The 72,089-nt window shown below is 36.4% G+C and overlaps 2 protein-coding genes across 2 annotated transcripts in view; both read right to left on the bottom strand.

The window, feature by feature from the left end:
* Nucleotides 1-21,568: 21,568 nt before the first annotated feature.
* Nucleotides 21,569-48,261, bottom strand: LOC134844661 (uncharacterized). Its single transcript, XM_063861464.1, has 8 exons — nucleotides 47,691-48,261; nucleotides 43,597-43,801; nucleotides 42,691-43,087; nucleotides 36,875-37,351; nucleotides 36,580-36,712; nucleotides 28,700-28,857; nucleotides 27,903-28,277; nucleotides 21,569-22,741 (listed from the first exon to the last, which is right to left on the bottom strand). Exons 1-8 carry the CDS (start codon nucleotides 47,707-47,709, stop codon nucleotides 21,716-21,718), a joined length of 2,790 nt encoding a protein of 929 aa, XP_063717534.1. The 5' UTR covers nucleotides 47,710-48,261; the 3' UTR covers nucleotides 21,569-21,715.
* A 14,305-nt stretch (nucleotides 48,262-62,566) lies between these two features.
* The window catches only part of LOC134844526 (uncharacterized), a 23,352-nt gene continuing 13,829 nt past the window's right edge, over nucleotides 62,567-72,089 (bottom strand). Inside the window, exons 2-4 of the mRNA XM_063861251.1 lie at nucleotides 69,643-70,235; nucleotides 64,172-64,315; nucleotides 62,567-63,047 (exon numbers count right to left, since the gene is read on the bottom strand). Coding sequence (XP_063717321.1) covers nucleotides 62,779-63,047; nucleotides 64,172-64,315; nucleotides 69,643-69,829 — 600 coding nt within the window. The 5' untranslated portion in view covers nucleotides 69,830-70,235 and the 3' untranslated portion in view covers nucleotides 62,567-62,778. The remainder of the gene's footprint in view (nucleotides 63,048-64,171; nucleotides 64,316-69,642; nucleotides 70,236-72,089) is intronic.

Genomic DNA, 72,089 nt, shown 5'->3' with positions numbered 1-72,089 from the left:
ATCGTCCAAAAGAACAGTTTGGCGCAACTAAGTTGCGATTGAAATACGACCGCGCAGTGCACCCTTGACTGGTAGAATTCAGATTGAACGAAATTCAGATTGAGAATGGTATGCGGCGCAACCTTCAAAGTCTTTTCTAAAAACGCAGATCTTAGTTTGGACAGATTTTCAAACCCACCCGCTACAGAATTAAACTAAAGCTTATAACCTGGTGGAGAAAACCCGGCTTTAAGTTTTGGACTTATAAATCAACCGAAGATGGTAGAACAAACGGATGTGGTTCGACCTAAAATCCGAGTTTGAAAAGAGCCTCCCCCACCTCACGTAAGCATCAATTGTTTTAATTTTAAGCCTGGTGAACAAGTATGTTTTGTAACAATTTTTTTTTGAACAATAGGACAATGAGGTGAGAATTCGCAAGTGAAGGTAAAAGGAAAAAGCACAGGTGGTCAAAAAATTGTCGAACACTACTTTGAACTATGGTCAAATGCAGTTAAAAACGTTTTTCCTACGGTTGAGTCAGTCGAAACATAGCCAGCTTGGTTCAAGTCGTTCGAAACTTAACAGGCTTGTGTCGAACACATTCGAGGAATTTTTTTAAATTCTGTCGGGTCGATCTAAATCTAGCCATATTTGGTTGACTCGGTCGAATAATAGCCATAGTTAGTTGAGTCTGTCATACCCTCATCTGTTAGGTGAGAGATGAACTATATTTACGTTGTTGCGAAAAAGACAATTCAAATAACAACTTAAATCCAGTTCTCTATGTTTAAGTCTGTCTGACACTGGCCTCGAAAGATTTGGGAAACAGTCTTTTAAAAGAACTAGTACAATGTCTTTACTTATAAATAGATAGTTTTTTAATCATCAGCCTTCTATATGATAATCAGTAAAAATATAACTGTGAATATGTATGAGTTACAACTGGTTGTCTTAGCATGGATCCTCCCTATTGGATGTTGTACTTTAATACTCGTACGGACAACATTGCCCTATTTTTGATAAATTGAGTTATCAATTTTCTCGCTTCTTGTCCATCTTTTCGCTGTTGTTTTTATCCTGTACTTTTATGTTTTCTTCCGCTGGTTCTTTATCCATGCCCTGTTTGTCGGGTTGTTCTCTTCGGACGTTCGGACGAGTTGTTGTTGTTGTGTCTGTATTTCCCGTTCTCTTTTCAACGTCATCAAGTTCCCCCGGACCGTGAAGGTGAATCGAGGACGCTCATAGCTGCCTCGAAGTCCTAATGATTGTTATTTCGGTTATTTTCGGCCTGTCACGAATATATCGGGATCTCCTTGGTTTGTGTGGTGAGTTTTGAACCGTTTCCCGCGTGTTTGTATCCAGGGCTTGTGTGTTTTCTGGTGTTGATGTATCCATTTTAATTTCTGTGCACCTTATGTCATCTGAAAAGAGTTGTGGCGACAGGTTCCTTTTTTAAGTTTGTTTTTGGATGTTTACGTAGGGCATTTTGGTGTTTTTGTTTGACTCTTGGATGCTACATACTGCTATCGCGGACTCTTTACATTCCGAAATTTGGCTAATCGGGATGGTTTTTCCTAATTTTGCGGCGAAAGTGTTTTTCTTGACCTAAAGAGCGTCTGACTTCCGGTGACTCTTGCTTTTGGTAACTCTTGACTTCCGGTTTGGCTTTTATGTCGATACTTTTAGCGGCGGTTTTTTTTGAGAATATGTTTTTACGATTGCGATTCAAATCTGATGATAAGGAAATCGAGGTGTAACCAATAGGCAACTTCAGGTAGACTTCGATTTTGCTGAGGTCTACTCTAGATTTTTTCTTAGGGCTCATGTTCCCTATGGGATGGTTTTTTTAGTTATTGTTGAGGTGCTTTGTCTCTGGTTTGTGCTTTGCTTGTTGGTTGCGTTTAGTTATTGTGTTGAAGGGTTTGAATAATTTTTGTGATCCAAGCGCTCTGCGATTTATTGACTGCTTAATGACCTTGTGGATTGTTTTTGGCGGTGGCCGTTCAAGGCTGGTAGTTGCTGCTGTTACTTTTAAATGGATTTGCGCTCGCTTGTCTTTTTTCTTGAATTACAAGTTTTGGCTCTTGGTCGGTGCTTATACGCTACAAAATCCTTTATTGCCGCCGGTATACATTTCCCGTAGACCCTCGGATCTGGTGCGAACACAAGCCTATCATGTCTAATTACCCTCGTTTGTGTACCATCTTGTCTGATTCATTTGGTGCGTAAAAAGTGGTTTATTCTTGAACTCTTTTTGATGATTTCGAATTGTGCCTGAATGTACCTGTAGTTGTTGTTTTTCATGCGATTGTTCCCGTTCTAACCAATGTCCCTTTTTAGGATTGATAGTGTGTGCTGAACCTTAGAAGCGGTCCTTTAAGAAAACTAGCGGTGCTCTTTCGAGAGTTTGTCTTAATTGGTTCCTGAGTGGTCCTATTGGTTTGCGTAATTTTAGGTTCTCTAGGTTATTTGTTTTTTGCCTGAAGTTGCCTGTTTTAATTTTCTCAGGTCATTAGGTTTGTTTAAAAGCGAGATGCGCACTTATGGGGAACTTTTCGATTAGTTGTTGGTCGAACTCCTCGTTGCTGCTCTCCAGTAATTTTACTTTCGTTGCTGTTGTATTGTCCGGTTGTTTTTTTTGCACTCTTTGTCCCAGGATTTGCTGTTGAATTTGTTGGTCTCCTGTTGTCCGCTGTGTTTTTTGTGGTATTTGTGGCAGTGTTGTCACTGGTTGGAGCTGGACTAAATTTTGGTTTTGGTAAATACTGTTGGTCCCTCTGTTTTGGCATGTATGTGTCTCTGTACACTAGGTATAGCTCGTCTTCGCTTTTTTTTTTCTCGGTCCCACATGGCCTCCGCTGGCAATACCGGCTTTTTAAAATAATTTGTCAAAAAAAAGGATAGCTTAGTGTTTTCCCATAAGAGGTTAGAGAATTTCGGTGATGTGCTACTGTTACTGAGTGGTGTGTTAGGTTTCCTGTCAAATTGGGCTTCGATTGGTGTAAATTTTATACAAATTGTTTGGCGTTTGGCGTTATACGAAGTGTTTTCTTCAGTTCGGCGACATCCCACGCATGTTTACACGGCCCGTTTTTTTTGTCGGTTTTCATTACCGCTAATCTTAATTTCATCGTTCTAATAAGCTTTTCCACCATACCCATTGACCTGTCGTTATCCACTGTTGCAAATATTAGCTTGATATTTGTTTTTTTTGTACATTATATGAGAAGCTTTTTGGGCGGAAAGTTTTGTGCCTGATCGCACCGAAGTTTAAGTGTTGACAAAATGATTTTGCATAAACCGGATAATTGTATCTGCTTTCTTATTTGTTAATTCATTTGCTAATTGGGTTTCTATTTCTTCGCTAGGCTCTGCCACAGCGTCAAGCGTGGTATAGTGTTCCTTATTAAGATTTCCCTAAGGTTCTTACCCTCACCTCGACAGTATTGTGCAGTTTTTGATGTAACGTAAGGGGTAAGGGTAACTGTCCGGGTAAGGGTAAGAATTGTCGAGGTAAGAGTAAGAACCTTGAAGTATTATCAGGGAAAATATTTAATTGTATAAGTAGTTTCATCGGCATTGGTCTTCAAATCCAAATGGATTTTATTCTTTCGGTTCTACCACCGCGTCAAGTGTGGTATAGTGTTTTTTCTCTGAGATTTTTTTAAAGTTCTTACCTTTTCGCAGTTTTCTGCGGTAGAAATTATGGCAAAGTGTAAGCTAGGATACCACACGTGTTAATCTGCCTCCAACACGCTACCTTTTCCTGGTTGAGTTAAATGTAATGCGTTCACTGGGGTAGGCCTCAACTGTTTGGGTATCACCACCCTATCGTCGTTAAGTATTATGTTGTCCCTAACTGACAGGCGGTGTCGCACGTTGTTTAAGAAGGTTCCACAGCAGTCTTTTACATTGTCTCATTTCTGTTGTTTAATCACGATCAGGGGAGACGAATTTCGGTTCCTCTTTGCTGCTATGAACTCGATGTCCATAATCTTTCGTAAGTTCTTCTGCAAGAGTGGAAGGTCTTCTTCCTCTAGCGTAATCGTTCGGCACTCGGTCCTTTTTTGTACTCTTCCCCAAAGTCTGACAAATTGCGTCTGCGTTATCGATTCGCGCTCGTCGGAAGGGAAAGCTTTCTGATGAAAGGATGAAAAAGGCGGTTTGGTGAGAAACTGGTTGAATGAGGCGTAATTGGTGAGAGTGAATGTCAATTTAGTGGCAATGATTGCCACCGTGGCATTTGCAAACAATTCTTTAAGTGGTGGTAAGGTCATGCCTTGCTTAAGAAACTAGTCCATTTTTGACACGCGAATGTCTTGAATTTTAATTGAATTTTGAATAGCGTGTTGCAAAATTTTTTTGCAACTAGTTTGTAATAAATGACTTACTACAGTGAATGTTGCTTGTGTATGAATTGATTTTGACAAGGCAAAGTTTTCGCTCCGGTTGAGATCATTTGTGCGTAGATATCCATTTGGGTTTTCACTTAAGGATTTATTTGCAGCACTGCTATCTTGAAACTCTGAGCATTTGACGAAATCATCGATTAATGCGACGACAAAATGTTCATCGCATATGCTGGGGGCTGTGATTTTCCAACCGGAATGTCTCGAAATTTAATCAATTAGACCCATTTCGCTGTCTTCTAGGTGTTTTTTATCTTAGCTGAGCTGAAAAACTCTGTATAATCACCTGATTAGGCGTCTTTGATAGGTTTAATTTCCCCGGTTACTTTGTAGGGCACTTACTTATGCTTTGTGGTCTGTAATTAAAGCGAAAACTCTGTCATAGAGGAAGTATTTGTCAAAATTTTCAATAGCCCATACTGCAGCCAAAAGTTTTAGTTCGTTGACTTTCTATTTCTGTTCACAAGAGTATAGGAAGCGTGACGCGTAACTTTATAAATCTTTATAAAGTTAAGTCTATAGCTGATGCAAATTTTGCGGTCATATTTGTGAACCCGTAGAATCCCGTTTGTAACTGGTAGATTCCCGTTACTTTACCCTAGATAATGCTAAAATTCCACTGCGTACGTGTTTTTTTCATCTAACGGCAGTTGGTTATAGGCGTAGCGGAGTTCTTTTGATAAAAAATAGTTGTACCTGGTTTATTTGAACTTTCTTGAGCTCAGGGTTCTAAATTAACTAACAAAAGATCAATGTTCGGCATTCGATATTTGTTTTTATGGATTTTTTTTATTTGTTTCGAATCCATTGCTACCTTTGTTACCTGGTTTTTTCACTGTAATAACAATGGGGCTTATGAATTAATGATCGCTGCTTTTTTCTAGGCGATTTATGTGTCCCTGATCAACCAGAGACCGTATTGCCTTTTCTACTATTTCTTGTTAGTGTATCGGGATACGCCTTTTCCATTGTTGCAATGCCTTAAATTCATCGAACATTTCAGCGAGGATCCTGTGGTTTTCGGATTGCCCTTTTCGTGTACAAAGTCCTGGTTATGTGGTTTGTTGAGAATGGCGGGATACTGAGAGGGTTTTTTGAAACTGATGGCTGGGCCATGTTAGACGCTCATAGGTTCAGTGACAGTTAAACTATAGTTACGTCGATAAATTCTATGGTTTCTGCGAATAAGACAATTCAAATATCAACTTTAACTCAGTGCTCTGCGTTTAAGCTGGCTGACACTGACCTCGAATCATTTGAGAAAAAGTCTCGTAAAAGAACTGGTACTTACGACTTTACGTATAAATATATACTTATTTAATCATCAGACTTCTATTTGATAATCAGTATAAAATATAAATATAAATATGTATGAGTTAGCAACTGGTTGTTTTAGCATGGATCATCCCTATTGGATGTTGTACTACAATATCGGTAAGGATAATTTTTCGCTCTTTTTGACTAATTGAGTTTATAATTTTTGTTTCTTTTTATCTTTTCGCTGTTGTTTTTATCCACTATTTTTGTGTTTTCTTCCGCTGGTTCTTCATCCATTCTCTGTTTGTCGGGTTGTTCTCCTTGGACTGGTTGTTTTTGTGTCTCTGTATTTCTCGTTCTCTTTGCAACGTTATCGAGTACCCCGGACTGGGGAGATAGATTGGAGGATGCTCATAGCTGTATCGAGGTCTCCGCTGAATATTCTTTTGTTGTTTTCGGCCTGTCAAGAACATTTCGGGATTTCGTTGGTTTGTTTAGTGAAAGTGGAACCGTTTCTCGTGTGTTTGTATCCAGGGCTTGAGTGTTTTCTGGTGTTGGTGTATCCATTTAGATTTTTGTGTAGATATGTCATCTGAAAGGAACTGGGGCGATAGGTTTCTTTTCGTTAATTGATTTTTGACGTTTACGTTGGGCGTATTGGTGTTTGTGTTTGATTCCTGAATGCTGGATACTGCTATCGCGGTTGTAAATACGAACATGTAAAATTTCTTAGAAAACCGCGTGTAATCGTTCACGCTCACACGTTTCGTTGCAGTATGGAACAACAAATTTTTCTGGGAGAGAAGGTGGCTTTTTTCCTCCAGCGACCCGACATAAGCATCAATTTTATGATGTAAGAGTAACTTTTTAAGGTTAAGCATGAAAATCAAATTTGTTTCTCGTAGTCTGTTTAGACCGCATGCAAATTTTTGTTATAACCGAAAAATGGGAACTAAAGTTTAATCAAAACGTCAAAGAGGCAAAGTATAGATGCCCGAAAAGTGCCTTCAAAAATGGAGGGATCACCGACAAAAATGTCGTGGGCCCGTACCTAGTAAGTGTTCTAATTCAGATCTGAAAAATCTTTTCAGATCAAATTTCAGGTCTGAAATGGGCTGTGAAATGTTGAAATAACGCTTGGATACTTTAGGAATGGGTTAGTACAGAACTAATATCAGATCTAAAGTTTTGTTTTTCTTTGCTACTTCAGATCTGATAGAATCTATTTCATATCTGATGTCAGATCTGAAAAATAGTTCTTCCTGTCTATATCAGATCAGAAGAAACAATGATTTTGGCTAAATTTTTGCAATATTTGATACTTTTGCATTTGTTAGCTCCTGCGAGCTACAAGCACGTACTCAGCAAAGTATCCAATAGGAGACTGCCAAAAGTTTGTTTCCCAAAGCATGAGATAAACAATGGAAAGGCATAAGTAGCGCATGAAAGTCAAAAAAATGATAGATATTCTGACAGTTTTTGAAAACTTTTGATCATGGTTGAAACTTTAAATCGAAAAAAAAATGTTTTTGAAACTATTCGGAACTTTTAACTACCGATACTTTATCTGAACAAAACTGTGTATTGCAGAAACATAAAAAAAACTCAATAAGTTGCTCAAATTTTATAAAATAAAAACTAACAAAAGGTTTCTCAGATCTAATTTCAGATCTAAAATTTTGTTTTTCAAGTTTTTTTCAGATCTGAAAATTCCTATTTTAGATTCAACTTTCAGATATGAATTTTTAAAACTCTTATCCAGATATGAAGTAAAGAAATCCAGATCTGAAAATCAATTAATGTAAGAAATGTAGTGTTCATAAACTGTTCGTGAAACTCAACTAGCTTTAAGTGTGGCCGGTTTCCACTTCTCATTTTCCACATTTCCACATTTTGATCTTTTCACCCCACCCCCCCCCCCCCCAACATCTTCCCTTGGATACGGTAGAAAGGGAAATGTTGGAGTTGGGGTTAAAAGATAGAAATGTGGAAATGTGGAAAATGAGAAGTGGAAAGTGGCCGCACCTAAAGCTACTTGAATTTTACGAACAATTTATGATTTTTTTGATAAAATTAATTCTTTTAAGAAAACTGGATCAATAGGTAAAAGATTTTTCATGGTGCAACGAGTGGTTTTTACAAGGTTAATTGGGAAGACCAAATATGTGTGGCACAGCTTAAGTAGTCCATTTTTATGACATTCGGACAAGGTGAACAGTAACTTTCCAAGTAAAAATTTGCAGGTGGAGGATAAAGAAACAGAGCCTTTTGTTTTGTGGGGAATTCCATTTTTGAAATCGGAAGACAAAAAAATTTTCATGACCTTGACATTTTTGCTGTTCGCTAGCGAAATTTGCCTTGCTTTTAACAAATCCTAATTCAAACTGAGAAAATTTGAAGTCAAATTGCAAAAAATCAGCAAAGTCACGATCCGCAGCATAAGGTTCTTTTCTACCTTCGCCCCCACGTTTCAAAAGTTCTATTTTCTTAGTTTTTACTTGATTGTGTTATTATGACTGAATGCGTGATGTTGCGATTCAAGGTAAGAAGAATAAATAAGTTCGTCAGTTGTTTGTCTACCATCCGGGTTGAACAAAAATGCTAGTCATACAATTCTCACACATTGGAAAATGCTAATCATACACTTTTCATATAGTTGCATAAGTACAGAAATTTTCATAAAGATTCTATGATTAATGATTTTCCATATATGGAATTTGTATGACTAGCATTTTCCGATGAATCAAAAAGAAAGATTTTTTAATTAATTTATCTTATCAATCCTTTGGGATGTGTTCGTGACCGAACACAAGTGACCAAAACCATGATTTACCCAAAACTAGAGTCACCAAAAGTTTGATCGTCTTGCATTTACAAAAAATTGGAAATGACCTAAATTGAAAACGACCCTCATGTCATTGTCAAAATCTTTCAAAGAGTATTTTTTTTTTGAAAATTGATTTTTTAAACATCAGACAATGATAAAACGCATACATAAACAGGTCATACAACAGAAAAAGAACTTTTTAGCCCTTTTGAAAAAGTTTTTCAGTGAAACTGAAAAAAAATCCATTTTTTGCATATCCAGGACTACCAGGACTACGTTATGCGCACAAAAAATGTTTCATGAAAGTCGTTTATTTAAGTACAAAATTCAATTTGCGGTTGAAAAAAAAACACTTTCAAGTTACTTGGAAAAATTTTTGTTGTGCCTCTCAAAAAACAAAAAAAAGCTAGTCATACAATTTCCAGATATGGAAATTGTATTTTAGCTTTTTTTGACAAGAAGTTTTCTTTTTTGTTCAGTACGATACACCAACTTTTAGGCCCAAAGAAGTAACAAGTTCCTTAAAAATTTGTTGACACCATTTTAGCACAATGTATGAAATTTGTATGATTATTGGGCTCTTTTTCCTTCCAAACCTTGTAAGACCACTCGTTCCACCATGAAATTGATGCTTATGTCAGGTGGGGGAAAAGGAATAAGAACCGATGGCTCTTTTCCAGTTCCCCTCTTTTGATTTTTCGGAAATTGACTGCATTAAAACGTGTCAACGTGAACAGGTGAACAAATTTTCACAACAATTCTTAAATGAAAAATGCCGTGTGAACAATTTTTGAACAGCTTTATTTTGAAATTTTACGAGGGGTTGGGAAACTGGAAAAGGCCAAACCGATTAGTGTTTTTATAGATTTAGTTTTTGGAATTGTATGATTAGCATTTTGGTCAATGGAGGTCAACCCGGGTATGCAAACTTTCATTACATTATGAAAAAGTAAAGTTAGTGTTTCAAAACTGAAATTCAAATTTAGGGTGGGAGTGGAAAAGAGCCCAGCGTTAGTAGAGGGGCTGTCCCCCCACTTGATACGAGAATCAATTTTATGGTGTAAGGAGTGGTTGTGCAAGGTTGATTAAGAATATTAAATATGTTTGTCAAGGCCTAATTAGTCCGCATCGCAATGTAATTTTCATTACAATCGGACGAGGTGAACAGCGAACTAACTGATAAAAAGTTGCAGGTGGGGGAGGGGGGTTGAAGAGCTGATCGAAAGAGGCGCAAAATCGCCTATATGATCAGTACTAGCTGAACTGAACTGAACTGGAGATGGAGGGAAAAAGAGCCAATAGACGAATAAGATTTTTTCAATTTAAACAATACCGTATTGGTCGCCATTTTGAAGTCTGTTTTGTAGCGCCAGCTTAACGTGGTAGCCAGCAGGTGCTTCCGTGAATAGAGCTTCGGCTTCCTCCGAGTACTGGCCTTCGCCTCGCTCGGATGTATACTCAAGCTCGTTGTGACCGACCGATATTTCCCCTTCACACGTTTCAGAGTTAGTCTCGTCATTTATTAAGTCGGTCAGTTGCAAATCACTCCTAACTGCTCGCTTACGTGCTCGCATAGGTTGTAACACTCCTGTCCAAATAACGACAGAAGCTGACGCTAAATAAAACCCGACACTGAACCAACTGGTCATTAAATCAGTCCATTCCATCTCTGAACAAGTTTCTTGTAACATTTTCAGAACATCTTCAATCTGATTTTGCACAACTTCAGTGTAACTCGGTGGTTCCTGGTCCACTTCCGGTTCGGATTCGGATGATGTGAAAAGTTTATAAGCATTGTAAATTCCATATGCTCCCAACATGGCGCATCCAGCCCCTATTTCAAAAAGAGGCATGTTCACAAAATACAACAAGTTTTGGCCTCACTGTAAAAATGATATCATAATACGAAGTTGTCTGGAAGATCTCTGGAAAAATCGGAAGTTTAAAATTGCGGCAAAATACTTTTTTGAAATTACTTTTGTACACGTGCTAAAATGACTTTCAGTTTTTTGCAAATTATATGTGACCAACGATGAGTGAAAATAGTGAGAATGAAAAGAGTGAAAATAGAGTACTGCACTCCATGCGTGTTGGGGACGTTTTCCCATTATTAACCCCTGCAAATTAGCACCCCCTCCGAAATCTCAGCACGGCAATTTTCTTCGACCTTTTTGCTCTTTTGGATTCTATCAACAAAAATCTAAAACACTATAGCTCACTCAAATTTGCTCCAGTGACCTGCACACATCAAACATTCCGCCTACCCGGTGTACAGTAATGTGCTCACATTTTTAGTAGATATTTTTGACGTCCTAATGAAAATAAAAAAATTTCAAGGGTAAAAAGATAATGAACATCAAAACTTTTTGTTAGCTTCTGCTGTTTGAAACTTACCAAATTGGCTAACTTCTTGAGTCTCGCTAAAATCTATTCCGGGTAATTCAAAAGAAGTCATACACAAGATAATTTTAAGAGAAAACCCATAAATTTATGAGTTTCATAACTGTATACGTCAGCTTAATAATTTTAATTGTTACAAATCGAGCTGGCAAAGTAAAGTGCATTAATTTTTCATATCTGTCTGATCAAAAACAGTTTGCAGTTTTTGACAATCGAGATTTTATTTTTAAAAGCTTGAGGTGCGGACGCCTAAGGACTCAAGGCTCCTTTTCTAAATTATGTTACCAATATTTTGTGTGGCGACAATTCGTCGCAAGCAACGATTGGTCGCAAGCGATTATTCGCATCATTTTTAAAAGGCAACAATTCGCACCAAGCGTCAAATCCTAGCAAGCGACAATTAGCAGCTCGATTAATTGCTAATTGGTGGGGATGAAAAAACGATGCGAAATGAGTAAAATTTTTTGCGGTGGATGATGGGGAATTAAAATGCGATCAAAATTTTCAATTAGGACCAGTTTTGAATTGAAAACCAAATTGAAGTGAAATAACAGTAAAAATGAGAGTACTTAAGCGTTGGTAGCATCTGAAATACTTTTGTTTCTATTCATTCGTTTCAATTTCTTCGTGCAAACCATTACACTTACTGATATCAATGTGCCTTTAAATTTTGTCACGAGCGAGCGAGGAAAACAGCAATTTGTCGACGATGGAGAAGCTTTTAATCTAAACCGCAACAGCAAAATAACTGATAAATCCAGCTGGCAATGTATGAAGAGACCGTGTAAAGCTTATGTTGCCACCATTGCACTTTCAATTTCGATTTTTAGTTTCTTTGTTTTTTAATTTAACCCTTTCATCTGTTTTTCTTAATCTGGTTAAAGCTTTTATTGCTACTAAATGTCGCTTGCTACGAGTCGTCGCGTGCTGCGAATATTCGCTTTTTACAAACGCTACGAATGGACGCATGCGACGAATTGTCGCTTGCAACGAATTGTCGCCATGCCACAATATTTAATAGACAGAGTTAAGAATACTAGCAAGACTGTTTTGCAAATGATGGAAATTTAAGCGGCAAAATAGATATGAAATCTTTACATCAAGAAGTTGAAATTATAAAATGAGTGAAGGCTAACAAAATGACATTGAACACTTTAAAAACACAGTTCATGGCCACAAGCCCGAAGTCAAATTTCTCTACCATTGATTGGGATGGAACAACACTTAACCCCACAAACAATGTTTATTTTTGAGGCCTCAAGGTTGACAAAAAAGATTATTGCGCGACAATTATGGAGATGTCAAAAATCTTATCTCAGTATTGTATTATGCCGGGTATTTTTTTGCCAAAACCCCCAAATGAAAAACTTCAAAATTTTCTTACAGCCATTCTACCAATAAGTCATCTGAAATATGGAACCGCAAACAAAACTACTCTGCCCAAGTTGCAAAGACAACGAAACGTTTTGGTGCGCATTTTCAAATAGCTCATAGAAGAACGGGTCAAAAGATAGTTCAGGAATAGCTAGACGAAAAACTAAGTTAACTCAGAAAAAAGTAGTTCAAAATTTTTGATAAAAAAGTTTTTTCAAAATTTTTCAGAAAAAAGTCTTTAAGTGAGGAAAACAGAATCAAACGTTTATCAAGTACAGTACGCCTAACAGAAACTAAAAATAAAAACAAAGACATCAAAGAAGAATAAACTCTAGTAAACAATTGCAAAATTTGGTCCGACGATTTCAATAATCTCAACAACGCTGAGAAGTCGAAGCTTGATGATCATAATCACAATTCAATTTTTAATGAGTCAATAGCGTCTGAGTTGTTAATAAAGTTGCTTTGATGATTGGTTCTTCTGAAAACAAACTATGATTTTCTTTTTTTTTGGCTTTGGAAAACGTCTCAAAATACTTTCTGTTTTTAAATCTTTGTCAATTTTTCTGTTTGAAAACAAATTTACTCTAAATAAACTCACTGAAAGATGGTTAGGAGGACGAAACGAAGTACCGCCGCTTTCTAAACGACGCTTTCTAACATGCTATAGATTCTCTAGCCTCCGCTCAGGTTCAACGCTCGGTAAATGATGAGTTAACTGCATTATTATTGTACCGTCACAAACCGTCCCTGACAACAGTAGGCTGAAAAATTGTTTTGTCGTTTTTGTAAGACGAGGAATAAACATTTTCAATCTTATTTCTTGTTGAGCAAATAAATTCCACTCTAAATTTTACTGGCGTTTTACTTTCATTTTAAAAGAAAAATAATCATTCTTGTCTTACCAGAGAAAAAAAACGATTTAGTCGGATTGATATGGTAATTCAAAGACTCAAGACGCCATCCTAAAACTCGAGAACGTAGCGGTAATGCGTTAATGGAAATAGAAGTTTAATTGTCACCGTATTAATGGAAGATAACCGTTTTTTTCTGGAAAGACAAGAAAGATTTCTTTTCTATTAGGATGAAAAAAACGCTTATTCCTCATCTTACAAAAACGACAAAACAATTTTTCAGCCTACTGTTGTCAGGGACGATTTGTGACGGTACAATTATAATGCAGTTAACTCATCATTTACCGAGCGTTGAACCTGAGCGGAGGCTAGAGAATCTATAGCATGATAGAAAGCGTCGCATGAGGGCGTTACTTCGTTTCGTCCTCATAACCATCTTTCAGTGAATTTATTTATAGTAAATTTGTTTTTAAACAGAAAAATTGACAAAAAATCGAAAAGAGAAAGTTTTTTTTTGAAAATAACTTTTCTTTTCAAATTAATTTGGGAGTTTAAAGATTTGGGAATTTAAACCAAGAATAAAAACCAAGAAGCAAACAAATTCGATGCCTGATGAGAACTCGGTGAGGGAGCAAGAACCCTAAGGATGAAACAGCGAACAAGAACTCTACAGGATGAAACTAGTGTTTTTCAAGAACAGAAAGAGCAAACCCCTAGTGACCAGACTTACACTGCTGGAACTCAAGTTGAAGCGAATATCTCAATAAGGAATTAGGGGACAAAAAAAGAGAGAGCCAAAAATGAAACAATTTTTCAATTTTTAAAAACTTAGTACCAAAACTCATACTATTTATTCGATTATTTTGCAAGTAGTGCATGAAAACTTTTTCCTGCTGATCGTGGAATTTGGAACTGCGCAGGCAGTAACCTTGATGAATTATATCTATAATATAGTTAATGGCACATATTTAAATCAAGATCATTCAGATCTATAGTTAATTAATTTCATTCTACTTCATGACTTTTTTTGGTTTCAATTGTATACGGATTTTAGTATCCTTAAAATTGAATAAAATAAACTTTCATCAGCTTTTCTGTCTGTATAAGCATTTTATGCAGATCATGTACCGATTTAATTCAGGCTTTCTTGACAATCAAATTATGGCGAAATTTGGAAAAAAAACGTTAATGTATTCTTTTTAATTGACTTTCGTGATGGTAATTGGTTTGAAAAAAACCATGAGTGAAACAAAAACGTAAATTTTCTGCCTCTAGACTGAAGAGTTCTAGAACCCTTTCAAAACAAATACTTTTTAAATTCAATTGTATTCCTTGATAACTATCTTTGTCGAATATCATGATCAATTACTAACATTTATGATATTTTGCAAAAAAAAACTATTTATAGTTTCAGTCACAGAAGAAACAATTTAACTTAGGAAGCACTAGCTCTCCCTCTTCTCTAGACTCGCAAGAATACCAGTATTCACTGGATCTTTTGAGACTAGAAAATAAAAGAGTAAGATTAGGATTAAGTCAAAACGATAAATAAAAATTAGCTTAAATCAAAAATAAATCAAACCGAGCCAATACTTATGTCAAAAACAGGTCCCAACAAAGGCAAAAAACTGATATCTGCATCAAAAATGCAAAAAAGCAGACTCTGACAAATTTAATTATTAAAACAATATAAACTGCCATAAAAAGAGCCGTAAATACAATTTTCTAAGCCGCTTATTGCTAATATACCGACAAAATATTACAAAACCTAAGCAAACAAAGATGTCGACAAACAACACTTTATTTACCTAAAAAACTTAAATCTGCATTAACCTTTATGAACATTTGTATCTTGAATTCTAAATTCATTAAAAATTACGAAAATACAAAAAATTAATAGAAAAACATCTTTAAGAAGGTTAGATATATAAAACAATTGATGATTCCTTGCTTCTCAAAAAATTTTTTAATTGTAATTCTTCTTCACTTTAGACAACCAGAAAAATTTTACACATATTTGCAGATCAAGATCATCAAGCTTTTTTTGAAACTTTAACATTTTTTAATTTAATTATTTCGAAAAATTTGTTACCAAGGCTTATCCTTGCTTATAAGCCTTAATATAAACGTTAATATAAACCTTAATATAAACCTTAATTTGGTTTATTTACTCAAATCATGAAGGCAAAAAACCACTACGGTTAAAGAATTGGAATCAACCGATAAGAAATATCGAAAGTGACACACTAACCGTAATACTTCATAAGAAATGATTCAATACCACGATAATTTCGATAACGAATCTATCCTCCTTTTTGTCATTGGTCACACTAGTTACTCATCACGAGGACAAGTACAATTGTGCCACAATCTAGTTATAAATATATTTGGTAAAGGCAGTAGCCCATATATACAAGAAATTTCAGAAGAGTTAAAAGGCAGATACTACTTCATTATCTACAAAAAATCTGCGACTTAACATCACAGTATGACATAAACATCCTTGAAATTCAATCACCAACTCTAGTTATTAAAACACCACCGCATCAAATACAAAATGATAACATAAGACTCAGTTTCTCAGTAGTTTTTGTAGAATATACTTAAAATATCCAACACCGAAATTCACAACGAGCAAATTCAATGTTCACAAATGTTGTTGTCTCAATTATCTATAGCCTTATATAATTATTAGATACATACGAATCTTTCTATGTATCTCTAACACAGAAATCTGGACCTTCAGCAGTAAAAGCAGATTAAAATCTCTTTTCACGATTCTTAGTTTCACCTCGCGAAAATGTTAATGAAGCAAAAGTCTCACAAATAACACAAGTCGATTTACAGAAAATATTAGCATAGTTAATTATAGATTTTTTTTCAACACAACTTAGGCTTAATGGAGCAACCTTGCAAAAATTTTGCACAAACTTTGACGAACACACAACCTTAGCAGATAAAACATGTTGTGTATGGGATCCAGATTGATATCACGATATGTTTTTAAACACACCAAATGATATTTCCAGCTCAAAAATTCGAAGTATCTCAGTGAATAATACTATTTAGTACACTCGGTTAAAAACAGATATAACACCCTTAAATTTTAACACGATGTTTCAGGATAGGACAGTAGATAATACCTTAAGTTCAACATTAGTGAACACAGAAGAAAACCTGAATGGAACTGCAACGGAGAAACATCAAAACATTCAAACACTATCAAATTTCACTGATGAAAAAATTGTTGAAACTCAACCACCAAAACTACAACAAATTAATTCACTTAAACACTTGAAACAATTAAAACACCACACGAAAAAGCAATACTACGTTACCACAAACAAGATTGCAATCAGCAGTAAAACTAGAGCATTTCCCCTAATGTCTCTAAATGGAACATCAAACACAAAGGCCAAAAACGAAGAGACTTTTTTTTATTGAACCAAAGTAAACCAGGTGAAACAATTTTGCAACCACGATTTTGTAACTACGTTTTTTTTCTGCAAAAAACAGTATTAGTCACCCAATAGCACGACCGTTTTTTACAACACAAACAATCTCACGAACACAATTAGAATCATCAACTACCTTAGAACTCAACAAATCAGCAAGCTTCCATGATGAAAGAAACACCCAACAGATTGCAATTTTGGAAACACCCAAACAGATCGCAGTATAAAAACTGCCCAAATAATGGACAATTCAACAAAAAATCAATCACAATTCCAGGAAGATGAAAATTTTTTTCACCGAAATCAACATAAAAGGATTTATCAATGGGATAACAATGACTAGCCAGGCGAAATTTTTCAACAACAAAATTAAATTGAATAAATTATCAATGGGAGAATGTTGACCTGCCACACGAAATTTTTCAACCAAATATTTTTGAACCCTACAAAAATCCGTCAAGAAATCAAGCCACTCATCTTGAACTTCCAACAAAACCAAATTTTACACCACCAAGTCATACCATACAAACACAATAACCAATGCATAATCGAGGTTACCCACCAGAAGCAATGAAGAAAAAAGTCCCATCACCAAATTACTTACAAAAACACAAAATTAGCTGATATAATCTGAAAAAATATATATCACAAAAACAACAAACACAGCAGAATCATTTCAAAGGATAATGAATCCATACAGCATCGATGGACCACATCAAACAAGACACAAATAATTTTCACAGCAATGGATCCTGAATACTCAGTTGAACAATATTTGAACGCTGTCACAGCCAACTCAATATTAAACGAAGGCCCAGAACCTATAAATACCCCTTTCATCGAAAACGGATTCACAAATGTACAGCACTAATGGAAACCACATTCGATGGTGCTAAGTATTTGCAGTAAATTCTCGATTCTGAAGTAAAGTTTGTAACATAGCAGTATATTAGTAGAAAATAAGAAGTAAATTTCCTGGACATTGAAACAAATTGCGTAATGAAAACAATCAAGGTAAGAAATAAACTTTTCATGTGTGCTTTTTTTGTAAACTCCACAAATTGCTACTTGATTCGCCCATAATTGAATTTCTAGTTTGGCAAAATAACTAAAAACAACTTTAACTTTCAAACGATTCAAAATTTCCTCAAAGAAGAACAAATTAGAGTTAAGCTTGAATAACTAACGTAATTTAGTAATACCACCTCAATAATAACATGTACCGGAAAGTCCCGCGATACTCAAATCGTCCCGCGATACTTGAACTGGATTAAACTGAATAAAGTTTTCTCTTGAAACTCAAATCAAAAATGTATTAAAACCATATGAAACCTTAGTAAACTCCAAGATAACACAAACTAAAGACTGATTGTTTTTGAGAGAAGGACGCAACCTAAAAAAGAACAATAAACATTTTTTAAAAGAATGAAAAATTTATGGGCAAAAAAAACTCTGCTCAGAAACAAGCTCAAAAGTATACTACAACTGGCCACACTCACCAATAAACGAGGTCCTGAGCATGCTCTGTAGCCGGCTTCACCTACCGCGCTCTAACCACGCATAAGACATAATCCACTCTATTTTGCCAAAAGTAGCTCTAGTGTAAGCATTTTTTTTTAATTTTTGATATAATTGAAACGCTTTTGAGAAGATAACTAACAACGATTATAACTAAAACTGTGATTACTAAGAGATGCAGATATGTTTGATGTAATAGACTTCACAGAGCAAAAGAAACAAACAGCAAAGGGAGATGGAACTCGACGATGTTCCAACTCTGGAATGGCAAACCTAATGCTGTTGCTTGCAGAAGTCACAGCACTCGTAGGATATAAAGTATGAAGCCAATATCTCAATAAAGGTATTCATTGAATAAGAACAATGGCCAACTTGATATTTAACTCAAAAAACGTATCCTAGTCACTTGTCGCTTCACTCAGAGAAGTCAAACCCTATATCGCTGTTTGATCAATACGAACAAATAATCGAGGCTGCTCATCATCAATACGAGTCTGCAATCTTTTGACTCTCTACAAATCTCTTCAATCTCTATCTCTCTTGACAACAACTATTTCACTGACTTGAGCAATTGGCATTCTTCTCAAAGAATTTGGAAAACACTCCATCCATCTTTCACAGGAAACTCCCTAAACTTCGGATAGGTAGAACCAGTTCAAAACAAGTGTTTTATATATCTGATTGTATTCCTTGACAATTATCACTGTAAAATAAGTATAACTAACCAATCGTGATCCATAACTCAAGCTCATGTTAATATGTAAAGCTGAAACCATTTATAGTTTCAGCCAGAGAAAAATTAATTTAACATAGAAAGCAGTTGTTCTTCCACTGTAAACTCGCAAATACACCAGCACATTTTAAATATGTTGAGGCTAGGAAATGAAACTAGGACTAGGACCAGTATGAGACTGAAAACTGCACGAATCTATCCGGCCGAAAATTAGATAGCGCAAGGAACAGGCGGTGTACGTAATCCTAAATTACTCTGAGAAGGCCACCCCGGGCTTAAACTCAGTTCTCTAACTTTAGTCCTGTAACTCTATGTTCACTGCCTAACAAAATAGCACCTAAATTGTTGATAATGATACTGAAATTTGAAAAAAGTCACCTTATTTTGTTTTCCATCACCGCGAGATCCCTTTGATTTGCGAAATTCGAAAAAAATTCCTGTATATTCAAAACTTTCAGTAACAAACTCTCCTCTTGACTAAGTTCTCCGTAGCTCTGATGGACTTTTTTCTTGTTTTGAAAATTTTCAAAACATTCAGTGCTTAAGTTCAATCAATTCTGTTGAGATATTTATTTGTTTTGTTATTTTGGAAAAATCCGTCCAAATAACTTTTTTGGCAAAAAAAACTGTTTTTTCCAACACCGTCCTAAGTTTATCGGTTGGGCATTCATCGGAATAAGAAGTTAACAAATAAGACAGTGGTTAATAAGCCATTGGCAGGTGGTAAATGGTGAAACTGGGAAAGCAAGAGGATGGAGGAGCAGGAGCCTGATAAAAATCATCCTAGACTACGCCGAAGAGTCTTGGCAACAATGGCTTTCAGTCAGCCGCATGCAACAACTCAACAGGAAAAACGACAAAACCCTGAGATTCGTCTTGAGGTACTCGACTCTTGATTCGACCGAAACGGTTGAACGATTTCCGTTTTCGACTTTTTCAGTCAAACGACGTTCGATTTCGACTTTTCGAGTCGAAAGATGTCCGTTTTCGGCTTTGTTCGACTTTACCGGACATTGTTCGACTTTGTCCGACTATACCGGACATTGTTAGACTTTGTTCGACTTTACCGGGCATTGTTCGAATTTGTTCTAACTTCATCGGAAATTTTTCGCCTATACCGGGAATCAACCGAAGCGTCCTGAACTACAACGAAACTCGGACATCATTTGACAGTTTCTGTCAAATCATGTGTCAAAAACCCCAACTTGGGCAGCCGCAAAATATAATAGATGCTTGTTGTCGATTTTGTTTCTTTTGAAATGAGTTCTGTTTGATTTCTGTTTTTTAGCCCCTCTCATTCTGTTGTCCTCTTCCGTTATTTTGGTTTTGACTATTTTTGTTGTTTTTTATCCTCGACCTCTGTTATTGGTTTTTCTCCGTTGGGTGTTATTGTTAGTGTTTGTTTATGTTTGATGTATTCGGAGTCTGTGTTATTGTATGTTGGAAAAAAATTGGTGTTTACCGTTGACCTGGAACGTACCCACTCTATTTCCTCGCCCCCGCAGTCTCCACGGCATGAACTACGACTTCAGCGTGGAAATGTTCCAGATTTTTATGCTTTTGTTGATGTCTACAAATAAGTTTATACTTCCCGAGTGCCACTATTTGTCTGCGTTTGAAACCTTCCTTTGAATTGTACAATTTTTGCTGACGCAGCGTTTACGTTGAGGTTTTGACTTCTGTTTTCTGAATTGTCTCTGATTCTCTTTTCCTAGGTACAAGAACAAGTAACTCTTCGGTTTTAAGTTTGCCGGGTCGTATCACAACTTCAACTTTATCCTCTAATCCAGCTGCTGCATCATATTTTACGTTGAGACCATGTGTAGGCCTTCTCGTGGCGGCTCGACTCATGATTCGACCCATGATTCGACCCTGTTTGACTCATGATTCGACCCTATTTGACTCATGATTCGACCCTATTTGACTCATGATTCGACCCTGTTCGACTCATGATTGACCCTGTTCGACTCATGATTCGACCCGGTTCGACCCATGAATCGACTTTGTTCGACTATAGTATTCGTTCGACAGTCTTAATTTGCGACGCATGATTCGACCCTGTTCGACTTTATCAACCCTGTTCGACTCATGATTCGACCCATGATTCGACCCATGATTCGACCCTGTTCGACTCATGATTCGACTCTATTCGACCCTGTTCGACTCATGATTCGACCCTGTTCGACTCATGATTCGACCCTGTTCGACCCTGTTCAACCCATGTTTCGATCGTGTTCGACTCATGATTCGACCCTGTTCGACTCATGATTAGACCCTGTTCGACTCAGGATTCGAGCCTGTTCAACTCATGATTCGACCGTGTTCCACTCATGATTCGACCCTGTCGACTCTATCGACCCTGTTCGCCTCATGATTCGACCCTGTTCGACTCATGATTCGACCCTGTTTGACCCATGATTCGACTTTGTTCGACTACAGTGTTCGTTCGACCGTCTTAATTTGCGACGAGAATCGGACTCCGTTCGACTGTGTCGGTGGAATCATGAGTCGAACACCTCAGCCCGGATGCATAGTAAAACAGTGGAAAAGGCTCCCCGGTCGCCCCCACAGACCAAACAGCTGATGTGCTGCGAAAAACAATAGCCTGTAGCATGCATCGCCGCTCAGATCGATCTGCGCAAGAATCCCTGCAGTAACTCTGCGGTAATGATGACGACTGAAAAAGACTGAAAAACTAGGTCATGCTTTTGAAAATAGGTGGGAAAACTATTCAACTGAAAAGCGAAGGTTTCCTTTTTGAAAAGTTCTATCTTCTTGCGGCTCATTCAGTTTTATGATATTAGTGTAAATCTACAGACAGATGAATTGTATGAAACATTATCTATGGTACAAATTAGAAGATTTGATCTCGCAAATGTTGACTCTTTCGATTCTGCTCCTGTGCTTTATCTGCTTCCGTTGGTTCCGCTGCAGTACTGGACAAACTTGCTTTCGCCTCCTCCGTTGGAGGACAAGCTGTTGTTTCTCTGCTTCGTCCCCAGAGAACTGTGGTCGTAGCGACCTTCAATGATTGAACTCATGTGACAGGACGACAGCCCGCTCGACAGCTCATCCTCGTAGTTTTGACTCAAGCCCCCTCCCCCTCCTCCGGCGCCAGCCGCGGAGCAGTTGTTGTTGTTGTTGTTTTCCACCGGGTGGTGCATGTGGAAGTGCTGGTGTTGGCTTATAGTTTGGTGTTCGGAGGCCTGGTCTCGATGGCCACGCTGGTCTTCCTGTTTGGAACAGACAGGGTGATAGATGCTAATGGGTGCTCCGTTTTGATCCGTCAGAATAATGTGAGTCATTTCGTTTTTCATGATCGCATTCGGGTTTTGCTGATGATTTTGCAAGTGTGGCGGCGGTGGTGGCAATCTTCGTGAGGATAAACTTCTGGCAGCTCGGCGATTGAACTGGGGCGTGTTGAAAGGAGAGCCTCCTCCTCCTACATTAGATCTGTACTGCTTGAAAGAATCTAGAGCTGGTTGTACAAATTGAGAATGGTGCGTCATAGCGTGTTGATGACTTTGATGAGAATTGTGTAAACATTTATCAGGCGTGTAACCACCTGATGCTTGCATTTGTGACAAATTGGGTCCATTTTGTGCATGTTTCACAACATGACCCGGGAGGTAAGTGATTGGCGGGACAGCAAAGGGGGTTCCACAAACGGGATGAGCGGCTGGTGGTTGCATCCCAGTGGCACTGACAACAGTACATGGTTTCATATCGGTCGGCGCACAAATGATTTCAGTGAATGCGGGTAAAACGGTGTGAGGAGTGAGAGATTTGTGAATCATGAGGGGGGATGTGGGCAGGCTGGCCGAGGCCTGGTGTCCCCCCGCGTATCGCGAAGGACAGGAGTGGGGACTGTCGATGAATAATGGCAGGGGCGAGGAGAGTGTCACTGCTGATGTCATTTCGGGAGGTTCAATCTAAACAATCAATGCATTTGTACATTTTTTTGGTGATTCTGTTGTATTTTTTACAAGGTACATCATTGACTATGCTTAACTAGCGTTCACGTAACTAAAAAACGTAACTAAGACAGGCTCAAGAGTTTAAAGCTAGCAGCTCGGGGCAATCCAATTAGAAAAATCGGAAGGTAGACTGAGGTCAAAGTTTCAAGTTGGATCTAAAACACATTAAAAAAGCACTTTTTCTCGTATAAATCCTCACTTTTCCCAGGAAAGAGATGCAACATAGAAACAAGAAATAGGTTAGTTAATTATACAAGATCGACAAAATTTTTCTTAAAAAATGAATAACAAACAAAATAACTAAAAAAATTTTAAAAGTTTTTACTTATTTGTGTACAATAATTTAAAAAAGTTTTTGATTTTTTTTTGCTAAATTAGCGCTGAATTAAACATCGCAAACTAGTTTTTTGATAGTAAAATCTATTTTTGTGAGCTTAAAAGTGGAAAAAAAAGTTTAAAAAATCCATTTAACGAACGTTACTCAATTGAACTAAAAAACATATCAGGACTTTTTCTCGTCCTGAGTTCAAATTGAAAAACATATAAATTTCACATGAGATCAAATTTTGTGAATTATGGAAATTTAGAAAATCATTTTTTCTAAAGTTATGGGGGTTTAAAGAAGAGTTTTCTATAGTTATGAGGGTTTAGGTTGCTAATATGGCTAATTTGAGACGATTAACGCGCGATATACTTCGTGCTATTTTTGCGTGAGCGGATATTTAATCAGTCGTACAAACCTTTCCAAGGTGGTTGAAACAAGGCTAGCTGTCATAGATGTGACAAAAATTGGAGCAAAATCTATCATTTTATACTTAGTACATTGTGTAGGGGATTTTTTTAGAATTTTAGAATTTTTTTTTGAAAAACTCATCAACTTTCAGAATACAAACTGCTCCATAGACCTTAAAAGGTAGTCTAAAGATTCAGGGCTTTGCCCTGATACGAGCAGTCTTGTCGAAGAAAGTCACGAAATATCTGTGCTCGGCTCGGGTGATTTTTTTTTTCTCCAGACAGTTTTCGTCTTATTAACAAGCACTTTTTGGTAGAATTTTAAAATATCATTCAAAAGGTATTGTTGTCCTGAAAGGGATGCAACTTAGAATCCCTCATGCAAGAAAAAAACAATCCGTCCTTTCGTCCTATTTTTGAAATAAAGTTTTTAATTTTTTTAAATGGGTATTGGGTATTTGGGGAAAAAGGGACCCCTCTACATGACATGAATCGACAGAGGATTGCTCAATTCTATTTTGACGCAGTAGGAATCAATAAGATCATATTAGCTGTTAATCATTCTTATCAAAACGTACTTTGCCAAACTTAACCTTGGGCAGTGGGCAACTGACTCGTTCGTAACACATTACGAGGCCAAACTGTGCATTTTGTGAATTGTAAACGAATTACGCAACAGGTCAAATTTAGATTTGTTGTGGACTCCGCAACTCTGTTACTTTTTTTTGATGTTATTTGTTGTTTTGGATTCCATTGACAAACAATTAAAACCCTGTATTGTTCAAAATGGCTCCAAAAACAGGCAATTTTGCGGAATCCGCAACAAAACGTGCGGAATCCGGATTAGTTTATGGAATCCATAAGCAAACAATAAAATATGTGTTCAGTAGATTTCAGCTGTCCTGAATCCGCAACTGTAAGTAAAATCCGCAAATTGTAAGCTGAATCCGCGTAAATATGCTGAATCCGCGTAAATTTGCTGAATCCGCTCACTTTTGCGGAAACCGCTACGTTTGCGGAATTCGGAACAACCAGCTATAGCTGCTCGTTGCGAAATCCGCAACAAATTTAATATGCCGACAAAAATTACGTTACAAATGTTTGCACGTGGAATTCACGGAAATTTTGTAAGTGGAACCCACTTACATTTTGGAACATGTTTGAAGGCTTGTTTCTGAAATCCAAGAATATACAGACACAAAATTGTGCGCCTATCCAGTGCGCTAGGTTGGAAAACCAGAAACTGGGGGGGACATCTGTTTATAACAAACATGCCCCTTTAAAATCTGTATTAACCCCTTAATACTTAAAACAGCAAGGAAGGAATGAAGATAGCCGAGTGCTGTGCAAGTTCCGACCATTTTCATAAACAAATTTAAAAAAGGTTACTTTTTTTGTTTATTCAAATTAGAGTCGCTTTGGTAAGTAGCATGATTCAAGAACTATACAGAAGCGTAATAGGTTAGTTAATGAGACAAGATTGACAAAAATTTTTTTTTAAAAGTGAATAACAAACAAAAAAACTTATAAAAAATTTTTAAAAGTTTTTTCTTATTTGTGTACATTTTTTTTAGTTTTTTTAAAAAACTTATTGCTAAATAAGCGCTGAATGAAACATCGAAATTAGTCTTTTTGACAGTAAATTCAAATTTTGTGAGCCTTAAAATGGAAAAAAAAGTTTGAAAAATCCATATAACGAACGTTACTCAATGAAACCAAAAATCTTTGTGATTTTATGGGGGTTAAGTGAATCTTTCTTTTTGTAAAGTTATAGGGGCTTAAATAAGAGTTTTCGGCTCTTTTCCACTTTCCTCCCACCTTTAAAAATACCGAGTTTTATTTTTGTTTCACGTGTTATTACGGCTAAATGCGTGATGTTACGCTGTAATATATGAAGAACAAATCTGTTCATAATTGTCAATTTGTTCACCATGCCAATTTTCATTGCATTATTACAACGTTAAATACGGTTTTCAAAAATTAATTGGAAGGGGGGGAAACTGGAAAAGAGCCGAGTTTTCTAAAGTTATGAGGGTTTAGGTTGCTATTATGGCCAATTTGAGACGATTAGCGCGCGATATACTTCATGCTATTTTTGCGTGAGCGGATATTCAATCAGTCGTACAAACCTTTCCAAACTGATTGAAACAAGGCTAGTTGTCATAAATGCGACGTTACTTGGAGGGAAATCTACCACTTTGTGCTTAGTACATTGTGTAGGGGATGGTTTTCAAAAAAAAGCTCAATCATTTTCAAACTTATCCTTAGACCTTAAAAGGCCTGCATAGACCTTAAAACTTCCTCATAGACCTTAAAAGGTAGTCTAAAGATTCAAAGCTTTGCCCTGATACGAGCAGTCTTGTCGAGGAAAATGACAAAATGTTTGTGCTCGGGGTGTTTTTTTTTCCTTCAGACCATTTCGACCATAACTAGCTTTTTTTGATAAAAATTTTTTAAATATCATTCACAAGGTATTGTTGTCCTAAGCTCAATTCTAAAAATAAAATAAAATTTCTTCTGTGATCATTTTCGTAAGCTATGTGGTCTGAAAATTGTCAGTTTAGCAATTTAATTCCCTTTGGAAAATCAGCGCGCGTTATTTTTCCCGCTATTAACGCGTAAGCGGAGATCTAATCCGTATTAGAAGTCATTCCAAATTGGACTAAGAACTGTTTTTTGGTCAATTTAATACTTTGCTCTTTGCAAAATGTATCACTTGATATTAGTTTCCATAGTGTGGAGGGGAGTATGATTTTAAAAAAATCCAAAAAGTTTTGATGTTTTTTCTTTCCTTTTGAGGTTCATCAATAATATATTTTAAATTAGTAATTCTTTCATTTAGATATGCATTTTTTGGGTTGCTGCAACCTTTATTGTTCGTTTTTCGAAAAATTTGCTTGCATTAAAAACAGTTTAATTAGTCATCTGCACCTACTAAGAAGATGGTAGCAAGTAGAACTAGAGCAATTCGAGCCGGATGCCTAAGGACGAGTGAAAAAGGAGCTAGTTGCAGCGCCGGTATAGGAATTTTTGGAATACGGCAGAGCATTCATAAATGACACCGATGCCAGTAACACAATTCCAAGAGATATACTGTCAACAATCATAGAAGGTGACAAGAAAACTCTGTTTTCATATTTATAACTCTAGTACTCAAAATGGAAGGGAATTGTTTTCTTCTTAGGTAGGTTGGTTGATATTTATCCATTAATTTCTTAAGGCCGCAGTCTTTTGATGTGTCTTGAATCTGTTTTTATATTGATCAATCTAAAGTGCTTTATACACTAGTTCATATTTGAACGTGCTGGTAAGTGCTTAATTTAGCTAAGATCATACAATCCAGGGGCGGATCCAGGATTCTGTCGAGGGGGGATTTTCAAAAATTTATTGAAAAATTTGCCTACTTTTTTTTGGTCAACCAAATTGATTTTCCGGGAAATCTCAGGATAATAAAAAGACACTATTTTGACAAAAAAGCACAGGTCAAAATATGAGTTTTTGGCCACTTTTTGGAAAATTTGACGAAAAAATTGCGTTTGGTTGGCGCTCGCTCCACTTTAAAATTAAAATACATTGGCGCCAGAGGCGCCTATAAAAAGTTTTATGGTTGGTCGGCCGAAAAAAAAATATCATAATTTAATACCGAAGGTTGGCGAGGGTTCAAATCCCTGAGAAAGAGCCCCCCCCCCCCCTAAATCCACCCCTGATACAATCAATTTAGTTTGGACCCGTTTTTGATTTCAAATTTGAATTTCTGACATTATGATATGATGGTTTCAACTTTAAAATTATGATAAAAATAAGGGTCAGAATCACGCCTTGAGTTGTAACAAAATAACAACGAGAATGGTCAAGACTTAGATCGAAGTATGGTGAAGCAGAGATCGAACCAAAATTCAACCATATAGACCACCGGATATTGTATAGGATAGAAAAGATGAAACGTGGTAGGAAAAAGGTACGGCAAAGGATACGAATTGTACCAAGAAAGTGTCTGATTATTCGATTAGTATTGTCTAGCCCGCACCTGAGTTTTATAGATAAAAATCGATCTTAATGGGAAAGTGTTGTCTAACAGGCTGTCATTATAATCCATTATTGTTGCACATTTAGACCATGAAATCATTTATATTGTCACCAATGATGGATTACATCCATAAAAGCACAATCATAAAGGTATTAGATGAACGCTAAACGTGTTTGGAATATTATTTAATTACCGTACATGCAAAAATTTCAGTACAATTGGGCAATGTTAACGTTTGTTTAAAACCTTCAAAAAACAACAGGGCGGGAAATGATCCTTGTAAGGAAGTTTCAAAAGTAGCCGACGAAAAGAGGATGAAAAACTCATTTCAAAGGGTGAAGCAAGGTGGTGTCTTACGTATAAAGGTACACTGTTGCCGGCTGCAGGGCCTTGATGCTGTCTGGGCTGAATTGGTCGACAACCCCCAGTGACAACATGTGCTACTTGATGGGATCCAGCTGCTGCTCCTCCTCTCATCCCAGCAGCACCAGCCGGGCCCCCCAGATGTGTCGCTGTCCTAGGGGGGTTGGGGTTGGGGTTGTTGACACTGGCCTGCTGTGTTGTTCCACTGATGGCGTGAGGAAGGGTTGAAGGGACACGTTTGCATTCGCCCGCACCCCCACCCCCACTAGAGGTAGAGGACAGAACATGCACACTTTTCACGTGTTTCCGAAGTGAGCTCGGGTCTGTGTATCGTTTCTCGCAGCCCTCAACGCGACACTTGTAAGGTTTCTAAAAACACGTCCGTTAATTTTTAATGGTTTTTTGTCCTACAAATGAGATAAACGTTTCCCAGAATTAAGAGCTGAAAAACTAATAGAAGCATGATTTGCCTGATTTTGCGGATCATCATGAGTCAATTAGTGACGAACCATCTTTAGCTGTTTTAGTAAGTGTATATTACTGAATTTTCCATTTTTTGCCAAACTATGTCCGTCATATATTCAACAAAAAATTTTTCTGCTGTGTCTTTTTTAGAGCGAAAAAGTCGCCCAAAAACAAACTTACCAAAGAACAAGACCAATATTTTTGTAAAATTTTGTATGTTTGTAATAAATTGTGAAAGTGCTTGTAAGTCGGAGTATCTAGTCTAATGCAAGTGGATGTAATAAGTGACTACATAATTAAAACTACTTGGCGTAACTTGGCCTGACCTGGTTGGAGTGTGTTCTGTTCTGGTGTTTGGCTCTGTCGGAGGCGTTGCTGAAGGCCTTGTTGCATCCCGCAATGGCACACTTGTAGGGCTTCTCCCCCGTGTGCGACCGTATGTGTGTTTTCAGATTCTCCAGACGGGGGTAGGACTTGCCACAACCTACACAAGTACACATGCAGTACAACAGTGCAAACCCGGCCAGATTACAAAACCCACTCTATCCATTCAATCTAATCTAGACTACTCTCTACTCATTCTTCGATACAATCTCATTGGTACTATTGCAAGCAACACCCACTCCATCTACTCAGTTTTTTCTAGATTATTCCCTACTCACTCTTTGATACTATCTCATTGTACTATTTCAAGCATCACCCAATCTATCTACTCAATCTAATCTAGTTTACTCTCTACTCACCCTTTGATACTATCTCATTGTACTATTTCAAGCAACACCCACTCTATATACTCAGACTACTCTGTACTTACTCTTTGATAGTATCTCATTGTTACTATCGCAAGCATCACCCAATCTATCTACTCACTCTAATCTAGTTTACTCTCTACTCACTCTTTGATGATATCTCATTAATCTATTGTCAGCAACACCCACTCTATCCACTCAATCTCATCTAGTTTAATATCTATTCACTGTTTGATACAATCTCATTGTACTATTTCAAGCAACACCCACTCTATCTACTCAATCTAATCTAGACTACTCTGAACTCACTCTTTGATACTATCTCAGTGTTAATATCGCAAGCATCGCCCAATCTATCTACTCAATCTAATCTAGTTTACTCTCTACTCACTCTTTGATACTATCTCATTGACACTACCGCAAGCAACACCAGCTATATCCACTCAGTCTAATCTAGTTTAATCTCTACTCACCCTTTAATTTTATCTCATTAATCTATTGTCAGCAACACCCACTCTATCCACTCAATCTAATCTAGTTCAATATCTATTCACTCTTTGATACAACCTCATTGTACTATTTCAAGCAACACCCTCTCTATCTACTCAATCTAATCTAGACTACTCTGAACTCACTCTTTGATACTATCTCAGTTTTACTATCGCAAGCATCGCCCAATCTATCTACTCAATCTAATCTAGTTTACTCTCTAATCACTCTTTGATACTATCTCTTTGATACTACCTCATTTATCTCATTAATCTATTGTCAGCAACACCCACTCTATCCACTCAATCTAATCTAGTTTAATATCTATTCACTCTTTGATACAATCTCATTATGTACAATGAGATTGTATCAATGAGTGAATAAAGATTAAACTAGATTAGATTGAGTGGATAGAGTGGATGTTGCTGACAATAGATTTATGAGATAGTATCGAAGGGTGAGTAGAGAGTAAACTAGATTAGATTGAGTGGATAAAGTGGGTGTTGCTTGCGGTAGTATCAATGAGATAGTATCAAAGAGTGAGTAGAGAGTAAACTAGATTAGATTGAGTGGATAGATTGGGTGATGCTTGCGATAGTAACACTGAAATAGTATCAAAGGGTGAGTTCAGATTAGTCTAGATAAGATTGAGTAGATAGAGTGGGTGTTGCTTGAAATAGTACAATGGGATTGTATCAAAGAGTGATTAGAGAGTAAACTAGATTAGGTTGAGACTCTATTTACTCAATCTAATCTAGTTTACTCTCTAATCACTCTTTGATGCAATCCCATTGTACTATTTCAAGCAACACCCACGCTATCTACTCAGTCTAATCTAGACTAATCTGAACTCACTCTTTGATACTATTTCAGTGTTACTATCGCAAGCATCACCCAATCTATCTACTCAATCTAATCTAGTTTACTCTCTACTCACTCTTTGATACTATCTCATTTATACAACCGCAAGCAACACCCACTTTATCCACTCAATCTAATCTAGTTTACTCTCTACTCACCCTTTGATACTATATCATTAATCTATTGTCAGCAACACCCACTCTATCCACTCAATCTAATCTAGTTTAATCTCTATTCACTCCTTGATACAATCTCATTGTACTATTTCAAGCAGCAACCACTCTATCTACTCAACCTAATCTGGGTTACTCGGAGCTCACTCTTTGATACTATTTCAGTGTTACTATCGCAAGCATCAACCAATCTATCTACTCAATCTAATCTAGTTTACTCTCTAATCACTCCTTGATGCAATCTCATTGTACTATTTCAATCAACATCCACGCTATCTACTAATCTAATCTAGACTAATCTGAACTCACTCTTTGATATTATCTCATTGTTACAATCGCAAGCATCACCCAATCTATCTACTCAATCTGATCTAGATTACTCTCTACTCACTCTCTGATACTATCTCATTGATTCTATCGCAAGCAACACCCACTTTATCCACTCAATCTAATCTAGTTTACTCTCTACTCACCCTTTGGTACTATCTCATTAATCTATTGTCAGCAGCACCCACTTTATCCACTCAATCTAATCTAGTTTAATCTCTATTCACTCCTTGATACAATCTCATTGTATTATTTCAAGCAACAACCACTCTATCTACTCAATCTAATCTAGGTTACTCTGAGCTCACTCTTTGATACTATTTCAGTGTTTCTATTGCAAGCATCACCCAATCTATCTACTCAATCTAATCTAGTTTACTCTCTACTCACTCTTTGATACTATCTCATTGATACTACCGCAAGCAACATCCATTTTATCCACTCAATCTAATCTAGTTTACTCTCTACTCACCCTTTGATACTATCTCATTAATCTATTGTCAGCAACACCGCTCTATCCACTCAATCTAATCTAGTTTACTCTCTATTCACTCTTTGATACTATCTCATTGATATTCGTGCCAGCAACACCCTCTGTATCTACTCAATCTAACCTAGACTACTATCTGCTAACTCTTTGATACCATCTCATTGATACTATTGCAAGCAACATACACTATATGCACTCAATCTAATCTAGATTACTCTCTACTCACTCTTTGATACTATCTCATTGTTAATATTGCAAGCATCACCCAATCTATCTACTCAATCTAATCTAAATTAATCTCTACTCACTCTTTGATACTATCTCATTGTTAATATCGCAAGCATCACCCAATCTATCTACTCAGTCTAATCTAAAATAATCTCTTCTCACTATTTGATACTATCTCATTGATATCAGTGCCAGCAACACGTACTCTATCTACTCAATCTAATCTAGTTTACTCAGTACTCACTCTTTGATACCATCTCAATGATACTTTCGCAAGCAAGACCCACTCTATCTACTCAGTTTTTTCTATATTAATCTCTTCTCACTCTTTGATTTGTAGAATTCTCTCTTCTCACTCCACTCTATCCACTCAATCTAATCTAGTTTATTCTCTACTCACACTTTAATACTATCTCAATGTTTTTATCGCAAGGAACACCCACTCTATCCACTCAATCTAATCTAGACTACCCTCTACTATTGCGAGCAACACCAATTATGTCCACTTCATCTAATCTAGTTTACTCTCTACTCACTCTTTGATACTATCTCTTGATACTGTTGCGAGCAACACCCACTCTATCCATTCGATCTAGTCTAGTTAACTCTCTACTCAATCTTTGATACAATCTCATTGTTTTTAACGCAAGCAACACCCACTCTATCACTCAATCTAATCTAGACTACTTTCTACTCACTCGTTGATACTATCTCATTGATACTATCGCAAGCAACACCCACTCTTTCCACTACATTTAATCTAGTTTACGCTCTACTCACTCTTTAATACTATCTCAATGTTTTTATCGCAAGGAACACCCACTCTATCCACTCAATCTAATCTAGACTACCCTCTACTAGTGCGAGCAACACCAACTATGTCCAATTCATCGAATCTAGTTTTTTCTCTACTCACTCTTTGATACTATCTCTTGATACTATTGCGAGCAACACCCACTCTATCCATTCGATCTATTCTAGTTTATTCTCTACACAACCTTTGATACTATCTCTTTGTTCTTATCGCAAGCAACACCCACTCTATCCAGTCAATCTAATATAGTTTACTTCTACTCACTCTTTGATACTATATAATTGATAATATTGCAAGCAACACCCACTGTATCTACTGAATCTAACCTAGACTACACTCTACTCACTCTTCGATACTACATCATTGTCACTATTGCAAGCAACACCCACTCTATCCACTCAATCTAATCTAGACTACCCTCTACTATTGCGAGCAACACCAATTATGTCCACTTCATCTAATCTAGTTTACTCTCTACTCCTTCTTTGATACTATCTCTTGATACTATTGCGAGCAACACCCACTCTATCCATTCGATCTAATCTAGTTAACTCTCTACTCAATCTTTGATACTATCTCATTGTTCTTAACGCAAGCAACACCCACTCTATCACTCAATCTAATCTAGACTACTTTCTACTCACTCGTTGATACTATATCATTGATACTATCGCAAGCAACACCCACTTTTTCCACTACATCTAATCTAGTTTACTGTCTACTCACTCTTTAATACTATCTCAACGTTTTTATCGCAAGGAACACCCACTCTATCCAATCAATCTAATCTAGACTACCCTCTACTAGTGCGAGCAACACCAACTATGTCCACTTCATCTAATCTAGTTTACTCTCTACTCACTCTTTGATACTATCTCTTGATACTATTGCGACCAACACCCACTCGATCCATTCGATCTATTCTAGTTTATTCTCTACACAATCTTTGATACTATCTCTTTGTTCTTATCGCAAGCAACACCCACTCTATCCAGTCAATCTAATATAGTTGACTTCTACTCACTCTTTGATACTATATAATTGATAATATTGCAAGCAACACCCACTGTATCTACTGAATCTAACCTAGACTACACTCTACTCACTCTTCGATACTACATCAATGTCACTATTGCAAGCAACACTCATTCTATCCACTGAATCTGAAATAGTTTTTTTTTCTTTTCAATCTTTGATACTATCTCACGCTTACTATCGCAAGCAACACCCATTCTATTTACTCAACCTAATCTAGACTACTTTCTACTCACTCGTTGATACTATATCATTGATACTATCGCAAGCAACACCCACTTTTTCCACTACATCTAATCTAGTTTACTGTCTACTCACTCTTTAATACTATCTCAACGTTTTTATCGCAAGGAACACCCACTCTATCCAATCAATCTAATCTAGACTACCCTCTACTAGTGCGAGCAACACCAACTATGTCCACTTCATCTAATCTAGTTTACTCTCTACTCACTCTTTGATACTATCTCTTGATACTATTGCGACCAACACCCACTCGATCCATTCGATCTATTCTAGTTTATTCTCTACACAATCTTTGATACTATCTCATTGTTCTTAACGCAAGCAACACCCACTCTATCACTCAATCTAATCTAGACTACTTTCTACTCACTCGTTGATACTATATCATTGATACTATCGCAAGCAACACCCACTTTTTCCACTACATCTAATCTAGTTTACTGTCTACTCACTCTTTAATACTACGTTTTTATCGCAAGGAACACCCACTCTATCCAATCAATCTAATCTAGACTACCCTCTACTAGTGCGAGCAACACCAACTATGTCCACTTCATCTAATCTAGTTTACTCTCTACTCACTCTTTGATACTATCTCTTGATACTATTGCGACCAACACCCACTCGATCCATTCGTTCTATTCTAGTTTATTCTCTACACAATCTTTGATACTATCTCTTTGTTCTTATCGCAAGCAACACCCACTCTATCCAGTCAATCTAATATAGTTGACTTCTACTCACTCTTTGATACTATATAATTGATAATATTGCAAGCAACACCCACTGTATCTACTGAATCTAACCTAGACTACACTCTACTCACTCTTCGATACTACATCAATGTCACTATTGCAAGCAACACTCATTCTATCCACTGAATCTGAAATAGTTTTTTTTTCTTTTCAATCTTTGATACTATCTCACGCTTACTATCGCAAGCAACACCCATTCTATTTACTCAACCTAATCTAGACAACTCTCTACCCACTCTTTGATACTATCTTTTTGATACTTTCACTAGCAACAACCACTCTACCCATTCAATCTAATCCAGAAAACTCTCTACTCACGCTTTGATACTATCTCATTGATACTATCGCAAGCAACACCCATTCTATCCACCCAATCTAATCTAGGCTACTCCCGACTCACTCTTTGATACTATCTCGTTGTTACTATGACAAGCAACACCCATTCTATCCACTCAACCCAATCTAGCCTACTCTCGACCCACTCTATGATACAATCTCATTGTATTTATTGCAAGCAACACCCACTCTATCCACTCGATCTAATCTAGCTTACTCTCTAATCAATCTTTGATACCATCTCATTGTTACTATGGCAAGCAACATCCATTATATCCACTCAATCCAATCTAGAGTACTCTCGACTCACTCTTTGATACTATCTCATTGTCACTATGGCAAGCAACAACCATTCTAACCACTCAATCCAAACTAGACTACTCTCGACTCACTCTTTGATACTATCTCATTGTTACTATTGCAAGCAACACCCACTCTATCCAATCAACCTAATCTAGACATCTCTCTACCCACTCTTTGATACTATCTTTTTGATACTTTTACCAGCAACAACCACTCTACCCATTCAATCTAATCCAGAAAACTCTCTACTCTCGCTTTGATACTATCTCATTGATACTATCGCAAGCAACACCCATTCTATCCACCCAATCTAATCTAGGCTACTCCCAACTCACTCTTTGATAATATCTCGTTGTTACTATGACAAGCAACATCCATTCTTTCCACTCAACCCAATCTAGACTACTCTCGACTCACTCTATGATACAATCTCATTGATACTATTGCAAGCAACACCCATTTTTTCCATTCGATCTAATCTAGCTTACGCTCTAATCAATCTTTGATACCATCTCATTGTTACTATGGCAAGCAACATCCATTATATCCACTCAATCCAATCTAGATTACTCTCGACTCACTCTTTGATACTATCTCATTGTAACTATGGCAAGCAACATCCATTCTATCCACCCAATCCAATCTAGACTACTCTCGACTCACTCTTTGATACTATCTCATTGTTACTATCGCAATCAACACGCACGCTACCAACTCAATCTAAACTAGACTACTCTCTACTCACTTTTTGATACTGCCTCATTGACACTATTGCAAGCAACTCCCAAGCTATTCACTCAACCTAATCTAGTTTTTACTCAACTCACTCTTTGATTTTATCCCATTGATACCATTGCAAGCAACACCCACTCTATTTATTCAGTCTTATCTAGACTACCCGCTACTCATTCTTTGGTAATCTCATAGTTAATGTCGCAATCAAGACCCAAACTATCCGGCTAAATCTAATTTAGATTACTCTACTCAATCTTTGATACTATCTCATTGTACTATCGCAAGCAACACCAGCTCTATCTACTCAATTTAAACAAGATTATTCTCTACTACCTCTTTGATACTATCAAATTGTTACTAGCGTAAGCAACACCCACTCTGTCCTCTCAATCTAAACTAGGGTACTCTCTTCTCACTCTTGGAACTATCTCAATGATACTATCGCAAGCAAAGCGACACGATTCTATTTTTGATTGAGGAGTAGCACAGAAACCTATCCGATCTATTTGTACAGACAGCGTGACCTGTGTACAGACGTGGGGGTGGGGGGTTGACACAGGAGCTGTTTCAGAAGTAGTATTGTAAACTGCTTTCTGCCCCCCCCCCTTTCCAAAGTCAACCCACCCCCCCCCCCCCTCAACTCCACTCCACTACTTTCCACTCACCTGGCACATTGCACTTGTGGGGGCGTTCCTTGGTGTGGCGGCGCATATGGACAACCAGCATGTATTGCGCTTTGAACGGCTTCTGTAGCCTCTCGCACCCCTCCCACTTGCACACAAAGTCCTTCGCATCCGTCTGAAGTTCACTTCAGTTTAGCTTTGTAGTTTTAGTCTGTGTTAAATACTTATTTGACTCTTCCTTTTAAAACTCTGTTGATAAAAGCTTGACGTGTTCATAGTCTCCAAAAATTGTAGAACATTTTTTCTTAAGGCTTGCGTGAGATTTCAAAAGACGAACCTGAGGTTGAATATGCTGTTGCATCACGTGATTAACCAGCACTGATTGCTGCCCACAAAAACTGCCACAGTACTCCCACGAACACACCTCGGGGCTCGGCTCATACACGACCTCGTCCAGACCAGCTGCCGACTCGGCTGCTGCCGCCGCAAACATCATGTTTGGTGACACCACTTCCCACTCGGACCCTCCGAGGGGCATGTTGACGGACGAGGGGTGAGAGGAGCAACTGTTCGGGGGGTGGTTGGAGGGACTTGTTTGTTGCGCGGGTAGGAGGTAGTTTCCGTTCACGATGTCCGAGTAGAGACTCAACATCTGCTGCTGGTCTGTGGCGGAGGCTGCGGCGGATGAGATGTCGTGTCGTGTTGTCGGCGTGTGTGTCTGTCGGTGTAGTGCCCTCTTGTTCCTAGCCAAATACCTCTCCTCGAACTCCTCCAGGAACTCCATCTCGGCTTCGTCCAAGCTGATGTCAACCTCCTAATATAATAAATTATCCATTAACATAGTCTGCATAGCCTATAGTCAGACAGGCGACTGGGGCGGGTTATTTCATATCAGGGTCAAAAACTAGTCTAAATATGATTTTTCCATGTGAAAGTTTGACTTTCAAATTTTTGCTAATAGCCGCGTGAGTGTGCCATTGGGATAACTGCCTTCGAATCAATATTGACATACAGGTCCCGCATTGGCAAAACTAAGATTGCAATCGATTATCGCAAGTAAAATCTACAGTTCAGCAAGCTAGTTTAGTTTTATGCACTAAATAATGTTTTTTTTGACCATCAAATCGATTACAATCGATTGCAATTTATACTTATTTTTAATCGATTCGATAGTTACCAAAATCCATTTTTAAGTGCATTTTTGGTACAGATTATATATAGATTTTATACAGATTTTTTACAGATTATATACACATTATATACAGATTATATACCCTATAAAATCCATTGTAAGTTCGTTTCAACTTTTATAGAAAAAAATTCGAATTCAAAAAATTTTTTTGTTGCGGGTCTTGTTTTGTTGAAAACAACCAAAATTGAAAAAAAAAACTAAATAAAACCGTCTAAATAAGACCAAAACTGATGGTTTTTTTCTGCTAAAAGGAGAAAATGGTCGAATTTAATTTTTTTCCACTAAATTTTGATTGTTTGTGAGTTGATTTTTGTTGTGGGGGATAAAATCGAAAAAAAACTATCAAATTACAAAAAATTCGAAAAGAAATTTGATTATTTTTGCTTATTTTAATCGATTCGATAGTGACCAAATTCCATTTTAAGTGCCTTTTATGGTACAGATTTTATAAAGATTATATACCCTATAAAATCTTTTGTAATTTCGTTTCAATTTTGCAGAAAAAATTTCGATTTGAAAAAAATGTTTTGTTACGTGTCTTGTTTTGTTAAAACCCTCTAAATAAGATTAAAACTGATAGTTTTTTCTGATAAAAGGAGAATATGGGCAAATTTTAGTTTTTTCCATTCGATTTTGGTTGTCTCTGAGTTTGTGTTCGTTGTGGGGGGAGGGGATAAAATTGAACAAAAAAAACTGGAAAAAAGGTGTTTTTTGTCGAAAAATGGAAAACCCCAGTATCTTCTTAATTTAATTGTTTTTCATATTTTCTCGAGTCGAAATAGGTTCCTTGAGACGCGCCCTTTGTTTTACATTGCATTTTACAACGTAGTTGTCTCGTTCAGCTTCGATTGTGAATCATGTTTTTCGGCCACAGACAAGATTTTTTTTCTTCAAAAGTTGCAAATTTCGATCCCCACAGTTCAGCAGAATTGAAATCTGATGATTTTGATTCTTCTTCTCTATTGTTTATTGACATGATTCACAATGGTAGCTGAACAAGGCCGCATTATATGCATATTTTTTTTCAGATTGATGTAGCAGGAGTGGATGTGTGGAGCAAGAGTTAAAAGACCATATGGCATAAAATCTATTAAAATTGTTCATTTTGTAAAAATTTTGTCTGTACTCAAACTTATTTCCCGTAAAATCTATATTTTCTAAATGAATTCAAAATTCATGTATTTAAAACGATGATTTACAATGATTGTTTTTTTTGTACATTTTTGTTGCATGTTTTTGAGCTCAAAAATTGATTTTCAGCAACCTTTTTCCCTATCTAATACATTGGTTTTTGCTCACTGCCTGATTTACATAGAAAGCTTTTAAATATTTTTATTGTTTATTTTTGAGCTGAAAATCTAATTTATACTGACCATTTTCTTTATTTATCACATATATTTTGTCCAAAATCTTGTTTATATTGATGATTTTCATGATTTTATTGAATATTTTTGTGACCGAATCTTGTTTATATTGATGATTTTTTTGAGTTTGTGTCGTTTAATTTGAATTCAACTTTTGTTCCGAGTCTTCAAACAACATGCTACTAAAAGTAAAAAAAAATCATTTTTTTGAAAAATATAATCAACTTTTTAGACAATATAATCATTTTTTTTTTGGGTCCTTAGAAAAAGCATTACAATGTGTTATAATCGATTTTATACAGATTTTATACAGATTCTGTACAGATTTTATACCGCAAAAAATCTATTTTCTTGACTATAAATTCGATTTTATCTGAACTGTACAAAATCCCTCTATTATCCATTTTAGTGTCTAATTGAGTTACTTACAATCGATTTTAAGTAGTAGAAAATCTGTATAAAAATCGTTTATAATCGATTGCAATCTTATTTTTGTCAATGCGGGGTGTCTAATCGCCATTACATAATAGAAACCTCACATAGTCATAAAACCGATAAGGACTCAAGAAAACATTACTAAAATGTAAGGTGAAATATTCCACTAAAGCCGGACTAACCAAATCGAGCTAAAATCACGCTTAGTTTACAAACTATTTTTACTCAGAGTCGTTTCAGTGTGAACTACTTTTCAAAATGTTTTTGTAAAATGAATAAAATTCTATCATATTAAAATCTAATCCTCCAATATAAAGATGTACAAGACGGCTCGTATCTGGGTGAAGCCCTGAATTATCCAACTGCCTTTTAAGGTCTATGGAGCAGAAAATTTGAAAAAATAGATGTAAAAAAAATAAAATTTTTAGCTTTGTCCGGTTAATTTAAATCAGCACTGTATATCGCGCGTTAATTATCCCAAATAGACCGAAATGGCCATTTTTAAACCCTCATAATTTTACTAAAAATGATCACAGGTGAAATGTCTTATTTAAGCTCAGCATAACAATAGCTTTCGAATGGTATAAAAAAATTCCGTCAAAAAGTCAAAATTTATCTGAAGAAAAAAAAAACAACCCCGCCCGCATCCAAGTTTAGCCGTAAATAATCGATTATAACGGATTTTTATGGTGATTATAATTGATCATAATTAACAAACTTAGGTGTTTGAAGGACTTATAACTAATTGTATTTTGCAAGAGATTATAATCTGTTATAATCGATTATAATTGATTATAATTTTTTAACTAAAAACCCTTAAAATCAACTATAATCGATTATAATCGATTGTAATCTATTATTTTGCAAAATTTTGTCATTTCAAAATTATATTTGAATTATATCTTATGGGTTATTATTTTTGTGTCAATAAAGAAATCTCTAGAAGAGAGATCTTTTGAACACTTTGGTTCATCTGAACACAAAGTTTTACCTCGAAACAAAGTTTCACAGAGATCTTTCATATAAGTGGAAAAGTTCCCGCGGTAGATGAAACATAAATCTTCCGAATCAATCATGAATCTAAATCAATTTGCTGATGTTTTAGTGGTAGAAAAAAACCTAGAACATGCATCCCAAAACAACTCTAATGAGGAAGAATTGAAAAAAAAAATCATAATTTTGATTTGATTGGAAAACATTAAAAATATTTTTCTCATCCTAAATAGGAACCAACGTCTACAAAAAGCATAAAACATAAGCAATTCAGATGCAATTTCGAAGACAAAATGGACAAACAAAAGGGATTATAATCATATCATAGATTATAATGGTTTTTAGTGCAAAATATTGAATTAGAAGTTTGAATAAAAATAATGGATTATAATCAATTATAATTGATTATAATTGTATCGAAAAATATACGAAAGAATAAACAATTATAAGCGATTATAAGGGATTATAACTAAATATGTTTTGATTTTAAAAAGAGAGATTATAATCGATTATTAATTAAATAAAATCAACTGTTTGCAATTTTAGTGAGACTGGTACCAAAATCGTAATATAATCGACTATTAACGCTTAAAACTGGATGCGGGCGAGCACAAGTACTCCGTTGTTTTTGTTAGGATTTTGTTGTTTTCGCCGATCGCAATAATTTTTTTCAACGAAATTTTTATGCTCCATTTAAGATACCAACTTATTTGTTAAGGTCAACTCCAAACTTATCAACTCCAAATAATTTTTGTAAAGTTCAAGGGGGTTTGAAAATTGCCAAATTGGTCAAATTCTGGACTAAATAATGCGCGCTTTAAAGAGCTTATTGAAAATGCTGAAACCGTAACGCGTGACAAATTATCTCACACAACTAATTCGATCCAAAAAATTGAGGCTAGCTAATCGTTCCTATTAATTTCGTACGACTCTTAATTTCATACTTTAATATCGTCCAAAACTTATAGATTTTCAATAATTTCCTTTCCCAAAAATTATTCGATATGAATTAAGGCGCAGTCAGAACATTCAATGGCTTTGCTCTGATAGAGCAGTCTTGCTCGTGCTGCAAACATTGATTGCCAAACCTGCTGATACATCGCAACAGAAGTTTCCCCAGCATGTATTAGTTTTCAGCAACTTTAGTATGATCAACCTTTTTTTCTCACAAGGTTTTTTTTCACAAGGAAAACCAATAAATTTTCAAATACATTCATCCACTGTGGATTTTATAGATTTTTGGATGCCTCGTTCACCCACAAAGATTTTTGCTATGTGTCTGTAGAGTAAAATCGAGACATTTTTATCGTTCTTGCTTGACTTTTTTCAGATCTATGATTCTACTGTAAAGTGAGTCATGCTTTTTGTTATTACCCTTATACTACAATGATATTTCAGTAAGATATCAGTTTGAACATTCCATTCAGTTTAGACTTAATTCAGTTTCAATGTTCTTAGATTAACTTGTTTTGGGCGGCTTTGTTCGATACTGGGCAATGTGAAAGAAAATTGCCTTTCAAAGAATAAAAAGAAAGATATGGAACCCAAAAGTGCCTACTTTTTCTTAGAAATTATTTTGAAATTGTGCAGGTTTGAGGGTGCTCGTTAAAATTTCCTCCACTTTTGACGTTAAAGTTTAAACAACTTCATTGAACAAATATCGGATCTATTTTTTAAGGTAAAGGACGGCCATTCGCAGCTGATCAAGTCGTCCAAGACAGGACACATATCACAAAATCATATCCGGAGCCGGAGTTTCATGGGTTTAGTTTTAGCTGGACTAAACACATGAAACATTTTGTGAAAAATTAAAAATCGAGCCGTCAGTTCAACTTGTTTTCATTTAAATTTTAATGCCGAAATTTTTCATTTTGGTGGATGAGCATGGTTGCTAAATGACGAGTTTCCACAGATGCAAAAATGCTTCACTTTTTCATCGCGAATTCAGTGCTGTTTCAGCACTGAAATTTGCTACTAAAATTAAAAAAAACACTCAACGATAGATTTCAAATTTTCCAGCTCTGAATCATTGCGAAATCAGCACTAAAAATTGATAGAGTTGGGTGAAAACTGAGCTCGAAATCATTGTTGACGATCACTGTTTTTTGAATTTTTTTTCGAGGCAGGTTTTCATTGTAAACTCAATTTGGGTTATTTTGAGAACAGCACCTGTTTGAAGTGGCCATTACTCCTCCCATCTTCCTCTAGCTCCTCCCCCTCCTCCCCTTCCCCCGCCCCCTCATCCATATGGTCCATCACACTGCCACTGTTGCTGTTGCTGTCTCTCCCTCCTCCCACTCCCCCCATATGATTTGCATTCCTGCTCTCCCCTCCAACCCCTCCTCCCACACTGACACTGACTGCACATGACACCTCTGCCCCTCCCCTCACAAATATCTGCTTGCCTGCACTAGGGGGCAGATTGGGGTTGTTGGTGATTAGTCTGGCGGGACTCTGCGACTGGCTCCTCTGTTCCCCCTTCTTCGCCTGCTTGTAGCTCTGCTGCTGCTGCTGTTGCTGCTGTTGTTGTTGCAGTCGCTCCATCCCCACGTGTTTAGCATCCACTCTGACAAAGTTAATACTTAATACAAAAAAAAGTACGAAACATTTTTTGAACCAATTTAAGAAGAACCCAAGCCAAGTTTTGTACGGAAAACTATCTTGGAAATCATTCAAGTTCTCTTAAACCGTGACTTTGTGCAATAAAATAATTGTTGTCTTTTAAAAAAATTTAGTTTCTACACTGCCCGTAAACTTTGAATAATATATGCAAACATATATCAAATTTCAAGAAGTTCAGTGTTTTTTCTTATAAGCGCTACACTTAACGCCTGATATCGTAAATTAAACAACATTAATATGCGCAACAGCGGGTAATATATGCGCTACAGAACTCAAGTGTTAGCATTTGTGCGGACAACGAGAAGCCAGCGCGCGTCATTTCTGATCTGAGAAGTGTTCACTTCAGCTGTGTCATTAGTGCATCTTCAAGAAGTATCCTACAGCTCAAATGAACAGACCAGAGGTCGAGTGTCTTTTATAAATGAATAAATTGAAAAACAGATTTGAACTTACGGTCCGCAGTCGGAAGAGTTGAGGCTGGAGGCTGAGAGGGCGGAGCTGAGAGGTCTCTTCGCCCCTGGACCGGGCGACGCACTTGCCCCAGATGAGGAGTGATGCTGGTGATGAGGGTGGGGGTGGTTCAATCCTACTAAGAGGTTGTTGATGTGGGGCTGAAGACAGGCGTGCATCTTGTGAAAGTGTTCATAACCCCCCGTGACTGAAACACGCAAAAAAACAGTTACAGTCAATTATCATCTGAAAAAAGTTTTGTTTTCTTCTCAGGTATAATAACTTCCGCCTAGATAACCGCCATCAGTCGGGTCAAAGGCTCAAAAACATTTGATGTTATTTTCCCCTAAAGATAAATAAAAGATTTAATTTGAAATAAAATTATCTGAAAATTTTTAAAAATATATATATATTAAGACTTAAACTACAGAATTATTACTGATGCATTCATAAGGTTTCGTTCACAAATATATAAGAAGATTTAACTTTTTCGACTTCCGTTAAGATTATAATTTGATCCAGGTTTTTGTCACTACCATCACGGCACGTAGAAAAGTCACCTTTTTTATTTCATCGAGCAAATAAACGAATTTTTTGAAAAGTTTTGGTCATTTTTTCTGCAGCTATTAAAGATAGTGGTCCAAAAATTTGACTCATACTAGATGAAATAATTTGAAGCGCTCCCTTGATCAAAATTTGAAAGAACTAGTTTGAGAGATGTTCTTGCTGTAGAAACATCCTCGCAAACAACACCATGAACTTGATACTATAGGCTCAGATTGGTTCTTTGGGAAGCTGATGAGCTTGACTTACACTTCATACCGCGCAGAAACGACAAACGAAGAACTGAAAAGTTATCTTGAAAGAGTTAGCGGCGTCAATAAACAGTTGTATCAGTTTCGAAGATAACGCAATTAAAAGAACTTGGAACTTGATGCCGAAAAATGGACAAAATTAGAGACAAAACCACTGCCTGTGAGAATCCTCTGCATAAATCGGAGCAGCCTTTTTTCGAAATATTTTCTGAAATAACTCTACAGTTGGCCAATTTAACGAAAAGTTTAAGCTCAGCTTTTTTGCTACGACTTTCAAAGAAGCTAGCTGTGCGTTTACGATGTGATGTTTTTATCAGGCAGATTTTTTCAAACTAAATATGAGTTTTCAACGAAAAAAAAAGTATACCACAAAAAAAAGGTATTGACTCTCTGAGTCAAACTTAAAAAAATGTTGTCATCGGTGATCATCTTTTCAAAGTTCTGGAAATTCAAAAACATCTCTATTCTAGCCGTGCGCTGTACTTTTTTACTTTCGCTGTGGTAATTTTACTTACAATGCTGAAAACGGACGTAAGCTGGTACGAGAAGTTTTCAGCTATGGTTCTCGACGAAAAGGATAATTATGCTTGCGTGTTTTTAAAATCTGACCTACGTCTGAGTTTGAGTATGGAGCGAAATTTGAAGCTACGTTTTAATTAAGATGCTGAAAGCAAAATAATTTTAGCAAGGCAAGCTACTTAGTCATATTATTGTTCCAACATTCTAAAAAAAGACGGAATTTTGTTGCTTGAAGTATTATTTCTCCGAACCATTGTCTGATTTTTCAACTTGCCATTTTTGACGGGATTTCCTATAAGGACCAAAATTTTTTGTTATGCTGAGCCCATTTGGGATAATTAACGTGCGATATATTACGCGTTATTAACGCGTAAGCGGATATTTAATCATAATTTGTTCCAAAGAGGCATGCTTACTGATCTATCTAAAACATTGCTGTAAGCCAATTAACCACTTTGTACTTTACATAAGGAAAGTGGGATGTTTTCAAAAAGTGTGGTCGAATTTTATCACAAACGAAATTGAAAAGGTTCTACTTTTTTTGGAAACTTGATAAATTTTTTTAAGCCGAACACTACTTCATTGTCGTTAAAAGGCTGTAGGAACTTTTAGGGCGTCGCTCTGATACTAGCTGTTATGTTGTTCCGACTTTCAACGCGAAAGTAACGGAATACTTGTGCTCGGGGTGGTTTTTTTTCTTCAGACAAATTTCGACTTTTTAACAAGCCATTTTTGACGGGATTTTTGTTTATCATTCAAAAGGTGTTGTTGTGCTGAGCTTAAATTTGAAAACATATTTTACCTGTAATCTTTTTTTGTGAAGTTATGGGGGTTTAAAGATTGCCAATTTGGCCAATTTGGGACAATTAACGCGTTGTTAGCGAGATTTAATCCGTATAAAAAATCGTTCCAAATTGTTTCAAGGAAGCTTATTTGCCATAATTGATTTGTTACAAGTAGTGAAATCTATCCTTTTGTACATTGTATGGCGTGTGTGGGGATGATTTTCATAAAAATTTTCAAAAATTAGAAAAACAAATTTTCGTTTTATTTTTATTACATATAATTTTTTATGTTATTACTGCTCCATAAACCTTAAAAGGCAGTCGGAACATTCAGAGCTTCGCTCTGATACGAGCAGTCATGTTATCTTTGTTCTGATTGGCTTTGTCAACTCTTCGACTCTTTGAGAAGTTTTTCTTCCGACTTTCGTCCCCCCCTAATTGACCAAGTTAAGATCCTCCACCCCCGCGCTTAAATTAAATTAAACTTGCTAAGCGCTGCATGTAAAATGCTCGGTTCTGATTGGCTGAAAAATATCCAACTTAGAACCAAGTTAACATCCTTCCCCTAAACGTGTTTAGGGGGGAGGATGTTAACTTGGTCCGAAGTCAATATCTTCAATGTTGTACGAAAAAAAAAATTTGAAAATTATTTTTTCGATCGGTGAAAATTGACTGAATAAAAAAACCACACCGAGCATAAATATTCCATTTTCCTCGAAAGTCGGAACAAAAAGCAATGTTTGTGTGGGTGTAAAATAAAGAATGAAGAAGAAAATGAGACAAGAATGCTCGTATCAGGGCGAAGCCCTGAATGTTCCGACTGCCTTTTAAGGTTTATGGAGCAGTAATAACATTAAGAAAATAAATGTAATAAAACAAAATAAAATTTTTGTTCTAATTTCTGAAAATTTTTATAAAAATCATCCCCCCACACGCCATTTAGAGTACAAAAGGATAGATTTCGCTACTTGTAACAAATCAATTATGGCAAATAAGCTTCCTTGAAACAATTTGGAACGATTTCTAATACGGATTAAATCTCGCTTACGCGTTAACAGCGCGAAATATATCGCGCGTTAATTGTCCCAAATTGACCAAAATGGCAGTGTTTAAACCCCCATAACTCTCCGAAAACTGATCAAAGGTGAAATATCTTTTCAAAATTTAGCTCAGGACAACAATTCTTTTTGAATGATGTAAAAAGATTTCGTCAAAAATGGCTAGTTAAAAAGTCGAAATTTGTCTTAAGAAAAAAAACCCACCACGAGCACAAATATTCCATTACTTTTGTATCGAAAGTCGGAATAATTACGCTTTTGAAGTTTTGGAGATACTTGTGAAGGTCTTAGCTCTGATTCGCCGCTGATTCATTACTGAGAGAGTCGTGACCTATCGCATACTTAGCGATACAACTTCTATGATCTATCAATGAATCAGTGCTGGAAAAGAGAGTTCAGTGGGGTACTACAGCAGCTGTATAATGATTAACTGTGGGACTTCAACAGGGGTCATGATAGGCAATAAGAAACAGTGAAAATCCTGACTGCTTGTAATCATTTCTGGACTAAAGTTCGTGTCCTCCTGGACGGCCCTCAATGATCCCGGTTGAAGTCCACGGTTTCTGTAGTATCCCACTGAACTGTACGTTCCAGCACTGATTCATGGATAACTCATAGAAGTTGTATCGCTAAGTATGCGATATGTTATAACGTTTCATAATGTACGTTATAATGTTAGAAGGAGGGGTTCCAGGACTTAAAGGATTGCTGCTCTTCCGCTATAGGAATTATATTTAGCTTAGAAGCTGCACCTGACATGAGAGTCTTGCTAATGTGAAAAAAAACAGTTCGACAAAAAGTTTTACATTTTCTCCACATCAAAATTGAAAGTTTTTTTTGTGTGCATCCAAAAAAAGCATGGTTGCGATGAAATGTGCGGATACCTAAAAGAGATTGTGATATATCAAAAATGTACTTACAGGCGTTTGAGGAACTCATTTTGGGATCAAAAATGAATGATAAGCAGTGGCGACATGAAAGCAGGTTGAGATCCGAGTGAAATGACTATGACTGCGTATATATATCACTAAACTAGCTGACATAAATGGTTATAACGAGACTTAAGCTAAATTCTGCTGTCCTGCTTTAATCGCATTAAACTAACGACGCCAAACTCTCGCTGGGCTGTCATTAAAGCTCCTAATGTCTTTTCTGTTCTTTCTGCCATTTCTCCAAATTTCTTCCACTTTTCCAAAACTTTCGTCCGAGGGGAAAACAACTTTCTCAGAAAGCCGAATCGAAACGTAGACTAAACTTTTTTGCAGTAACATTTCAGCGAAAAGGACTAAAAACCAACGAAAACAAAATGGAACTCAGAAGCTGTCAGCATTTTTCAATTTTTTTGAAAACTTGTCGGTATAAAAATTGGTTCAAACTGACTTTGATGTTTGTTTTAGTGGAACTGTTAGGAGTGTTGGTGCCTAAAGAGGTTGAGTGCAGAAAGGCGCGGGCGTCTCAAATACTGGAAAACAAGTTTTGTTTCCCTGCTTTTATCCATAATTCAATTCTCCCCAATTGAGTGGAGCGAATGTTGTGAGTTGAGTTGGGGCTGCTCGGAGCAGAAGAGAATCGCTTCCGCTCTACTTAGTAGCGTCTTAGTGCGCGGGTGGGGAGGGGGGTTTGGCTTGGTCTATCCGCAGACAGGAGGGTAAAAGAAAAGCGGCCGCGTATTTGCATTAACACATGATTGTGTTTTGCTTTGGTTTTGGCAGAAGTTTGCGGTATAAACAGCGCTGTAGGTGAAATACTCGCTAATACTTATTCAGTCCCAATTAGGCTCTGGTGACCGAATCATTGCTTGGCTTAACACATGATTTAGCATCGAGTATCAACTGAACAAAAGGAAATGGCCACTTTAGTAAGTGGAGGCCTGCTTTATTTTTAGAAAGACGTCTGCGCCGTGAATGCTGTTGGTTGTCATGGCCAGGAGATCGAGAGGATAGGTTTAACTTCTGATAGTTTCTTACTGCCTGCTCTTTCTATGCCAGCGATCATTGTATGAGAATCAGAATCATTCGTTTAATCCGCCGGCTGCTCGCAAATATGTACTGGACTGCTGGTCAGAAATTGCAGTACTGCAAGTAACTTGACTTTTACACCACAACAAGAACACTCATTACCACTTTCCGATTTTGCAGTTATGCCGAAAGAACCTGCAAAATAGAAGCTAAAAAAACCCATTACATGGCAAATGATTCTGCCTTAAAGAGGTTTGAGCCAGTTCTATATGAAATGGTTTTAGTTTACAATGAAATCTTCATATTTGCAGCTGAAATATCAGAAATAGCTCGGGTAAACGGTTATTAAAGATCGTTTTGCTAGCTATACTTGTGAAGTTTGAAAAACTTCTCTATTTTATAATTTTGTTCGTTGTAAAGGCATTATAAAGTATTTTGCAACTAAATGATAGCGACAACCATTTGGCCATTTAATTAGATCGGCACCATAAGTTAATCCACGAGCCCGTTAGATATCGAGTCAGATCTGCGTCTCTTATCTTAAATGGTTTGTGCGTCCAAAATAATCAGAGATAGGTCAAATTGCGGTTTAGATCAACCAACGAAAAACCAGGCACTATCAGGCCATACTTAATTGGTGCAAATCTAGTTCAAGCTGAGCAAAATTTCCAATCATGATCGAGCCTCTCTAAGCATGAGGCGAGCATAACCGATAGATACCTCAGTTTGTTCAGGCCCTTTTGGAAGATTAAACCGAACACAGTCGAAATACGAGGCTGAATGAAAATGTCACAATAAAAGTCGAATACAGTCAGTCATCAAAGTCGGCTCTTTTTGTTCGCACTTTCAATGAAAGTGACGAATATTTGCCCTCGCTATTTTTCTTCATGCAAATTTCTTCTTTTAGCTAGCCATTTTTCACGGGATATTTTAGTACTATCTGAAGAAACTTAATGCCCTGAGCTTAATTTTATGAACAGACATTAGTAATCCGCGACTAACATATTTTTACAGGGAAGTAAATCGCTTATTTAGCCATTTTAGAGTAGAAAAGCGTGCAAAAATTCTACTTTTTAGCTGTTCGAAGCCATTATCAGTGGCCACTTATCAGTTATGAGGATTGAAACATCGCTGAATCAGTGCTGAAACCTCTGCTCTTAATGAGCTCTGAATCGTCTCCAAAACAGCACTGAAATTTGAAATAAGCACAACTATCTCTGAACCAGAGCTGACTTTCGGATTTTTTACAAAAGCTCCCAAAATGGATCGAACCTACGATTTGCAGTTTTCCAGTCATAAATTTACCTCTTTGCCATAGTTTCCTTGCATTATATCAATGTCTCATTGCTCCAAAATGCATAAACTGCCCATTGTTGTTTCAGGCCTTGATCAGTGGCAGCTTGCACTACTGGTTCATGATATAAAGCAGAATCAAGGATTATTAAGGCTGATAGTTTACCCAAAAAGGAATTGAAGCATGCTGATTGATTCAAATATTGCATTAAAAGTTGCTAAAAATGTTCTTATTTGACATTTTTGCCAAAAACTAGCAAGGATCTTTAACGGACAGCCGGAATGTTCACGAATTTGCTCTGTTGCTTGGATCTGTTTTGAAGTTATAAAGACGCTTCTTTAACGTTTTCAAATAGTAAATATAAGGACCTCAGAATGAACCCCTCGCTACTCTTCATAATCTTCAACACAACCCAATCATCAACCCTATGCTTAAAAAAATGGTTTAAATGCAAAAATCGTAAGAGAAAACTAATAATTATGTCTGGACGCTTAGGGTAAATGGCCATTTAATCTGGCTTAGAAATTTTACTGAAATAAATTGAGACTCTCATACGGCGTAGTATCCGTATTTAAGATCATGGTGCTACTAATAAATGACAGCTGTCAGTGCTAGTGAATTATTCACGTTTTATCTCGAAAGATTACGGCTAATATTTTTTATTCTTCTGAAATCAAATCTGAATTTGTTTGATATTCCCAATGAATAGTTTTCTAATTGAGTTAATTTTAGCGTTCTAGAAATCTCTCATTCCGCAGCCAGCAGTTTTACAATCTGATGATACAACAGGCCTTTTGGACGTACCAGTCTAATAGAGGAAAGTATCTACAGAATCTCCGTTTTCGTGACAAACGTTGATAGGCCAGAGTTTGTTGGACATCTCGCTCACGGAAGGCTGCGACCGAAAAGTTTTATTAACAGATCGCATTCTTGTTTTCAACAACCTACAACTAAAGCCAAAATCAATACCGGCAACTAAAATACAAGGCGAATCAAATAAAATATTTGCAAGAGATACAGTAGCAGTCCGAAAAGTCGCTGAATGTATTGACGGAAGGAGAAAGAAGGAACCAACACATTTTATCCTGAGGCAGCTAATCGCATAAAACGAAGACTCTTCTTCGCTTTGGGCATCCAAAGAAAAAAAGATTCCTTCAACAGAATCTGCACACCAATCTAAACACGGTAAACTTCAAATATTTTCACAATTTATACAAAAAAAATTTCAGAAGAGAGAAAAACTAATTCATAGAAAAGATGAAGTCATAAGATGCACATCAATGTGACAGAGAAAGCCTCGAAGCGTTTTTTGCGTCTATCAGGACAAGCAGCGAAATGTCGCTGGACAAAAATGGTCGAAAAAGGTCATATCTGAGAATTTCACTACCAAAAAGAAATTCTTCAACATTCAAAAAAATTTGCATACAACCAGGTGCCACGGTCGATGATACGCTAAAGGCAGCCCTATTTCAAGAGAAAGGATAGACCACGGCCAATTTTCTACGAAATCAGAGCAACCTCGGAAGCGGAAATCCGAACCTAAGTTTCATCAAGGTGAAGCAAGAAACTACTGTGTCCATTCAATCAAAGAACATTATCTTAACAGGATGAACCGAGAATTGAGTAACACAAGGAATTAGAACGGCAAAAATATCAATCCAAATCAGAGCAAGAAACCTGGAAATCAGAATTCAAAACCGTTTTAATTCTGCGGTAACAAGTGTACACCCAAACATGGGGGCGAATGTGCTGCTCGAAGCGACAATTGCAATTTATCTGGCAGAAGAAGACGTTTTGCAAAAATCTGCAGTTCGTTGAAATCACAAGCAGATAAAATCAAATCCGACGAAGAGGACGAAGAGACGACAAATTTTGATGACTCAGACAGCGAGCCAAGTTATTCAGGCTTAAGAACAAAAATAGTACCGCAATACTGATATTGAGTCAATTATTTGGAAATTTTCAATGCCGCGACGGGCTAAGCGAATTTTTAAGAGCCGCCAAAAAAACAATGAAACGTTTATTTAGCACCAAAGTTTACACTGGAAGTCTGGCATCTTTCGTCAAAAAAATACAGCGGATAAGCTATTGCTCCAGAGCGCGACGTCGAATTCCTATCCTATCTGTCTGATGAAGTTCTCTCAGGTCTGAGACTGGAGTGCTATTCGAATAAAAATTTTAATTCTTTTCTATCCAATGACGTATCCAATGACGTTCTCTCAGGTCTGACACTGCGCTGTAATTCATACAAAAACTATGTTTCTATTTTGTCCAATGACGTTCTCTCAGGTCTGAGACAAGGTTGCGTTTTACACAAAAACCTTGTTTCTATTCTGTTTAATGACGTTCTCTCAGGTCTGACACTGCGCTGTAATTCATACAAAAACTATGTTTCTATTTTGTCCAATGACGTTCTCTCAGGTCTGAGACAAGGTTGCGTTTTACACAAAAACCTTGTTTCTATTCAATTTAATGACGTTCTCTCAGGTCTGAGTTTGGAGTGTAATTCAAACACAAAAATTTTGCTTCTGTTCTTTCTGATGAAGTTCTCTCTTGTCTGAGACTGGGCTGTAATGCACACTAAAATTTTGTTTCTACTCTGTCTAAAAATATTCTCTCAGGTCTGAGACTGGGATGTATTTCACATGAAATGTTTGTTTCTGTTCTGTCCAATGATGTTTTCTCATGCCTGACACTGGGCTGTAATCCACACAAAAGCTTTTTTCTATTCTGTTTAATGACTTCCTCTCAGGTCTGAGACTGGATTGAAATTCATTCACACAAAAACTTTATTTCTATTCTGTCTAATGACGTTCTCTCAGGTCTGAGACTGTGTTGTAAGTCACACCAAAGTTTCGGTTCTCGTCTGCCTAATGTCGTTCTCTCATCTTTGAGAATGGGTTGTAATTCGCTCAAAAAATTTGTTTCTATTCTGTCTAATGACCTTCTCTCAAGTCTGAGAATGGATTGTAACTCGCGCACAAAACTTTTGTTTTTGTTCTGTTTAAACACATTCTCTCAGGTCTGAGACTGGTATGCAATTCCCACAAAGTTTTGGTTTCTACTCTGTCTATTGACGTTCTCTCAGATCTGAGACTGCTGTAAGCCACAGGAAAGTTTGTTCCTATTCTGTCTAATGATGTTCTCTCAGGTCTGAAACTGGGTTGGATTTCACACCAAACTTTCGTTCTCGTCTGTCTAATTTCGTTCTCACAGGTTTGAGAATAAACTGTACTTCACACAAAAACGTTGTTTCTATTCTGTCTGTTGTTAATCTCTCAGATCGGTTACAAATAAAAAAAATTGTTTCTATTCTGTTTAATGACGTTCAGGTCTGAAACTGGGCTGTGATTCACAGGAAACTTTGTTTCTGTTCTGCCTAATGACTTTCTCTCAACTCTGAGACTGGGTTGCAATTTAGAGAAAAACATTGTTTTCATTTTGTCTAATGACATTCTCTCAGGTTTGAGAACGGTTTTGCATTTCACACAAAACTTTTGCTTCTTTTCATTCAAAATTTTGTTTCTTTTCTGTTTAAAGATTTTCTCTCAGTTCTACGACTGGGCTGTAGTTCGCATAAAAACTTTGTTTCTATTCTGTATAATGAAGTTCTCTCGGATTCGAGATTGGGCTGTACTTCACACCAAATTTTGTTTCTAATGTCTAATGGCATTCTCTCAGGTCTGATACTGCGCTGTAATTCAAAAAAAAATACTTTGCTTCTTTTCTGTCTAGTGACACTCTCTCAGGTCTGGGACTGGGCTGTAATTCACGCAAAAATTTTTATTTCTATTCTCTCAGTTCTAAGACTGGTTTGTTAATCACACAAAAATTGTTTCTATTCTCTCTAATGACATTCTCTCAGGTTTGAGCCTGGGTTTTAATTCAGAGGAAAACGTTGTTTTTTTTTGTCTAATGGCATTCTCTCAGGTTTGAGACTGGGTTGTATTTCACACAAAATTATTGCTTCTCTTCTGTCTAATGACGTTGTCTCAGGTCTGCGACTGGGCTGCATTTCACACAAAAATTTGTTTCTATCCTGTTGAAAGATTTTCTCTCAGTTCTACGACTGGGCTGTAGTTCGCATAAAAACTTTGTTTCTATTCTGTCTAATGAAGTTCTTTCCGGTTCGAAACTGGGCTGTACTTCACACCATTTTTGGTTTCTAACGTCTAATGACGTTCTCTCAGTTCTGATACTGCGCTGTAATTCACAAAGTTACGTTGCTTCTATTCTGTCTAGTGACACCATCTCAGTCCTGGGACTGCGCTGTATTTCACGCAAAATTTAATTTCTATCCTGTCTAATGACGTTCCCTCAGTTCCATGACTGGTTTGTTATTCACACAAAAATTGTTTCTATTCTCTCTAATGACATTCTCTCAGGTTTGAGCCTGGGTTGTAATTCACACAAAAATATTGTTTCTAATTTGTCTTATGACGTTCTCTCAATTCTGAGACTGGGTTGTAATTTACACACAAAATCTTTGTTTTTGTTCTGTCTCACGATGTTCTCTCAGGTCTGAGACAAGGCTGTATTCAGTACAAAAACTTTGTTTCTGTTCTGACTAAAGACATTCTCTCAGGTCTGAGCCTGGGATGTAATTCACAGAAAAAATGTGTTTCTATTCTGTCTAATGACGTTCTCTCAAGTCTGCGACTGGGTCGCAATTAAAAACTTATTATCTATTCTGTCTTCTAACGACATTCTTTCGGGTTTCAGACTGGATTTTTTACACAAAATAATTGCTCTTATTCAGTCTAATGAAGTTCTCTCATGTCTGGGACTAATCTGTAATTCACACAAAAACTTTGTTTTTAATTTAACTAATGAAGTTCTCTCAATTCTGAGACTGGGTTGTAATTTACAAACTAAATCTTTGTTTTTGTTCTGTCTCACGATGTTCTCTCAGGTCTGAGACAAGGCTGTAATCAATACAAAAACTTTGTTTCTGTTCTGTCTAAAGACATTCTCTCAGGTCTGAGACTGGAATGTAATTCACAGAAAAAATGTGTTTCCATTCTGTCTAACGACGTTCTCTCAAGTCTGCGACTGGGTCGCAATTAAAAACTTATTTTCTATTTTGTCTTCTAACGACATTCTTTCAGGTTTGAGACTGGGTTGTAATTCACTCAATAACCTCTTTTCTACTCTGTCTAGTGACATTCTCTCAGGTCTGGGACTGGGCTGTAATTCACGCTAAAAATTTAGTTCTATTCTGTCTAATGACGTTCTCTCAGTTGTAAGACTGGGTTGTTGTTCACAAAAACAATTATTTCTCTTCTGTCTAATGAAGTTGTCTCAGGTCTGCGACTGGACTGTTATTCACAAAAAATTTAGTTTCTACTCTGTTTTATGATTTTCTCTCAGTTCTACGACTGGGCTGTAGCTCGCACAGAAACTTTTTTCTGTCTAATGAAGTTCTCTCGGGTTCGAAACTGGGCTGTAGCTCACACCAAATTTTGTTTCTATTGTCTAATGACGTTCTCTCAGGTCTGATACTGCGCTGTAATTCACAGAAAAAATTTTTTCTATTCGGTCTAATGACGTTCTCTCAGGTTTGAGACTGGGTAGTAATTCACACAAAAACATTGTTTCTACTCTGTCAAATGACGATCTCTCAGATTTAAGACTGGGTTGTTTTCCACAGAAAAACTTTTTTCTATCTATCCATTGATCTTCTCTCAGGTCTGGGACTGGGCTGTAATTCACACAAAAAACTTTGTTTCAATTTTGTTCAAAGACCATCTCTCAGGTCCGAGAATGGGTTGTATTTTACAAAAAAAAATTTTTTTTTTCTATTCGGTCCAATGAAGTTCTCTCAGGTCTGAGACTGGGTTGTAATTCACAGAAAAAATTCGTTTCTCGTCTGTCTAATGACGTTCTCTAATGTTTAAGAATGGGTTGTATTTCACTCAAAAATGGTTTCTAATCTGTCTAATGAAAATTTCTAAAGTCTGAGTCTGGGTTGTATTTCACCTACAAAACTTTTGTTTCAATTTCGTCCATAGACCACCTCTCAGGTCCGAGAATCGGTTGTACTTTACAAAAAAAACTTTGTTTCTAATCTGTCTAATGTCGTTCTCTCAGGTCTGAGACTGGATTGTAATTCACTCAATAACTTCTTTTCTAATCTGTCTATGATAGTCTCTCAGGTTTGAGACTAATTTTTTTTCACACAAAAACGTTGCCTCTATTCTATCTATTGACATACTCTCAGGTCTGCGACTGGGCTGTAATTCACAAAAATTTTTATTTCTATTCTGCGTAATGACCTTCTCTCAGTTCTAAAACTGGGTTGTTATTAACACAAAAATTTTTTCTATTCTGTCTAATGACGTTCTCTCAGGTTTGATACTGGGTTTTAATTCACACAAAAACATTGTTTCAAATCTGTTGAATGACAATCTCTCAGGTCTTAGACTGTGTTGTAAGTCACACCAAAGTTTCGTTTCTCGTCTGCCTAATGTCGTTCTCTCATCTTTGAGAATGGGTTGTAATTCGGTCAAAAATTTTGTTTCTATTCTATTTATTGACATTCTCTCAGATCTGGTACTGGGCTGTAATTCACGCAAAAATTTTATTTCTATTCTGTTTATTGACCTTCTCTCAGTTCTAAATCTGGGTTGTTATTAACACAAAAATTATTTCTATTCTGTCTAATGACGTTCTCTCAGGTTTGAGCCTGGGTTGTAATTCACACAAAAACATTGTTTCAATTGTGTCAAACGACAATCTCTCAGGTCTGAGACTGTGTTGTAAGTCACACCAAAGTTTCGTTTCTCGTCTGCCTAATGTCGTTCTCTCATCTTTGGGAATGTGATGTAATTTGACCAAAAATTTTGTTTCGATTCTGTCTAATGACCTTCTCTCAGGTCTGGGACTGGGCTGTAATTCACGCAAAATTTTTATTTATATTCTGTTTAATGACCTTCTCTCAGTTCTAAAACTGGGTTGTTATTAACACAAAAATTTTTTCTATTCTGTCTAATGACGTTCTCCCAGTTTTGAGCCTGGGTTGTAATTCACACAAAAACATTGTTTCAATTCTGTCAAATGACAATCTCTCAGGTCTGAGACTGTGTTGTAAGTCACACCAAAGTTTCGTTTCTCGTCTGCCTAATGTCGTTCTCTCATCTTTGAGAATGGGTTGTAATTCGATCAAAAATTTTGTTTCTATTCTGTCTAATGACCTTCTCTCAGGTCTTGGACTGGGCTTTAATTCACGCGAAACTTTATTTATATTCTGTTTAATGACCTTCTCTCAGTTCTAAATCTGGGTTGTTATTAACACAAAAATTATTTCTATTCTGTCTAATGACGTTCTCTCACACTTTCTCTCATGACTTTCTTTCCATGCTGTCAAATGACACTCCCTCAGGTCTGAGACTGAGTTGCATTTCACAAAAAAAAACGTTTTTTCCTATTCTGTCCAATGACGCTCTCAGCTTTGAGACTTTGTTGTATTTTTTTTCTCTTTTTTGTTTAATGAGGTTCTCTCAGGTCTGAGACTGAGCTGGAATTGACAAAAAAAATGTTTTTTTTTCTGTCCAACGACATTCTCTCAGGTTTGAGAATGGGTTGCATTTCACACAAAAACTTTTTTTCTATTCTGTCTAATGACATTCTCTCGGGTTTGAGACTGAGCTGTCATTCACACAAAAACTTTCTTTCTATTCAGTTAAATGACACTCCCGTCCAATAACGCTCTCTCAGTGTTAATACTTTGTTGTAATTTTTTTTCTTCCGTTTAATGAGTTTGTTTCTATTCTGTCTAACGACGTTCTTTCAGTTTTGAGAATGGGTTGTATTTCACACAAAATTTTTGTTTTTGTTCTGTCTAAAGACATTCTCTCAGGTCTGAGACTGGAAATTAACTCACAAAAAATGTGTTTCTATTATGTCTAATGACGTTCTCTCAGGTCTATCTGTCAAATGAATATCTTTTTTGTCCAATGACGGTCTATTCTGCAAAGAAGATCTCTCAGATCTAGGACTGGGTTGTTTACCACACAAATTTTTTTTCTATCTATCCATTGACCTTCTCTCAGGTCTGGGACTGGGCTGTAATTCACAAAAAAACATTGCTTCCATTTTGTCCAATGACGATCTCTCAGGTCCGAGACTGGGTTGTATTTTACACAAAAACTGTGTTTCTATTCTGTCTAATGACGTTCTCTCAGGTCTAAGACTGGGTTGTATTTCACACAAAATATTCGTTTCTCGTCTGTCTAGTGACGTTCTCTCATGTTTTAGAATGGTTTGTAAACGACTCAAAAACTTGGTTTCTATTCTGTCTTATGAAATATTCCACGGTCTCATACTGTTCTGCAATTCACACAAAAACTTTGTTTCTAATTTGTCTAAAGATGTTCGCTGAGACAAGGCTGTAACCAATACAAAAACTTTATTTCTGTTCTGTCTAAAGATATTCTCTCAGGTCTGAAACTGCGATGTAATTCACAGAAAAATTGTGGTTCTATTCTGCCTAATAACGTTCTCTCGGGTCTGCGACTGGGTCATATTAAAAGCTTTTTTTTTATCATTCTGTTTTCTAACGACATTCTTTCAGGTTTGAGAATGGGTTTTTACACAAAAACGTTCTTTTATTCTGTCTAATGTGTTCTCTCAGATCTGAGACTGCGCTGTAATCAAATTGAAAACTTTCTTTCTACTCTGTCTAATGAAGCTCTCTCAGTTCAAGGACATGGTTGCAATTCTCACAAAACTTTGGTTTCTCTTTTGTCTAATGACCTTCTCTCAGTTCTAACACTGGGTTGTAGCGCACACAAAAACTTCGTTTTCTATAAGTCTAATGAAGTTCTCTCAAGATTGACACTGGGTTGTATATCACACCAAATTTTTGCTTCTTGTCCGTCTAATGACGTTCTCTCAGGTTTGAGACTGCAATGTAATTCACAGAAAAAATGTGTTTCTATTCTGCCTAATGACGTTCTCTCGGGTCTGCGACTGGGTCGTATTAAAAACTTTTTTTTTCATTCTGTTTTCTGACGAGATTCTTTCAGGTTTGAGACTGGGTTTTTACACAAAAACATTGCTTTTATTCTGTCTCACAACGTTCTCTCAGGTCTGAGACTAGGCTGTAATCAATACAAAAATCAGACATTCTCTCAGGTCTGAGACTGGAAAGTAACTCACAAAAAACTGTGTTTTTATTATGTCTATTGACGTTCTCTCAGATCTATCTGTCAAATGACAATCTTTTTTGTCCAATGACGGTCTATTCTGTCAAATGGCGATCTCTCAGATCTAGGACTGGGTTGTTTACCACACAATTTTTTTTTCTATCTATCCATTTACCTTCTCTCAGGTCTGGGACTGGGCTGTAATTCACAAAAAAAACTTTGCTTCAATTTTATCCAATGACGATCGCTCAGGTCCGAGACTGGGTTGTATTTTACATAAAAACTGTGTTTCTATTCTGTCTAATGACGTTCTCTCAGGTCTAAGACTGGATTGTACTTCACACAAAAATTTCGTTTCTCGTCTGTCTAATGGCGTTCTCTCATGTTTTGGAAAGGGTTGTAAACCACTCAAAAACTTGGTTTCTATTCTGTCTAATGAAATTATCTAAGGTCTTATACTGTTCTGCAATTCACGCAAAAATTTTGTTTCTAATTTGTCTAATGACGTTCTCTCAAGTCTGCGACTGGGTCGCAATTAAAAACTTATTATCTATTCTGTCTTCTAACGACATTCTTTCGGGTTTCAGACTGGATTTTTTACACAAAATAATTGCTCTTATTCAGTCTAATGAAGTTCTCTCATGTCTGGGACTAATCTGTAATTCACGCAAAAACTTTGTTTTTAATTTAACTAATGAAATTCTCTCAATTCTGAGACTGGGTTGTAATTTACAAACTAAATCTTTGTTTTTGTTCTGTCTCACGATGTTCTCTCAGTTCTGAAACTGCGATGTAATTCACAGAAAAAATGTGGTTCTATTCTGCCTAATAACGTTCTCTCGGGTCTGCGACTGGGTCATATTAAAAACTTTTTTTCATTCTGTTTTCCAACGACATTCGTTCAGGTTTGAGAGTGGGTTTTTACACAAAATATTGCTTTTATTCTGTCTAATGTGTTCTCTCAGATCTGAGACTGCGCTGTTATTAACTTAAAAACTTTGTTTCTACTCTGTCTAATGAAGCTCTCTCAGTTCTAGGACATGGTTGTATTTCTCACAAAACTTTGGTTTCTCTTTTGTCTAATGACCTTTCTCTCAGTTCTAAAACTGGGCTGTAGTGCACACAAAAACTTCGTTTCCTATCTGTCTAATGAAGTTCTCTCAAGATTGACACTGGGTTGTAATTCACACCATTTTTTTGCTTCTTTTCCGTCTAATGACGTTCTTTCAGGTTTGAGAATGGACTGTAATTCACACAAAAACGTTCTTTCCATTCAGTCAAATGACACTCCCTCAGGTCTGAGACTGAGTTGCATTTCACACTAAAACATTTTTTCCTATTCTGTCCAATGACGCTCTCTCAGCTTTGAGTCTTTGTTGTATTTTTTTCTTTTCTGTTTAATGACGTTTTTATTTTTTAATGACGTCCGCTCAGGATTGAGTCTGGGTTGTAACTCACACAGAATTTTAGCTTCTATTACGTCTAATGACGTTCTCTCAGGTTTGATACTTTGTTGTAATTTTTTCTTCTTTTCCGTTTAATGAGGTTCTCTCAGGTCTGAGTCTAAGCTGAAACTCACACGAATAGTTTGTTTCTATTCTGTCTAACGACGTTCTCTCTGTTTTGAGAATGGTTTGTATTTCACAAAAAAATTTAGTTTTTGTTCTGTCTCACGACGTTCTTTCAGGTCTGATACTGGGCTGTAATCAATACAAAAACTTTGTTTCTGTTCTGCCTAAAGACATTCTCTCAGGTCTGAGACTGGAATGTAACTCACAAAAAAATGTGTTTCTATTCTGACTTCAAATGACATTCTTTCAGTTTTGAGACTGGGTTTTTTACACAAGAACATTGCCATTAATCTTTCTAATGACATTCTCTCAGATCTAAGACTGCGTTGTAATTCAAACAGAAACTTTGTTTCTATTCTGTCTAAGACATGATTGTAATTCTCACAAAATTTTTGTTTCTATTTTGGCTAAAGACCTCATCTGAGTTCTACACTGGGTTGTAGTTCACACAAAAATTTCGTTTCCTATCTGTCTAATGACGTTCACTCAGGATTGAGACTGTGTTGTGAATCATACCAAATTTTTGTTTTATTCCGTCTAATGGCGTTCTCTCAGGTTTGAGACTGGGCTGTAATTCACACAAAAACTTTGTTTCTATTGTCTAATGACGTTCTCTCAGGACTGAGACTGGATTGTATTTCGCACAAAAATTTTGTTTTTCTTCTGTCTGATGACGTTCTCTCAGGATTGAGACTGGGTTGTAACTCACAACAAATTTTTGCCTCTATTCCGTCTAATGACGTTCCCTCAGGTCTGAGATTGTTTTGTAATTCACACAGACACTTTTTTTCATTCTGTTCAATGGCGTTCCCTCTGGTCTGAGACTGGTTTGTAATTCACACAAAAACTTTGTTTCTCTTCTGTCTAATGACGTTTTCTCAGGTCTGAGACTGGTTTGTAATTCACTCAAACACGAATATTTGTATTCTGACTAAAGACGTTCTCTCAGTTTTGAGACTGTTTGTAATTCACAGACACTTTTTTCTATTATGTTCAAAGGCGATCCCTCAGGTCTGATACTCAGATGTAATTCACACAGAAACTTTGTATTTTTCTGATTGTAAGCCTGAAAATAATTTGTTCTTAAGATCAAAATTGCAAAACTTGAACCCGTTTGTTTCTTCATTTTTTTTGCATAATGTGAATATCTTATAGTTCCGACCATTCGAAAAATGGGGAGAAATTTCGTATGTGTTTTAGTTTTTTTGTTTTGCACACAAAATCAGCTATCACAAATAATCATTGGCGAGAGTTGAATGATATACCATTTTAAATTCCCTACATTTGTGATTCCAATGAACTTACAAGTTTTTTTTTAAAGTTCCCAGTGTTAGGAAAACCCGATTTGAAATTTATATATATATATATGTATATAGTTTTTCGAGTGAGCAAAGCGAGCGAGCGGCTTACAACAGCTCATTATAATGGCTTAAAAGCTTATAATGGCTTAATTTAAAACGCAAAAACTTACAATTATTCAAGAAAAATTAATCTTTTTTCGTAGTTTAGCGCCTTGTTGAAATCAAAAACTCAAAAATTGAAAAAGTCATTCTTTTTGTCCTTGACGTTGTCTGTGTTTATTTGATTATCATACATGAAAAAACTTAAGTGATTGCAGAAAGATCAATTGAGAATCAGAGACCTAAGAAGCAATGGAAAATGTTAGATATGATGTTAAGCAGTTTAATTGCGTGTACTCAGAGTTTTGTTCTATCCTTGTGTTCACGTATTCCGAGATCTGTCAGGACACTGTCACGGTATGATACAGCTTGGGTGGGTCACGGGGTGGGCCATATCTTCAATGGGGGCATTCTCAATTTTCACATAGTTAAAAAAAAACACAAATAAAGCGTTCATTAAATCATAGTAAAACGTATATTTTTGATAAATGTTTGGATATAACGAAAGGAGGTGGGTTTATTACGTTGAAACTTTTCATTCTTAACATTAAAACAAATAATCTAAGCCGCACTTCAAGTTCACATCCGTGTTCTGATCTCATCTCTTTGTTGACGTAACTGTGCTTCGAGTAATCCGGATCAAATGTTTTCTGCTCCTATGAGATCGGTTGCGCTGACGGAGGTGAGTTGGGAAGCCCTCACCCTCACATCATCCCAGCCAGAGCCCCCCGCCCCCCGCTGCTGCTCTTCCCTGATGGTGGAGATGGTGATGTAGAGTGTGTCTAGGAGGAGGGCCAGAGACAGCACCCACCCCACCCACGGCAGCTTCATGCCCCAACTGCTGTGAGCATGCACGTCATCGTGCACCTGTGACGTCACGCAGCAGCATGCGATGAAGAGGAACAGGGCTGAAGCAATACAACAATACTATACAACAATACAATACAATACAATACAAAACAATACAATACAATACAATACAATACAATACAATACAATACAATACAATACAATACAATACAATTCAATACAATACAATACAATACAATACAATACAATACAATACAATACAATACAATACAATACAATACAAAACAATACAATACAATACAATACAATACAATACAATACAATACAATACAATACAATACAATACAATACAAAACAATACAATACAATACAATACAATACAATACAATTCAATACAATACAAAACAAAACAATACAATACAATACAATACAATACAATACAATACAATACAATACAAAACGATACAATACAATACAATACAATACAATACAATACAATACAATACAATACAATACAATACAATACAATACAATACAATACAATACAATACAATACAATACAATACAATACAATACAAAACAATACAATACAATACAATACAATACAATACAATACAATACAATACAATACAATACAATACAATACAATACAATACAATACAGTACAATACAATACAGTACAATACAAAACAATACAATACAAAACAATACAATACAATACAATACAAAACAACCATGCGACCACAACCTCGCTTAAAAACAAGTAGCATGTCTCCAAATAAAAATCAAACTCCATCAAAAGCTAAATGCTTTTAGAAGATTCCTGCACTGAAAGAGTTCAGAAAAGCCTAGTTTTGAGAATTATGGTGCAACGATTTAGTGTCCATCTCTGTTTGTTTTTATGAAAAAAAAATAGGTTATTCAGGGTGGTATCATATATCCAATTCACACATGCCAATGGTCAATTCAAAAATGACCATTGATCTCATGAATGCTTTGGAGTCATGATTTAAGTCCTCAGTACAACTTCTCATCTATAATCATATCGTTCTGTCTCGCAAATCTCAATTCTGTTCATTTAAAAATTGTAAAGGATGAAAACCTGAAGTCGATGACGAAATATTGGTTTGGGCCTTTTACTTGGCCTACCAAAAAAAGATAAGTTCGCCTCAGTTCTTTTGGGTGATACAATTTGAAAATGATGTTGCTTGGGTTCACTTACAATGGAGGACGCTTAAGAAGAGGAGGAGGCGGCAATAGATAGTGTGTCTCTTGGAGAAGGAGTAGACGAGTGTGGCCAACAGACATGCACAGAGCAGGTGGTCCATAATCAGGAAAGCTCTCGCTGTGTTTATTTTGCCATTTCCTGAAGTAAATAAAAAACTCAACAGGTTAACATATCACACTAGACCATACAAAACAATGGACGAGCAATGCGAGTTATTCGTCACATAGGAATACAAATTGTAGAATTAGATATTCAAATGTACACTTGGCTAAATTGCAAGATCGTCTTAGATAGCCTTACCTTGGACTTATAGAGGTTTAGAACTGTACGCTACGATAATTTAATGGCCTAGTTGAGTGATTATCAGCCTAATCAGGACAATCAAAATTTAGACAAAATCAGGTGTTAAAGTTAATATCAATACTTTTGGAAAAACCGCAAATTAACTTTTGACATGCGTAAAACAACATCCTCGGCCCTCACATGCCCCTAACTAGCACTAATAAGGTCCTGCAAGAAATTGGTCTACTAAGATGCGTTTGTTGCCCCACCCCAGTGCAAAATGACCCAAAATCCAAACGTTTCAACGCGGATCACTTTCAAAGCACCCAGCGGACACGTGTAGGAAGTGCGCTCGCTAGAAGATATCAGCTTCCAAGAGATTTTAAAAAACCCACTGTATTAACATTGAGTATGAAAAATTTTTGCATCCTCTTATTCGTCATATAGGGATTCTAACAACTGTTTCTTCAATTGAGTCAACTTGCTCCGAAGTTGCTAAGATTCTAGCAGATTTCAACCACACTAAACCATACGAAACATTAGACCAGATGCTTTTCCTCACATAGGAATACAAATAACTATTTCCTCAATTGAGTCAACTTGCTCCAAAGTTGCTTAGATGGATGAAAGATTGCAACCACACTAAACCATACGAAACCGAGAACAAGATACTTATTCGTTACATGGGAGTACAAGCAACTGTTGACGCCTATTAGGTTGCTATTGCTCAGAGGTTGCTATGATTGCTATCAGATTTGAGCCAAAATAAACATACAAAACAACGGACCATATATTATCGTCACAAAGAAATATAAGCAACTGTTTTCTCCCTTTGAGAGCTCTGAAGTTGCTAAGATTGCTAGCGGATTGCAAATTTAAAAAATCATACGAAACAATTGACAATATGCTTATTCGTCAAATAGGAATACAAAAAATGTGTCCTCCATTGATTCAACCTGCTCCGAAGTTGCTTAGATTGGTAGAAGATACAGTCACACCAAACCATGCGAAACAATTGACCAGATGCTTGTTCGTCCCATAAAAACACGAACATCTGTTTCCTCCATTGAGTCAACCTGCTCCGAATTTGCGAGGATTGCTAGCAGATTTCAACCACACTAAATCATACGAAAGAATGGACCAGATGCTTATTCAACGCATAGGAACACAAACAACTGTTTCCTCCATTGACTCATTCTGCTCGGAAGTTGCTTAGACTGTAAAAAGATTGCGACCGCGCTAAATCATACGCAACAATGGAACAGATGCTTATTCTTCACATCAGAATACAAACAACTATTGACCCCATTGAGTTAACCTGCTCCAAAGATGCTAAGATTTCTAGCTGATTGCAATTTCAAAAAACCATACGAAACAATAAACAATATGCTTATTCGTCACATTGGAATACAAACAAATGTGTCCTCCACGGATTCAACCTGCATCGAAGTTGCTTAGACTCGTAGAAGGTGACAGTCACACTAAACCATACAAAACAATGAACCAGATGATTGTTCGTCCCATAGGAATACAAACAAATATTGATTTTATTGAGTCAAACTGCTCAATACAAACTAAATTTATAGAAGAATACAGTCTTAATAAACCATACAAAATATTGGACCAGATGCTCGTTCGTGCCATAGAAATACAAACAACTGCTAAAACCCATTGAGTCAACCTGCTCCGAAGTTACTTAGACTGCTACAAGACAGATGCTTATTTGTCATATAGGAATACGAACAACTGTTTCCCCCATTGATTCAACCTGCTCCAAGTTTGCTTAGATTTACAGAAGAGTGCATTCACACTAAACCATACGAAACAATGGACAATATGCTTATTCGTCACATTGGAATACAAACAAATGTGTCCTCCACTGATGCAACCTGCTCCGAAATTGCTTAGACTGGTAGAAGATGGCAGTCACACTTAACCGTACGAAACAATGAACCAGATGCTTTTTCGTCCCGTAGGAACACAAACAAATGTTTCCTCCAATGAGTCAACTTGCTCCGAAGTTGCTTAGATTGCTGCAAGACAGATGCTTATTTGTCATATAGGAATACGAGCTACTGTTGACCCCATTGACTCAACCTGCTCCGAAGTTGCTAAGATTGTTAGCAGATTGCATCCACACAAAAGCGTACCAGCGCACAGCCGTGTGAATGTTTCGATTGCACACCGTATGTACGAATGTATATATGACAAAAGTTGGCGATAAAAGCTCCCAATGTTTTTTTAGATTGGAATATTGAAAAATTTAATGCTAAATTGCTTGTTTTTTTTCAGACCCTGATTGTAAAAATCCATCAAAACGCTATCACGAATCAACACTGAAAATTTCAGATCGAAATCTTTTTTGGTCAAAATTTTTTTTCTGGATTTTGATTTGAAAAAACTTCAAATCAAATCTCCAAATAATTCTCTCTCGATGCCAAATGAAAACAGTAATCACATCAGGCGCACAATTTTTATCATTTTCTGCGACATTTGGAACAATTCGTTCCGAATATATTGAGAAGTACAATAAGCAACCGTTATCAAATCTGAATTCAGAACTTCCCCGGCTAACAACCTACTGAAAAATCATTCAATCATTGCAGAGACTGATTATGCTAGTCTCAAGTTTTCGCAGCCTTTTTTCCTTGGCACAGAAGTAAAGTCAGATGTCTGAGGCACGAGCCCAATGTGAACGTTAATTTCAATCGGGGGAGCAGTGGTGAAGTGGTTACGTCTCCGCCTCTCAATCGAAAGGTCGGATGTTCGAGGCCCACCATGATCCGTGTTCGTTGCTTGAGGGTGAGGCAACATTACCCAGCCCAGAAAAATAACCAAAAAAATTGCATGTAGTTCTTAAGCAGGGGCACAACAGCGGTTCGCCGTGATGAGCTGTACAGCTCGTATGTTGGTCCTATCCCTCGTGGATAAATGATCTTAAACCTAATCACATAACTTAAGTGAGTCTCATAATAAAGGCAACAATCATACACCCGGGTTGACAAAAATGCTAGTCATACAATTTTCATATATGGAAAAATGCTAATCATTCACTTTTCATGCAATTCCATATTTACAGAAATTTGCATGAAAGGTCTATGATTAGGATTTTTTTCATATATGGAAATTGCATGACTAGCATTTTTCCATTAATGAAAAATATTGATTTTTTACATTTTAATTTCTTAAAGTTTTCTGGTTGTGTTCGTAACGAAACACAAATGACATAAACTTTGGTTACTCAAACATAGTAACCAAAGGTTTGGCCGTCTCGCATTAAAATTCTGCTATTTCTTTGATCAAATCAGAGGTTCTCTTTTGTTATTTCTATGATCAAAATTAGTATCCGAACTTATTGAAGCAACAATTTGTCGTACAAAAAGTAGCAAACAAATCTAAGTTTCAATCAAATTGAACAAGAACCAATGTAAAACATTATTCTAAAAAATCTGTTTAATTGAACTAATGATTTTGTATGTTCATAGTCATAGTCGAGTCAAAATGAAAGAGAGCAATCAAGTTAATATTTCAAAAGCGATGAAAATGGTACCTATCTACTTTAAATGCAAGTTGATTTATCCTCGAAGATTTTCCAAAATTTGTGCACTTTGTCTCTTTTCATAGCAGAAAAATGCTTATCATTGAAGTGAGGAAAAAGTTTTTTCGGATAACTTTGCTATAACTGCCGCGTATGATAATACTGTCGTAAAAACAACAACCCGGGCAAATATATTCCTCACTTTCTTCGAAAAACGGAACAATAATCGACAGAATATAAAAATGGTTCTACTTTAAATTATCCTAATTACCCGGGTTGACCTCCATGCACGAAAACTGCTTATCATGAAATTCCATACCAGAAAAACGCGTATCATGCAATTCGATACAAGAAAAGTGCTTATACGAGGAAAAAGGCTGTACAAGAAAAAATTTAAACATTTCAATTCGCAGATTGTTTTGAAAAACAGTTATCATACAACATCTATATTTAACAGAGGCAAAGCTGCAGCTTTGCAAACACAAGCGAAAAACAGCGAAGATTCAGGAGCTTTAAAATGAACAAAAACTGAATTTTTGCATGTGATACTTTGGAATGCAAAAATTTATATGGAACCAAACCCAATTTGCATGTAATAAAATGGAATAAATCAAACCCAAACCGAAATGCCAATAAATTACGAATTCAAAAGTCTTGCAAAATTTATCGAAATGGAAAATTTATGAAATGATATTTTAACAATTATACAGTTGTATGAAACAAAAAAAACTTTTGATTTAATTGAGGTATTAAAAAGGCATCAACTGTATTATCTTATTACTAATGAAATGTCAAAACACTAACCACTCTACTGCTAATACAGTCTTGCGATTCAAAAGGCCCACCAAAGTAGAACTTATAATTGCAATTTTGAATTTTGGAATCTGTAGAAACTTTGGGTTTTGTAGAAAATCCAAGTAAAATTTGAAAATTCAAGAAATTATATTTCTTCTGGTTTAGTCGTAATATCACTTTTATGCTCAAATTAACATTTTTGAAATAAAATTTTACTGAGAAAATCTGTGATTTTTTTTCTTTAAACTAGAGCAGCCTATAAAATTGAAAAAAATTATTTAGATTTTTTGTGCGAATATTCTAACTTCGTGTTTTTTGGTACAACATATTTCAATCTGTCTTGTTTCTTGGTTTTTAGTATTTTTGACTGAAAACGTTCTAGCACTTTCAGGTTTTCATTCGTAGTTCTGAGTAGTTCTAGCCATCTCATTCAAATATTATAAAGTTGCGTAACATCGGTGAGGTTCCTACCCATCAACCAGGGGAATTTCTTAATCTATAAAATTCATGGTTATTGTGTATTCCAAAAAAAAACAAATTTAGCAAAAATTGAAAATTGTTTTCGGAAAGAAGGCTAGTCAATAAGTTTTTTTGCATGAAACATTTTTTATCGTCATAGAGATATTGTATAACTTTCTGTAGTTTTCGAGTTAAATGGAAATGTATGGCCAGAAGTTTTTCATAATCTTTGGCCAACCCGGGTGTATGAAAACTACAAAAAAGTTCAAGTAGTCCGTTGGATTGATGGGAACAAATACCTTAATAGTGTCCTGCTATTGATATAATGATTTTGTTACATTCATTCTTTTTCTCATATTTGAAAAATTTCCTGTTAGAGTGAGAGATGTACCGTATTGGAAGCAGATTCCGTGTCGACATGTGTACCACAGTCCCTGGTGGAATCTGTCGCCCCCGTCTGCGTCATGGCTGAAGTGGGCCATGGCTGCGAACAGGGCACTGAGACATAACACGATCACACCCACCAAGTACAGTCCCGCCTCCTTCAAACTGCCGTACCTTCTGCTGCTGCTGCCCATAGTCTTGATGTCACAATATGAGAAGATAATGTTAAACACTGACTGTGTAAAATACTTTGGAATGTAGATTCTTAAATTAAAACTGATTGTTTTTTGGCAATTCAGTAATTAACGAGGAAGCAATTTTGAAAAAGAAACACTTCACTATCATATGGTACTGTGATTACTGATTTATTTTCTGAATTAATCAAAATTACAGTTTTAAGTGACCAGAAAATTGAGATAAATAACAATTGATATCGGAATATATGGTAGATTATAGGAATTTGAAAGTAAAATAATTTGGGAGGCTATTGCGATTCTAAGTTGACCTTGTCTTTCCAAGTTGATAATGGTAAAGGTCAATTTTACGAAGTACTCAAATCGTTACTTGGGTAGGAGAGTAGTCGTTTAAATTGTGATGAAACTAAAAAGAACAAAAAACGAGTTATTAAGCCAACTTTTATTAAGCCAACTTATATTTTAAACTCCTCCCAGGTTGACGTCCATAGAAGAAAAATGCTTATCATACGTTTTCATATATGAAGCCTATGGAAAAATGCTTGTCATACAATAAATTCATACAAAATTTTTAAAAAGTTATGAAAACTTTTAATGAACATTTTTGGTCTATTTGCCTCTTTTGAAGCTTTCTGGTCATTAAAAAAAGTATTAAAAATGTTCGGTAAAAAAATGCTTATCATACAATTTTCATACAATTTTGAGGATAAAAAGACTGATGAAAAAGCTCTATAAAGGCTATAAAGCTTTAATTCCACAGTATAGAAAAAATACTCTTTATAAAATTTCATATTAGGGAAAAAGGCGCTTTTTGCTATTTTCACACACTTCCTTTTGCTCTATGAAATTGTATGAAAGAGTATGACAAGCATTTCTTTCAAAAATGAAAATTGTATGATAAAAATTTTTTGTCATCCCGGGCTTTGATTTCAAACATATGCTGTAGCGGTTTTAAGGAGGGGGGGGGGGCGACGGCCCCCCTTTCTCAGAGAGTACACCCCCTGCCGACCTAAAGGCCTCCCTTTACAATATTTTGAGATATCCAATTTTGGCTGAAGTACCCTAAAATTTTGAAAAAAACAGGCAGAAAAGAGCGTTTTGGGCAGTTTATGGAAAATGTGGACCTTAAATTGCGTTGGTACTACTATGATAGAGAGGTCCCTTGAAAATAACCAGGTCCCTTGCGAAAAAGACACATAGGACTCTAAAATGTTAGGGCTCTGAAAGAAGACCCTGTTTTGGCCAAATTTTCTGTGCCACGGGTAAAATTTTGAAAGAAAAAAGCAGGCAGATAATAGCGTTTTGGGCAGTTTATGGTAAATGTTGACCTGAAAATGGCGTTAGTTCTACTATGATAGAGAGGTCTCTTGAGAATAACCAGGTCCCTTGCGAATAAGACACATAGGGCTCTGAAATGTTTAACAATTATGGTTTCGCAATTCAGAAAGATGTCGCAGTATATTTTCAAACAAGTTTTAAGTTCCCTTGTTTCGTAAAACCTCCCCTCTCGACATATTAAGGTAGAAAATTGAAAAAAAGTTGCCTTTATTGAATTTCGATGACAAATAAGCCAATCAAAGTTTGGTTTTTAAACCATAAAATATGTTAAAGCGGGCATGTTTCTCGATATTAAATATATAACATCTTGATATACTCCAATTTTTAATCTGAAGGTTTCTGAATCCCAGGTTAAAATTTTGTAAAGGTACTAGTTTTCAAAATTATAACATGCGGAATGCATGTGCGAACTGTCTATCGTAGTTGCTTTTTCGAGGGACCACTCTATCATAGTAGTACCATCGCGTTTTTTCGGCGCGCTCTTCCCCCTCAAAATTAGTGAATACTTTAAGAGGGAAGCGCGCGCTGAACAAACGCGATTTTTGGTCAACATTTTCCAGAAAGTGCCCAAAAGGCTTTTTTCAAAATTTTGCCTGCGGCGCAGCAAATGTGGCCGAAACAGGGTCTTCTTTGTCGTCTAAAAGTTTTTTTTTAAATAACCCTGAACATTGATCCGCCCCTGAACATATGTTTCAAAGAAGGCATCCTGGCTGCATAATAGACCGAAAACACAATGAGAGAACGAAGAAATCTATTCTCGCATAAAATGAGATGCGTTACTCATGTATTGTAATCAAAGAGTTTTGGGAAAAAATACCAAAGAAAAGCAAAAGAAAAGTTCGCAAGCTTCACAAAGTTTCATTGTGCTCAAAATTACAGCAAAACACTGAGGGTAACTTATTAAACCGTTATAAAGTCGGTA

Source organism: Symsagittifera roscoffensis, chromosome 4 (assembly GCF_963678635.1).
Source record: "Symsagittifera roscoffensis chromosome 4, txSymRosc1.1, whole genome shotgun sequence".
Taxonomy (NCBI): domain Eukaryota; kingdom Metazoa; phylum Xenacoelomorpha; order Acoela; family Convolutidae; genus Symsagittifera; species Symsagittifera roscoffensis.
This window is presented reverse-complemented; position numbering and strand designations above follow the sequence as displayed.

Bases quoted from the DNA above. Each gene is read 5' to 3' on its own strand.
- LOC134844661 (XM_063861464.1), bottom strand. The intron at 43,088-43,596 runs GTAAGTTCAAAT...TAACTTTGTCAG, and splicing joins AACTCTTCCGACTGCGGACC to AGTGGATGCTAAACACGTGG. The intron at 37,352-42,690 runs GTGCTGTTCTCA...TTATTATATTAG, and splicing joins GTAATGGCCACTTCAAACAG to GAGGTTGACATCAGCTTGGA.